The 72089-nt window shown below is 36.8% G+C and overlaps 2 protein-coding genes and 1 long non-coding RNA gene across 8 annotated transcripts; 1 reads left to right on the top strand and 2 right to left on the bottom strand.

Moving 5' to 3' along the window:
* The first annotated feature begins 28100 nt into the window (after positions 1-28100).
* On the top strand, positions 28101-32591 carry LOC110871299. 5 transcript variants are annotated; one of them, XR_004891877.1, is made up of 7 exons: positions 28101-28531; positions 29095-29176; positions 29347-29402; positions 29811-29975; positions 30274-30545; positions 32050-32099; positions 32192-32591. It is a non-coding gene; the product is annotated as an uncharacterized LOC110871299 (long non-coding RNA). The 5 variants fall into 5 exon arrangements; XR_004891851.1 differs by having other exon boundaries at positions 29322-29402; XR_004891831.1 differs by lacking the exon at positions 28101-28531 and adding an exon at positions 28565-28995.
* Positions 32592-44876: 12285 nt separating this feature from the next.
* LOC110925841 lies at positions 44877-47713 on the bottom strand. Its single transcript, XM_022169686.2, has 4 exons — positions 46993-47713; positions 46506-46919; positions 45537-46432; positions 44877-45473 (listed from the first exon to the last, which is right to left on the bottom strand). The coding sequence occupies exons 1-4, from the start codon at positions 47711-47713 to the stop codon at positions 44877-44879; spliced, it is 2628 nt and encodes an 875-aa protein (XP_022025378.1).
* A 9056-nt stretch (positions 47714-56769) lies between these two features.
* Positions 56770-70234, bottom strand: LOC110871306 (myosin-6). Of its 2 annotated transcripts, XM_022120143.2 has the most exons (38): positions 69805-70234; positions 68441-68566; positions 68093-68236; positions 67847-67992; positions 67611-67767; positions 67443-67501; positions 67172-67331; positions 66768-66917; positions 66555-66691; positions 66280-66426; positions 65865-65966; positions 65551-65608; positions 65353-65454; positions 65063-65100; positions 64826-64952; positions 64514-64684; positions 64251-64382; positions 64016-64125; positions 63128-63188; positions 62835-63012; positions 62537-62742; positions 61703-61822; positions 61425-61523; positions 61137-61349; positions 60433-60572; positions 60164-60305; positions 60000-60077; positions 59754-59924; positions 59518-59664; positions 58575-58769; positions 58370-58495; positions 58221-58291; positions 58017-58116; positions 57843-57899; positions 57666-57722; positions 57484-57564; positions 57325-57407; positions 56770-57243 (listed from the first exon to the last, which is right to left on the bottom strand). In XM_022120143.2, the coding sequence occupies exons 1-38, from the start codon at positions 69805-69807 to the stop codon at positions 57129-57131; spliced, it is 4509 nt and encodes a 1502-aa protein (XP_021975835.1). In that variant the 5' UTR covers positions 69808-70234; the 3' UTR covers positions 56770-57128. The 2 variants fall into 2 exon arrangements, with proteins under 2 accessions (XP_021975835.1, XP_021975831.1); XM_022120139.2 differs by having other exon boundaries at positions 56772-57243; positions 58221-58495.
* Positions 70235-72089: the final 1855 nt, after the last annotated feature.

Below are 72089 nucleotides of genomic sequence, written 5' to 3'. Positions count from 1 at the left end.
TAAACGGCATTAAGGTGAAGCAAGAGTAACCGACATCAGGAAATCGTTTTTGTAAATGTTTTTCTAAAAACCAAAAATTCAAAAATATTTTTACTTCACTTTATTTTTGAATTTTAGGGGGAGAAAGTTTCAAGAAAAATACAAAAACATTGAAAAACCACAAAAATACAAAAATATGTCTTTAATTTATTTACTTTCTGCATTTAAGGGGGAGAAAATTCAGAAAAACACAAAAACAATAGAAAAACAAAAATGAGTTTCTTGGCAATATAAGAGAAAGTGATATTACATCAGAGGTCGGTTGAAACATGTTTCCAGAAATCAAAAGAAAAAGAAAATGATAAGTAGCTCTACTAATGATGTACCGGTAGACTCACGATCATTTTAAAATATGCAGGAGATATAAACATAACAGACTGAAAACCGCGTGGGAACCGTTCATTGGCATATGGTCTTGGTACCGAAATTTCGTTTGATAGATTGCCGAGGTTCTGAGATATTCGGGGTTTATGCTGTTTATCATCTGGGTATCATGGTTGTTTCTATAAAAGACAAAGTCTAAGTTCTTCCATGATACCATACATACGTGTACATATCTCATACTGCATTCGACCTCAATAAGTGATAAACAATCACATGTCCAAATCAAATAAGTGATAAAATATCACATTTATCCGGGAGTCAAGTTCGTCTCTCTGCTGTACGAAAGTACTGACCTGTTCACGGACTTGCTCCTGTGCCCTCATGCATCGAAACTCAAGTTCCTCATCAATAAGTGATTCTATCACATAGGGCTTGTTTTCAAAATCAAATAAGTGACTTGTTCACATTGTATATATATACGTCAAAAACGGATGATAAATGGTATACTCCCCAGTATGATGAATTCTCGTGCATACCTTGATACGGGAATGTGTCGTGAGTGGATGAACACCGGTCGGTAAGTATAAATCATACCTTAAACGTATCTCATTGTATTATGATTACACCTGATCGTTGAGTTTAAGTGGACAACAATATCGGTAATTGTGGTAGAATACTTATCCGCTTCTGTAAAAGAATTTTAAAAGGAAGCGTATTTTGACAAAAGACCGCAAGCTGATATGATTCTCTTCGCCAGAAACTCGCAAAAATATTGTTGTGTTGGTACATATTTACTTACTGCCTTATTTACTGCTTTATTTTTTTTAAACAGTTTTTGTCGTTTGGTGCATATCAGCACGACATTAGCGGTGATGTCGTTTGATAACATTCAAAGGATTTTAAAATTGTTGCCTTTTATTTTATCAAACCACAAAATCCAAAAAGATTTTCATTTTAACATTATTTTTGATTAACTGATGTTGGTGCTCGATCCGATACCTGACAAGCCGAGATACTTCATAAAACTAACCTTTGCAGAACTTCATAACGGACAACTTTCAAAATGGTCATTATTGAAAAACCTCAAAATTTGAAAGGTGTAAATTGAAATTCCCTAAAAAAAAAATCCAAAGTGTTGGTGGGAAATCTGATCCTTCGAGGAAGCAATGGCCCTCGAAAGATCAGATGGTCCAAGAAAGTCAATGAAAGTCAACAGCTTCAGTCGAAAGATACCTGGTCAACGAAGGATTTGACCAATTGATCCTTCGATTTGACCAGACCACTTGAAAGATGGTTTTAGATCGAAGGATATCTTTCGAAGGATCCATAAATATCTGGTATCTTTCGATACGGATCCTTTAAATATCTGGATCTTTCGAACCTTATATGGATCCTTCGAACCAGAAGTTATCCTTCGAGACCACTGTTTCATCTTTCGAATGGTTTGAATTCTTCGAGGCGGTTGGACTTTCGAGGTAGAGTATATAAAGCATCATCTTCATCATTCATCATTATCAGTTTCAAATCATCACTGAAAACCCTCAAAAACCTCTCGAACCTCTGCCGAAATTTTCAAAATCACTTGTTTACATCAAGATTCTCATAAAATACTTGGTAGGATGCTTATGTTTTAATCTGATAACAAACATCAAAAACAAAAACTTCATAAACATGTCATTGATCTTGTTAATGTTCTTATTTTATTTATGTAGAATTTGAATGTTTTGTTTTGAATCAGTGATAGTTGTTCATGATCATGAGATAACCTTGTATGTGTTTATGCATGTTGAAATTATTTTGTTTGAATCTTGATGACTGATGTTTGATTTGGTTAAAACAGGGGATGTTAGGCTTTTCGATAAAGGTTAATGTTTGGGTTTGTGTTTGTGATTCGGTTTGGGTTAAAATGTTGAGGATGTTTAAATGATTTATAGTGGGTTGTTGTTTAGGCTTAAAACTCACTTGAATAAAATGTACAACAAATCAACGAAACCTAAAACAACTCACTGGAAAATCCTGTAAAACATTCACCGGAAAATTCATAAACTCACCGGAAATACGCCGATGAACAGTGCCGGAACGAAGGATGATGATGAGTCATCACCTCGATAGATGTGTTGAACAACATCCTTCGAGGTGAGTCTCGAAAGATATTAGATATCTCGAAACATGTTAGACATCTCGAAGGATCATCCTTCGATTGATCAATCCTTCGAAGGATCAAGACATCTTTCAAATTCTTGATCTTCCGAAAGATGATCTTTCGATAAGGCTGTAACCTTCAAGAAAAGTGACATCTTTCGACACCTTTCGATCAGACCTTCATCCTTCGTGCCACATTTCATCCTTCGATGGATACAGTGTATCCTTCGATAGCTTCAACACTTAGGAAATTTTCAAGAAATTGAAAATTTTTCTAAGTGTGAAACTCAATGTTGACTGTTTGACCTGTTCTTATTACGTGTCGTTTTTTATGCACAGAGATGGCACCAAAGGTTAAAAAGGAGCGGGCAAAGCCAACAAAGAAGGTGAAATCAGAGCTGGAAGCTATGTCTGAATCTAGACATAACATGGTGGCGTATTTACAACCTGAAGGGAGTATCAGTGCAGAGTTTGATGGAATCATGGAGTATCTACATCGGTCGCGAATCAACTACGCTATCACAACTCAGCATGTCGCATATCAGTCTCACATTAAAGCCTTCTGGAATACAGCTGGAGTTGAAACGGTGGATAATCAGGAAGTAATCAGGGCAGTAGTCGCTGAAAAGCCCGTGGTCATTACTGAAAACTCTATCAGACAACGTTTGCAGCTTGGTGATAAATCTGAAGACCCAACATCTATAGACCTACAGTGTCAGCGAGGGTTATTGTTAAGGATTAAGTACAGCGAGAACGTTCTTACCAATCAAATCAACAAGAAGTTTCTGCCTCTTCGATATAAGTTTCTTCTGCACATTCTCATTCACTGCCTAAGCAACAAGCGCTCTGGGTATGATCTGTCTCCTATTGATCTGACGGGATTGTTTTCGGCGCTGATCTTGAACAAGCCATTCAACATTTCTCGGTATATCTTCAATAATCTGAAGGAGAACACTCAGAGGCCACTTCCATCTGATACACAGCGAACTAACACCAAGTTTTGGCTATATCCTCGGTTTCTGCAAATGATGATAGATGATCAGGTTCCTGATCTTGCTAAAGCTGAGGCAGATGTGCTTCCTGTGAATTCGATGAACGACCGCACACTGCTAATTTTCAAGTCTATGGGGGTTTACAAGGGAACGGATCCGAATAGGAAACTGATTGGTCATCTAAATGCTCCTGACTATGAGGCTCCACAGAATCACAGATGGCGTCGTGAAGGAAGTGTGTCTGATAATGAAGAACCAGCTTTAATTGCTATGGCTGATGAACAACTCACAGCTAAACATGGAATCAAGGCAACTAGAAGGTCTGCTGGTAGTTCTGCTGCTGCAGCACATGCTGAAGTTGATATAAACGTTGCTGCTGAAGAGATTCAGGATGTGTCTATAGATCCTGGTGTTGGTATTGGTGGTGGTGGTGTAGCAGTTGAAACGGGTGGTAGTTCTGGTGGTACTGGTGATGTAGCTGGTCAGTCTGCTTCTGTGGCGACTGACAAGGGTAAAGGCAAGATCGATGAGGCGAGGAACTTAATAGATGAAAGCAGTTCATCTTCTGAAGAGGAAGGAGGTCCTGATGGTGATGGTTCATCCTCTGATGATGATAATCCTCCTCCTCCAGGGTTGAAGAAAGTCTTTGACAAACGCGGGAATCCCCGGTTTGTAAAGATAAAGAAGACAGGTGATGATGAAGAATCTGATAAGGATGAAGACTATACGCTTACTTCTCCGGGCTTTATTAAGAAGAGGAAGGCACAGAAACAGGGTGTACGTGCATCGAAGAAGGCTGCTGGTGATACTTCTATCCCAGTGTCAGTACAACCTTCTTCTGAGCCAGAGCAACAGTTTCCTCCGATTGGCGATCAGCTGACTGCTTCTGAGACGCTGGAGCTCATGTCTTCTCCACCAAAGTCTTCTGGGACACGCACGGTGTCTGTTGATCGACAGACGCCTGCAACTCCCGCCTCAGGTACACATACTAGACCTTCTCTCGTTATTTCCGGTCCTACAGGAGCTACTGGTCAATCTGGGTCATCAGGACCAGAACCATCTCTACCGACATTGGCAGAGACTCTGTCAGGCTTATCTGATGCTGAAAAGATTCAATTCCTGATTGGACAAATCAGTGAATTAGGTTCTATTGTCAGTCGACATACACGAACGATTGAAGAACATCGTGTACAACGAGTGAAGGATGCAGAGGCTCACAATCAGCTGTGTTCTATTGTAAATGCTCAAAGTATGAAGATCAAAGAACAAGCTGAAGAAATTGATAGATTAAAGAAGGCTAACTTGGCAAGGGATAAAGAGGTGGAGATCATGAAAAGACACAGCACTAATTTGGAAAACTCAGCAAAAGCGTTAAGGGAAATGGTTAGCAGTCGTGATGAAAGACTGATAAATGCTTTTAAGCCGATGCATACAAACTTCAATGTAGTTCATTCGAGGGTTAATACTTTATGGAGAGAAAGGGAGAGGTGCAAACCTTCAGATGTGGTTTCCTCTAGACATGAAGATGATCAAGATGATGATGCTGCTAACCCAGACCAGACGGCTGCCCCAGACTCCGGTGCAACTGCATCCGGTGTTGCTGGTGGATCTGGTACTCTTCAAGATGCTCCTTCTGCTCCTACAGCAACATCCACTGGCCCAACTGAACAGACTGAAACACTGGAAATGTCTGTAGACCCTGCACAGATCAGTCTGGAACCGGAAACATTTACAACAGATCCTCCTGAATCTTCAAGTGTTCAAAAGTTTCATCCTGTCACGGGTGAACTACTGGAAGAGGGAGAGTTTATTTCTGAGATGACAGATGAACAGTTTTCGAGGTTGACTGATTTGGATGACGTTGCTGAGTGTTTGATTGATGCTACTCCTCTGGCACAGGATCAAACTGATTTCTCCACAATTGAAGAAATCTTCATCAGTTCTGATCCTGAACGTCCTGTATATGTTGGAAAGGACGATGCAGAGGTAAATGCCCTTGATGATGAATTTGTTGCTGCAAAGACTGCTGAGTTCGACAATACTTCTTCTGATTCACCGTCAACTCAAGAAAGCCGTGAGAAAACTGTTAGTGAATGGCGAGCGGATTTCCTTGCTAGGAATCCTCCTCCGCTCGCTCCTTTGGAACAAGTTAACTATCTGCGTCTCGAGAAGAATCAGGCTCGAGGTCGCATTATCAGTTGGATGTTTGTAAAGGATCTTCACTGCATGGTGGTGAAAAGAGAGACGGGGCTTCAGTATTTCAGAACTCTTTTGAGTATTCTCACACTTCCATATTATGATGTGGCAGTGTTGGCCCAGCTTGATGTAATCAATCGAGCTAAAGAATCAATGGTGGATCTCTTTGCGAAGAAAATCAGGTTAGAGAGAAGATTGGGTTGGAAGGATCCTCTGTACAAGCCTCAATTTCCAAGATACGAGCAGATCAGGTTTACACTTGATCCAGAGACGAACACTGCTCGTTATCGTTTAGTATACGATCCTCCAAAAGTGATGAAGAAGATTCCGCTGATGAAAATGAAGACTGACTTTCTTGAGAACTTTCGTTGCTGGGTTTACGATGCTGATACTGGTGAAGCGGTGATCGTGTTCAATGACAATCAAGAGAACTTTAGGATAATAGATCCGATGTGGATCACTAACATGTCCAGATCGGATATTATTATTCTGAAAGATCATGAGATAAACTACCTGGTTCAGGATAGAGATCAAGCGATGAAGTTTCAAAGGATGGCTCGATACTGCTTCAATCTGCTGATCAACGCAGGAAGTACGTGGTCATCACTCCACCTAACCGCAGAAAGGACGTCAGAGACTTAAGACACGAAGATCGAGACAAAGCTACAGCCAAGGGGGAGTTTGTTGGTGCACTTTGTGTCTGTACTTTGTCTGTATTTTGTAATGTATAAAACGATGTCTTTTGTCTGTTGTGTTTACGTCTTTGTATGTTTGTATATGTGTTGGAATGCGTGTTTGACCAAGTCAACCATCCTCCTGGTTTGACTTGGCCAAACATCAACACTTAGTGTTTGAAAGATTAGATGCTTCGAAGGATGTCATCGAAGGATAGATTGTATCCTTCGATGACCTCGAAAGATGATGGTTCGATGGATATTGATGGACCTCGAAGGATATACCATCCTTCGAGGTATGTTGAGATCTTTCGATATCTTTCGAAGGTATTTCTGGTCGATAGATGATCCTTCGACCAGAATACCTATCCTTCGTGCATGTCTGTCTAATATGGGTATATATATATCCATGAGGGTTCACTTCAAAGGCAGTTCTGTGTAAGTTTTATTCAAAGTGTTGAGAGCTTTTGTGTGTGAACCCAGGTCTTGTAAGAGAGTATTTTCAGTTTGGTTAAGGTCTGTAACCGTGTCCACTGAAATACAAGAGAAAACTTTGATACTTTGCTTGTCTACTCTTTCTCTTGTTGCTTTACTTTCATCTAAACTACGGTTTGCTTGCTAGCTTGGATTCCGCACTTGCTAGTGGGTTAAACATAACAAGGAATAGGTTAAACCTCAACCTCCGAGGGACCTACAGATGTTTAAGTGCTGCCCACATTAGGGTTATACTTTACCATTCGTCGTGATTCTGACAGGATGTTTGGGTGTCACCCAAATTCGGGCTGTACTCTGTCATTCGTTGTGAATCCGCTGGATATTTAAGTATTGCACTTTGTCATTTGTTGTGAGGGTTGTATCTAGTGAGTTATCGTAAATACTGTATTAGTTACTAACCTGGTTCGTGTGCATTATTGTTTAAACTAGGTTATTCGGCTTATCAGTAGGCTAAACCCTGCCCATTTAAACTTGCAATGTGAGTCATTCTCTTTTTAAAAAATTTACTTTCAAAATCATGTTTGTTTCTAAAGTTATAATTACAGGGATTAAGTCTTTGTAGTCTTCAATTACAGCCGGTGTGTGGGGTTTTGTATACATTACTTGATAATCTTTACCATTGGACAACGAGTTAGCCAATGAGTAATATGACCATAGTCACAGAAACGAGTCGAGTGACAAATATTGTGGGTAATTAGTTGACATATAAACATTGTAATCGCTCTTAATACTGTGGATTATAACAATGTGTCATTTTATCAAAATGAATGATTCACTCAGTATTTCCCCGCTGACAAAAATATTTTTACAAGATGTTTCAGGTGACCTACTTTGAATCAAGTACAAGTGCTCAGGAGCACTCCAAAGCTTAAAAGTAGTGGCTCGAATAACTAAATAAACATGTTTTGTAAAATAAAGGAATTATGAAATTCCTCCACTGTAAATTACGGGGTTTATCCCGAATTATAAATAAATAATACTCGGGCATTTTCAAGTTTAAACGATCCTGTTAAGACTTCCGTTGTAAATATAAATACCACGGGTTTTCTATCCCGCGGGCATTGTCAATAATACTTGGGCATTTTCAAGTTTATCCCGAATTATAAATAAATAATACTCGGGCATTGTCTTTTGTTCTTTTTTTTATCAATTAAATTTTCTTCTAAAATGAACCTTCTTCTACGCTACTATGAGTGGTGAAATAACCTTTGCTTCACACAATGTTTCATATTCATCTTTGTTTGATGCAGACTTAATTTCTTGCAGTTAGTTGCATATTATCCTTTGATAGCTACAAGAAATCATATGTATTTTATTTTAAATTGTTTAAGCTGTCTAGTTTCCAAACAAAGTATTGTGATGTCATATAAAAAAGTTCTCAAAGCTAATGATAAAGGATATCATTCCACACCTAATTGAATATATAGTTGTAATTATTTCTGAAAGACATTTAACACAACCTTAAGTTCAAGGAGGTCTCTTTATTTTTCATAAAAGATTAATTTTTATCAGAATCACAAACTCTCATATGACTAGAAGAGTTGTTATTGTGAGTCCATGAAAAAGGGAAAAACCTTAAACCCCAGAATGATGTTAAATGTCACCTAGAAATGAGCACGACCTAATGTTTTGCATTTTGTGGGCTTCAAAGACTACATTTCCTTTCTTCATAGACCCTTTTAGAGTTAACATATCCTCCTTCTGATATACACATGTCCTCCTTTTAAACTAAATTCAAATTAATCAAAAACCTTTACCTTATAAACTTAAATTATAAACATGACCATTAGTTAAACTAACAATCTTACATTATCTAACATGATTCAACATTATCTAACAAGATCCAACACTATTAAGAAATATCCAACATTATCTACCAAGATACACCATTGGTCCAACATTCTATATAGTAACAATTCAATTTGTAATTTGTAAACATTAGAAATCTTCAATTTAATTTGTTAAACAGTAGAAATCTTTGATTGATCCATGTTAGTAATTTTTTATTGGTCTATGATATTTTAATTTATGGAGTTGGAATATTACTTTTTTTATTTATTAATTTACGTTTCTAAACCCTAAACTATAATAGAGTTATTGCAGAACTGTTAACTTTAATATTTTTTTATAATAATTTATGTTTATACCCCTGACTTTTAATAGATTTATCATACACAAGTTTAATAATATTTTTTTCTATAAATGATTTAGTTTTGATCCCTCGAACTTTAATAGAGTTATTATACGGGCCTGAAGTTTAATAAAGTTAACTTTTAATATTTATAACAAATATCTGTTCTTTTATCTTTTTTATATTTATTTTACTTATTATAGTTAAAGCTAACTTTTAACTTTAGACATGTTTACTAAATTGTGTTGCTTGCTTATATTACCATTGTTGGGATTAAAACTTGTGGTTCATAAAAACTCATCAATATATCATGTAACAAATACATCCTTACCAGCACCTTTCTACTACCCCGTAGCAAAGAGCTCCAATACTAGTTATTAAATACATCAATTCAACATTATTAAACATAAGCATTATGTTGTTATGTTTTGTCATAGGCATCAATTAAAATTACAGATGGATCCATGATTATCTAATAAGAGGGTGTAACATTATATAACACATCGATCCAACATTATATTGTTTCAACAAATATATTTTAAAATTGTGCATGTTCATAATAAGATGAAGTATAACATACCATAGATATTTATGTTATGGTTTTGTATGATAAGAAAAACAAAGTAGGAGGTTTTGTGTGTACTCACAGACTTAGGTAATAGAAAACAGTACACGTAAAAAAAAAAAGATGGCCTTGAACTTCTCAATCAGGTTGTAGATTTGGCAATAGAACTTATTTGCCGAACAAAACAAAATCGATCTTCATAAGTTTTAAGGGATTCTGCGTCTGTTGTTTACCTAAAAACTGGACTTTATGAGCTTCAAATAGATCTTTTTTAACCAGATGATGTATTACGTTTGGTTCCCTAATAAAGTTTAGTTATTTACCTAAAATCCGAGTTCAATTTCTTAATTCGGCACCAATTTTTTGTTTGGACAAATAGAGTTCGTACCAAGAATTTAAGTTCGATTTCTTTGAAAATGTTATACTTTAAGATAAGGTTGTACTTATAGGGGTTTATTCTGTATTGTATGATAATGTGACTGATTCTCGTAGAAATGATTGTACCTGAATGTAAGACACGTGTGAATGGACGGAACTAGTACATAAGCATGTTTATATTCAGAAAATGGTGTGCCTAACAAAGTATGGTGCTTGAAAGAAATTAAATGAATGTGATTGTATGTGTGTATATAAATAAGAATTTATAGTGAGTGTATGTAGTACGAACTTATAGGTGTATACATGTGTATGGGAAACGTAAGTATGCGTTCGGATATATGAACGTGTATGCATGTGATGTAATCTAATGAATGTTGATTAATAGAATGTGTTTATGTGAAGTTGTGGGTTTTTAATATGTTTAAGGGTAGACATTGTTAATCATGTTATCGTTGATAATGAAATGAAAAAGTGCAGATATGATAACATTGGGTCCAAGTGAGTTGATGCCGAGAAGTAGTGGATGAGTTTGGAAGGATGATCGAACAAGATATCTTGCGTCGTTAGAATGAAATATGGTCCTTTAGCTATATGTTTATAATATAAGTATGATGTCACCATATACTAATGTTTCGGTTGTTTATGGTGACCGCAGATTACATGGATCATTACCATTTATGACGAAGGACAAGCGGGCGAAGATCAAGTTATAGAACATGTTGGAAATTTGGTGAATGGATATTAAATATATTTATAATTTAATGAAATTATAAATATTATTTAGAATATTCATGTGGTAAATAAAAGAGTAACTCTTGAGTATTTAATTAGTTTTATTAGAGTTTTTAAGTCTCTAATTAAGTGACTAATTAAATGAATAATTAAGTGAATCCTTTCACTAGTCTTGTTCAAATAATAGGCTATGTGTTTTTTTTTTTTTTTTGTTACAACAAGAATAGGATATTGCTTGAAACATGAAGAATACTAGACGTAGTATGAATACTTGAACACCAACTAGAGAGATGAGTACTCTCTAATTGTTTCCACCACATGACTTCAAACACTACAATTACCGGATGTAACCTTGGGCCGGTGAGCAATTTCCGGCAGTACAGACTGCTTCGGCTGTTGTACCCTGGGAGACAGACGCGTCATCTTTAGTAGAGGCGCGAAATCTGTTTTAAGGGGAGCGTGTTGAACACGTGCCTCAACCAAAATCGTCAACGTTTTAGTGTGCTCTTTGTTGCAGTCAAGGAGTATTTTTCAAAACTCAAGATGATGAATACTCGAGTCTAGGATGCTATCAAGTGCGCGTGAAGCACCCACCAGAGATGCGGCTTGAATCAAGATTGGTATATATTGTTGGTGTAGTCATCTGTCGTCTTCGTCTTATGTCGAGTCTCGGGTTCGTCGGAAATCAAATTGGGCAAGAAATCAAGATTTTAGATAGCTGGCCGTTTGAAGACAAGCTGGCCGTTTGAAATGATGTTGTCCGTTTGAGATTGCTGTCCGTTTGAATGTCTTGTCCGTTTGAAAGTCTGTCCGTTTGAAGGCTGGCCGTTTGAGTCTGTTCAAACGGTCAAGCTATTAGTATATATATCTTTCAAACAGTTTCATTTGTAACGATCTGATTTTCGACGGCGAAGCCCTGTCAAAGTGTATTTGTACTGTAATAGTGTCAAAGATCAATAAAAGAGAGAATTAAAAGTGAATACAAGTTGAACAAAGACCGAATCAATGAATTCCGCCTCTGATTCGGTCTGAGCACTCTTCTGATCGACTCGTCAGGTCAAAAACGATCCTACAAGTGGTATCAGAGCTCAGGAGGAAGAGTTCTTACCGTTTAGCTCGTTTTCGCTAGCAAATTCTGATTTTCTACACCTTCTTTCAAAATTGAACAGGTTTTCACGGTCAAAATCAGCTGAAATTTTCACAATGTGTGCGTAATAGTATTTTAACAAATCCTTGTGAATATCAGATCTAAATTTGATGTAAAAGTGGTAAAAATGGACTGAAATCTGGTGTCCATTTGAACGAGACTTGCCTGTCCGTTTGAAATCTGCTCCTGACCGTTTGAAAACTGACCCTTCTGTTTGAAAAGGATTCCGTTTGAAAGGGTTCCGTTTGAAAAGGGTTCCGTTTGAAAGGGTTCCGTTTGAAAAGGGTTCCGTTTGAAAAGGGTTCCGTTTGAACTTGGAATTTCGTTTGAACAGTTTGTGTTGGAAAAATGACGATGGTGTTTGATGAACAAGAGAACTATTATTTCGAAAGATTTAATGATTGGCATCACGGATTTCTAGATGAGGGTTATAGAAAAGTGAGCAAAGATGGATGGGCAAAAAGGTTTAAATATTTTGTGTGTCTGAAAGACGAAACGTTGGAAGATCTTAAAGACCGATATAGTGTCTTACTGAATTATTTGAAAGATCATGAGATATATCCGTCAAATACTGAGAAATTAGAGAAGTTTGCAGATGCATTACCGATTGAATGGGGTGAATGTTTGAAAAAGTTAAGGGAGGACTCAAATTTTTCAAAACTACCTCTAAATCAATTCATCAGCAAACTTAAAGCTCATGAACTTGAAACCAGAAAGAAAAAGAAAGAAATGATCAAGGTTTTGGAGAATAATGTGCTAGATCTAAGTTCAGATGTGATTGAAGAAATGCACAAAAGGGTTGCTAAATGTGTCAGGGCAAAATATGTGCTGAAATACGATTTCAAACGAGGTTGTTATATTGATAATAATGGAAATCCTCTTGATTTCGTTAAAATCTTTTGTGCAGGTACATTCATAGCAAAGGAAGAAGAAGTTCCAAATGCTGAAAAATCTGCAGAGTTTGGATCATCAAGTTGTGAATCAGTGTGCTCTAAGTGTGACAACTTTAAGACTGACAATGACAAACTCTTGAAGAATACGGAAAGTTTGACATCGGAAGTCAAGAAGTTGGAAGACGAGAAGCAAGTTGATGTTAAACAGATTCTTATGTTGCAGGGAAATTGTGAGAAGTTGAGAGCCGAAAATGACAAACTGTTAAATAATTTGAACAGTTTGACATTTGAAAACAAGAAGTTGAAAGAAAAAGAAAAAGTTTTTGAAGAGAAAGTTAAAGGTTTTGAAATTGAAAAAACAAGAAGTGAAAAAGAATTTCAAAATCAAATGAAAATTCTTGAAGATGGGAGAAATGTTTTTAGTCAAAACAACATTGAAAAGCAAAAATTGATCAATTCACATCTTCAGAAAATTATAAAATTGGAAAAAGAAGGTGAATGTGCTAAAAAGAAGATCAAAGAGTTGGAAAAAGAGCTTGAAAGCAAAAAGAAATCTTCAGAAGATGAGGATTTCTGGATTAAGCTAGAAAACAAAAATTTGAAAGCAAATGAAACGAAATTTCAGGAACAGATAAAAGTTTTGGAAAATGAAAAATCTGTTCTTGAAAACATGAAAAATGAGAATGAAAAATCTATCAAGTCTCATCTTGGTAAAATATCTCAGCTTGAAAAAGAAGCTAAGAATTGCAGAAGCAAGATTGATGAACTTGAGAAGAAATTGATAGGTTTTGTGACTGCATCAAACAGTGTGGATTTTCCCTGTCCAAAACCGATCAATTCAGTTCCAATAAGTGACGATGTCACAAACTTTGACAATGTCAAAGTTGAAGATTGCGATGAAAAATCTGATGATGAAAATGAAAAATTAGAAAAACAAAAATTGTTTTTAAATTTGAAAGAAAAATTTCAGAAAACTGTTCTACAATCGACTAAAAAGGGAGAATGCTCTAAGCAAAAACCTTTGAAAAAGAAAGTGGAACAGAAAAAAAAGTTAAAAATGAGAAAAATTTTCAAAAACATAATAAAAGTTCATCAGATCGATCATCCAATCGTAATGAAAAATTACAAAAAGTAAAAAATGAAAACTCAAAAATTGTTGGTAATAAGTGGTGCAGGTTGGACCACAGTGCTCAAACGTCAAAACCAGCAAACTTGAGGAAGGAATACCAGCAAGCTAAACAATGTTATGATCTGAGCATTTGGTGTGAAAAAAGTGGTAACTGGTACGATAACAGAGTGTGTTACAGTTGCGGTTATCAAGGACACATTGCTGTTAACTGCCGGAATTGGAGTTATGAGACCAGAAGATGCTACAATTGCCAAATTAAAGGTCACATTGCCAGAGAATGCCCAAGGAGATCGAATGACAGATTGAGGGCTAAGTCTCAGAGATTGGCAAGAATTCCAGTCAAGGTCAAGCCCAAAGAACTGAAAGTTCAAGAACCAAAAGTTCAAAAACCAAAAGTTCAAGAACAAAAAGTTCAAGAGATGAAAGTGAAGCTTTCACAGGGGCAGAAAGACCGACTGAGGAAGAAGAGGAAGAAAGCTCGAGAGTATTTGTGACAACCCGTACTTTCAAGACCCTTTTCTGTTTGCTACTTTCTGTTTATAACGTTGAACTTGTTTAAAAGGATAAATCTATTATTTGTAAAAAGTTATAATTTGGCGATTGAAAGCATATTTTATAAACAATGTAATTTACTTATCAAGCGATCAGTCGCACAAGTCCCCGAGTCGCACACTTCCAACCGGTCAAATACTTCAGTCGTGTGACCCAGTGATCTCGGCCCAGAATCCTTGAGCCCAATCGAAACCAACTAAGGTCCAGCCCATCTCCTCTTGTATGCGTGATTTCTTGAGGGCCTTCACATAATTATCATTCCAACTTCTTCAGCCCTAGTTCCCTCCACCATTAGACGGCAACTTCTTTCCTGTGAAGCCCTCCTCTTCCATCGATGTTACCGTCTTCGACATCTTGTGGTTAGTGTGACACCCTTATTTGATTTATATTCTATTGATATGTGTTGTTCTAGATCGATGATCAACAACTAGTGGCTTGATAAATTTTGTGAATCCTAAAGTGATATTTTATGTGGCTAGGGGTTATTTAAATAGTTAATCGATGTTGTTCATGTGGCTGGGAATTATTTAATTAGGAATCTCTTGTGATGATAAGGTCGTGCGAACCGGAGTTTTGTGAGATAATCTGAACGATGAATTTGTGTTATAGGGTATGGTAATAATAATTTGCTTGTATTAATAAACTGTGAGAATATGATGATCAAACCTAGTTGGAATGTGGTTAATAACTGCTGTTGTGTATTCGATGTATTGAAACTGGGATGGAATGATGATGAATGCATTGATATACAAACTGTACGGTTAACTTAGAAGTGTGTATGCGATGATAATGGATGCCATATGGTTGCTTGTACTGTAAACTGATATTAATTAATGGATGACAACATGATTGTTACTGATTGATCATATGCGATTAATGATGTTATTAAGGCTTTGCTTGTGGATGTATTTAATTACTCATAACAAGAATTAACTTGTGAATACAAGATTTATCGCTGATGAATATATGTTGAATTTGAATGAATAATATTTAGGATGTTTATGGCATTTAATGTTATACATGGTCCAATCATTGTTGCCCACTAAAATTCACATGCATTCAAATAACCGATTCCTAGTATATCAACATCCTTTTTGGTCCAATACAATTGAAGTAAAGTGGGATAGCCATGATGTCTCTTTTGTAGTATTTAGTGGTTATTATGATGATGGTACATCAAAGTCAATGTGATTTCTCTTGTAATGCATTTGTCATGTGGGTTGTCTAGGTTGCATTAAATACAACAGTAGGTTGTATAGGTTGCATGTGCATGCCTTGAATCTTTGAAGTTGACCACATGCTTGGTTAGTGAATGTACGACATAAGTCCTGCATAGTTGTATTGGTGGACTTTAAATGCTAACTGGTAGCATAAAATGGGTGTGGTCGCATAGGTTTGCTGGGCCGTGAAGTCTGTTGGGTCGCATATGTCAATCACACAACTCAAAACCTGATCGCATAAATGCAAGTGGGCCGGTCATGTTGAATTACACGAGTGATTTGACTGGCCGCACACTTCATTCAAGCATTGTATTTTCAATTGGGCCGTTGACATACTCTAGGGATCACACACTGATATGACTTATGATTTCTAAAGGTGGTCTTAAAAACTAACGGATACTGAAAGATTTACAACATCAACTAGGTGATATCATGAAGTATGTTACTACTTGGATTGTATGATTAACTGTCACAAACTGTATGATGACGTATGTATGCTACAATGGATTGTTGCGTTACATGATCCCTTGTTACGACCTTCATAATGATATGTGATTTATGTGTACCCCACTTGTGTATTGTGTGAAGAATATGTAAACTATGTTTATACGAATCTGACAGTCTTTGGTAACCACGGTAGGACTTGGTTGACCAACTTGGAACGGGTAAATTAATCTTACCGAGCAAAACAAAGGTGAGTTCACTGCACTTTTCTAAGCATGCGTCCCGGTGGTTTGGGACATCTGGTAAACGTTTTTGAAGGGAATACTGGATAAACTGTTTATTTGGGATGTTGGTTATTGAACACAGTATAAATCATGTAAGACCCCATACATCTACCGTGTTGCTGAAGAAGCAACGAGGTATTTAGTTGATAGCGCTATTAGGTTTGGCACCCTCACACCGGGCCGAAAGGACGGGCGTGAACTAATTACCTGGACTTCATGACCAATGCCTAGTTAGAGGCATTGGGGTTGGCATTCATATCGTGTACATATAAGACCCCTTACATCTATTCAAGGTTGTTTGATACCTTGACATCATGACCAATGCCTAAATGGAGGCATTGGGGTTGGGCATTCACATCTAGTCGCCACATACGGTAATCGAGTTAATAACAACATCAAATCAACTTGGTAAACTGTTTTGTATATACATCTGGTAAACTAAACTCGGTAACAAAACTTTGAACTCACCAGCGTCGTCTGACACACTTGTCTGCATGCTTGCAGGTCCATAGGGTTATATCATTTGGAACTTACTGTCTGGAAGGCTGGAGTGGTCATGGGTCGGGATACATAGAATCGCAACACAAGTCTAATGGTTTATGTACGCGTGGTTTATGAAACACTTAACAAATGAAATATGCTTCCGCTGTGTAAATAAATTATATGTAATGTTTTGTAATACTTTATGTTAATGAACGAAAGTTTTATTTAAATATATTTATGAGTTCCATGTGATTGGTGGCTAAGATCCTGGTACGTCACACGCCCGTGGTGTTTTCCGCAAGTGGCATTTTGAGGGTGTGACAGTATTTGGAGAAGATATTGTCCTCGGGTTCATCCGTGGGAAAGAATAAGAGTTCTGATGAATCAATTTCTTTGGCTGCAAAGTCAAGCAAGATGAATTCATCAGATACAAATCTGAGGACGAAAGAAGAAATGAAGAAGAAGAAAATGGTCGGCGATGAATCTGACGTGTCGAAGTCAGACAAAGCACCTTCAGGCGATGAATCTGACGTGTCAAAGTCAGACAAGCCACCTTCAGGCAATGAATCTGACAGATCAAAGTCAGACAAGCCATGTGCAGGCAATGATTCTGGTTCGACAAAGCCAGAGGAGCCATTGGTTGAGGTAAAAAAGGAGAATTCAGGTTTAACAATGGATGATGCAAACTTTTCACCATTGTTGAACAAGAATTTGAAATCACCCAAGGACCGTCAGGCTTGGGTGAATCTGTTTAAATGAAAAACCTGACTTGCCGGAGTTCCCAGGTTGGTAAGCGTGGAACATGAATCGGCATTTTTCTTGAGAAATTTCACTTTGGTGATTTTTCGTTTTACATGTGGTAAATCAGGGACATTAAGTTGTACTTGATTTTCTACAAGTATCATGTTGAGTTTTTTAAACTGATAGCGTCAAATCTATTATGAGTTTGATGAAAACATGATGATGAAGATAACCCCGAACCTACAAATGGTTGTTACACAAACTAATTTTTTCCGGAAAAACCATTTTGATTGAAACAAACTTAAGTGTTTTGAAATCTAAATGGGAAAATAGTTTGTTGTGAGGGGGAGTTCTGATTGTTTTTGCATGAGAATGGTGATTTGAGGTAATTCACATAATGTTGTCAAATTTCTTGTATAGTTTGTTTTGAATTTTTTCTCAGAAAATCAAAATTGAAACATATTTTGATTTTAGGGGGAGTAATAAAATTTTGAAAAATTTAAAAAAAAAATTGAAAAATGAAAATGAGTTTGGTTGCAAAAAGAGGAGATGATAGTACATCGGTGGACTATCACAGCATGCTAGAGATTTGTAAAGTCAAAAATGTTTTTAAACAAGTCTTACTAATGATGTGTCAGTAGACTTCACACAGTTAGTAAATTGTATTCGAGATATAAACCTAAATTCAAACTTGCTTAGTTTGTGGGGAACACTACTTGGATATATAGGTAACCCCTGAAATCTCGTTTGAAAGGTTTCTTATTCTGATATACTAGGTTTTTCTACTCAATGATGTCTGGGGTATTATTCCGGGACTTCTGCTGAATGGAAGTTCTGACCTAGTCCTTGGATAATACTTTCTTCACATGCTTGAAACATAGCATAAAGCCCTCAGCTGATTAGACAATAAAATTGATAATCAGTTGTTGTAGCTAAAAGATCTCCTAAAGGGGACACACTGCAAAGTCGAAACTGATATCTCTCTGCGCATACGGAAGTATCGACCTGAGATCCCTCAGTTCTCGCACATCCCCTAATTTATATACAGATATCATTCGTAGTATACTTACCTGTAAATCAGAATATCGAGATCTGGATACGGGAGTATATTCAAGAGGTGGGACACTCAAATAAGTTTAAGTGCTAAGAAATTAAATACATATCTTGAATCAATTGAAGATTTGTGTAGAGGTTTAAGTGGACAACAATACTGACAATCAGAATTGAATTTGTTTCTTAACACTTGCTGATTAATAAGATCAACGGTGTTAGTGATATGTCTCAAAATCCGATATGATCCTCTTGCACAATCTCACAAAAATAGTGTTCCATTTCTGTATTTCATTAAATTCAAAAATCCAAAAATATTGTTTTTTTTTTGTTTGTTTGAAATTTGAAAACTACAAAAAGATTTTCGACAACTGAGTGTGAAGAGCTGAGTTTCGTCATTTCAAGTGCTAAACATGTTGAACTTGTAGTTTGGGAGAGAGTGAGTGAAAATGTGAAGATTTGAAATGTATAAATGGTTCATTAACTTGAAGTTTAAAGTTGAATGTTAACCTACAAATTGATCTTCATAGTTTTGTTAATGATAAATCTGAAATTGTGCTTATTAGTGTTTGAGATTTGTGTAGGTGTTTGAGCTAAACAGAGAAAAAGACAGGATATAATTTCAAAGGTGATAACAAATTCCAGACAGCGATCCCAGTTCGATGATAGGGGGAGTCTGAAGAGAGTTTGAGCCAGAGAAAGATCCAGGCACATGATTCCAGGAGGAAGTTCCTGAAGATTAAATGTTGATTCCAGGAGAAATTCCTGAAGTAGACTGATTAAGACTGAAGTTTGTGAAGACTCGACCTTTAAGACTCGTCAACATCTGAGGGGGAGTCTGTTGGTGCAGTCATCTGTCGTCTTCGTCTTATGTCGAGTCTCGGGTTCGTCGGAAATCAAATTGGGCAAGAAATCAAGATTTTAGATAGCTGGCCGTTTGAAGACAAGCTGGCCGTTTGAAATGATGCTGTCCGTTTGAGATTGTTGTCCGTTTGAATGTCTTGTCCGTTTGAAAGTCTGTCCATTTGAAGGCTGGCCGTTTGAGTCTGTTCAAACGGTCAAGCTATTAGTATATATATCTTTCAAACAGTTTCATTTGTAACGATCTGATTTTCGACGGCGAAGCCCTGTCAAAGTGTATTTGTACTGTAATAGTGTCAAAGATCAATAAAAGAGAGAATTAAAAGTGAATACAAGCTGAACAAAGACCGAATCAATGAATTCCGCCTCTGATTCGGTCTGAGCGCTCTTCTGATCGACTCGTCAGGTCAAAAACGATCCTACATATATAATTATATTTATATTCTTTTATTTAGTTTTTGCAACCGGTATTGTACAATGATATTTCCTACGAATAACGAGAGTCTCATTATGATATATTTTGTAATTATATTTTACAAAAGGTGAACCTATTTCCTACAAACTTAAAACAGATTTCATGAGATTGTTGCTACAATCTTAATACCTTATTTATAAGGATTTTGGGTTCACAAAAGAATTTATAATAAAAAAATATATTTTAAAGATTATGATCTTGTAAATATTTTCTTTTGGGAAATATGTATGTGGTACAACTTGTTGTGTTTGGATTTCTTGAGATTGAGATACAATCTTAAATCCTATACCGTGGTACAAAACGAATGTTTTTGGTTCAACCGTTTGGTTTTTAAACGATTTTGGGAATCGTTAATTTTTTCTAACTCTTGTGTTAGATCGGGTTTATTAGTGTAAACCATACGTTTTTTGTAAACGTTAAATTCTCTAACATGTGTGTTAGACCGGAATTATTGGTGTCAACCATACGTTTTTTGTAAACGTTAAATTCTCTAACATGTGTGTTAGACTGGAATTATTGGTGTAAACCATATGTTTTATGTAAACGTTAAACTCTCCTAAGTAGAGTTTTTTATTACTTTAAATAAGAGTTTTATGTTACTTGATTAGAGTTTTATGTCTCTAATTAAGTCTCTATTTAAAGTAGACTCTTCATCCACCCATGGATTGATATGAACAAATAAGTCTTATAATGATTTTTGTAATCATTTGTCTTCTAACATGTGTGTTAGAAACGTTCATGAAACGCGTTAGTTTGGAAGCAATTTTTTAATTGTTTAGTTTCTAACGTGTGCATTAGAAATGACTTATTTATTTGAACCATATATGTGTTTTTAGCAAGTCGAATTAACATTTTGTGAAAATGTTAATATTTCTAACGTGCGCGTTAGAATTTCTTTCATTTTAACATGATTGTTAAAAATGGTTAAAATACAAATGCTTTGAAATGTTTTATGTAAACATTTTATATAAGTAATTTGTTGAAACATTGATTTTAATGCTTTGTATGATTTAGAAATAAAAGGTCATACATTGAAGTTGATGTTTGATTGACTTCAAGAATTAAATCACTATAAAGTGATAATGTAGTTGTGTGGGATTCATCACCAACTTTAATTTGTGATTTCTAAATCAATTTGAGTGAAATTTTAATTACTAATTAAACTCTTCATATAGTGAAACTCTTGAGTAGAGTTTTAATGGTGACATTTGATGAGTTTTATTAGAGTTTAAATATATAATTATGGAGACTCTCAACTCTTCATATGTGAAACTCTTGAGTAGAGTTTTAATGGTGACATTTGATGACTTTTATTAGAGTTTAAGTCTATAATTATTGAGACTCTTAACTCTTAATATGGTGAAACTCTTGAGTAGAGTTTTAATGATGACTTTTATTAGAGTTTAAGTCTATAATTATTGAGACTCTTAACTCTTAATATGGTGAAACTCTTGAGTAGAGTTTTAATGATGACATTTGATGAGTTTTATTGATGACATTTAATGCTCTAATTTGGTCATGTTTTGTATATATAAAATGACTTAAATTTTCTAACATGTGTGTTAGAAAATGTGTATCACGAATACGAGGTTAGAGATTGTTCATAATGAACAGAAATGTTTTATGTAAACATTTAATTACCTATGTGAGCATTAAAGATGATGAGAAATTGTTTATTTTATAGACTATATCTTTGGAAAACCTTTTATGTAAACGTTCGATTCTATAATGTGCTTGTTATAACGTTTTTTTTTTCTAACATGCGTGTTAGAAAATGTTATTTGGTGAAAAACAACTTGGTGTTGTTGTGAACAAATTTAATTGTTCAAGTTTACTACTTAAATGTAGTATTTGTAACAACTTGGTGTTGTTTTGAGCATAATTGTCCAAGTTTAAAGTTTAAACACGAAATGGGGAACTTGTACTTACAAGTGCATGGAGTCTTATTGAGGGAGTACCTCAAGACATGCCATAGGACGATATTGTTGAAAAGATTTCGGCCAGATTATAAAGTGTTGAAGATAAAAGCATTTTGCTATTTAATGTCTACATATTGTCTATGCTTTCGTTTAAATTTCAAAACTGATTGGCACTTATGATTTAGTTTCCAATGTATTTTATTGTTTTGTGTTCAATATCTTCGGATAACACATGCAATTTTTTTACAAAGAAATAAATCACTAATGGTTGTGACGTATAAATTATTTTTGTGGAAAATAATTATAACGTCGGTTATACATTGTTTAAAATAATATGGTTTTAAACGGATAGTACATGAAAATACTTGGACATAAACAACTTGAGAGTTGTTACATTGACTAAAAGTCAAAGACGAAACATCAAATGTATAACCACATCATGAATGAGTAATGAAAGAACGTAGTGAGTGTATTGAGATGAAATACAATAACGACATTCATGTCGCATACTTCATTAGAGGTCATTGAAAAATTCACAAGTGTGAATTCTAACATATGAAAGTAAAAGTACTATATGTTATTGTATACCTTTAATAAATCTTGCGAGATTTATAAGTAGATGCGTCTACCACTTGATTATTGTTAGATCTATATGGAGATTTTACCTTCATTTGGGAGAGCATCCTAAATATACATATCTCCTAATGAATAACAATAGATGTGTGCAAATCACTTATGGCAAAATTATGAATGCCATGTTGTTGAGTGTCGATCTAGTTGATTCTATCTCACACATAATAGTGAGTGTAGACAAGGAACATTCATCTTGTTGGTGATGAATGTGTTCACCAAGTGACTTGGATTAAGACTTATGTTTAAGTACTTATGAGTCAATGGTAGATTGTTGGAGATCAAAGGTAATCAAGTTATGTTCCTTAAATGAATGATGAAATTTAGCTATGTGCTATATATAATAATTTGTGAGACCTTCCTAAATATTGATGTTTCAGGATTATGAATAAGTCTCATTATTTTGTCTTAACAAGGGATGAATGTTGCAAAATGATATTATGATATCCTTAGGGCTGTGAAGAATCAGAATGATGCATCTTCTGTTCACATGCTAAAGTATTGTAGTCTAAAGCATGCTAGACTAGTACTTGGTTAATTATGGGTCTTGACGGAGACTAATTAACTCTAAACATTCAAATGTGTATGAACACAAAAAGAATTTGTGTATGGAAAAAGTTGAGAGAGAATTTTCATTCATTATAAGGAAATGACATGTAACTTTTAAGAGTTTATTCGAAAAGCTAATGAGGATAACTCATTGTCTAAGCTTATTCTAGATGCTAAATTAGAATTATTCTAAGTTGGTGACAAACTTATGACAATGGCATGTGTTGCTTTGGTCAGCTCGGAAGCTTGTGTAAGCTAATGCAATATGAGTTGAATTCACTGATACAATAAGGTTGGTCTTGTTCAATCATATGTGTATAAATGTCGCCATAAGTGGTGTTACGGAAATGTCGATCAAATGGCAAGAAATGTGGGGGAGGAACCATTTAAGAAACAACCCTATAAGGGTATGTAGAAATGGTTCTCATTAACACATCTAAATGTTATCCAATAACACTTAAATGTGGGGGGGTGTCTTGCATTTGTTTTTAGCAATAAGGATTTTGTAATCCAATCTAACATTGCAAATAGACGACTAAGTGGAGGACACAAAGGTCGTAGTGTATAATGGAGATGTGTTTGCCTTAAATGATACACGTATCTTACAAAGACATATGTTATAACCAGATTCAGATGGCCACTGAGGTTATAGTCTTAGAAGTTGACAATAGGCAAAATTAACTTACGAGTTAAGAACACATCATGACAACTGATCTCAAATACGCAAAGTTATTTGCTAATGTTATGGATCCAACAACCTGAGGGTTTATTAGAGATCAAGTTGTGGAATGGGACTGAAGCCCTTGAAAATGAAGTTCATATGATGGAAACCTAACTCAGTAGACTGGAGATCCCAAGAATTGAGTTCAATAGGAAAACCTAATTGTATGAATAAGCGAGGTCACTGTGGGGGAATAACCCTACGCATTTAATAAGGTAGTTTCTTATAAAGATTAATAAACTTCCTATTCCATTCCTAAAAGTGACAAGTGTGAGGCTAAGCATAATATGTGGTAAATTATTTGGATAGATCATGATAACCACAATGCTTTTAATAATCTAAGGAGAATCACCTATGTTAGAGAGAAGTGGGGTCGCTTCGAATGGAATTGAGGGCACAATTCCTAGAGCTCTCACAGAACCAGGAAAGTGTTCCACGACCATTATTGGACACGACTATGAGGAGATGACCCGGCTAGGGAGAGTCTTGTGTGAAGTGTATTGTCGTCTACACAAACGGCAGACGAGTTCAAAGACATCGAGATCTACTCAGAGCTAGTGGGCTAAGTGCATTTCATGAGCGAAGGTTCAAAGGGTAACACCTACCTATCGTATGCAAAACTCAAATGTCGAGGTTACATTGGAAATTTTAAGTGTTTTGAATGATCTCCATTCATGTGGGGGATTGTTGGAAATTTGGTGAATGGATATTAAATATATTTATAATTTAATGAAATTATAAATATTATTTAGAATATTCATGTGGTAAATAAAAGAGTAACTCTTGAGTATTTAATTAGTTTTATTAGAGTTTTTAAGTCTCTAATTAAGTGACTAATTAAATGAATAATTAAGTGAATCCTTTCACTAGTCTTGTTCAAATAGTAGGCTATGTGTTTTTTTTTTTTTTGTTACAACAAGAATAGGATATTGCTTGAAACATGAAGAATACTAGAAGTAGTATGAACACTTGAACACCGACTAGAGAGATGAGTACTCTCTAATTGTTTCCACCACATGAGTTCAAACACTACAATTACCGGATGTAACCTTGGGCCGGTGAGCAATCTCCGGCAGTACAGACTGCTTCGGCTGTTGTACCCTGGGAGACAGACGCGTCATCTTTAGTAGAGGCGCGAAATCTGTTTTAAGGGAAGTGTGTTGAACACGTGCCTCAACCAAAATCGTCAACGTTTTAGTGTGCTCTTTGTTGCAGTCAAGGAGTATTTTTCAAAACTCAAGATGATGAATACTCGAGTCTAGGATGCTATCAAGTGCGCGTGAAGCACCCACCAGAGATGCGGCTTGAATCAAGATTGGTATATATAATTATATTTATATTCTTTTATTTAGTTTTTGCAACCGGTATTGTACAATGATATTTCCTACGAATAACGAGAGTCTCGTTATGGTATATTTTGTAATTATATTTTACAAAAGGTGAACCTATTTCCTACAGAACATGGATTGTACGGAAGGGTGGTCACTTAATTTGTCTTCGCATGTTATATTTGGTACATTAATTAAAAATGAATGATGTAATTCTTTAAAAGGATTCATTTTAAATGATTTTCAAGTATGTTAGAAGATTTTTAAAGAAAGAAATTTTGAGGTCCGTATTTCTATTGCAACTATTAGTTAAAACGTATTAGGGTCTAACACTAGAATTTGTGTTCAACAAGAATTCTTTAAAATAGATTGTGCGTCCCTCTTAAAGAATGCCTATGTCTCCCACTGTAGTTTTTATTACCAAAGAAGACTCTTGAACTCAAAATTACGCCTGAACCGAGGAGCATGAAAGAGCTTTATTTGCTAGTAAGGATGGGAAAAAAAAAACTTGAGCCCAGCGGTATACACTAAACTCGAAACATTTGGGATGGGTATATGCTTGAAGCCCGACGGGTATGGGATTAGTTTTACAAATTTCGCAAGTATTGGTCATTGGATTAGGTGATACTCAACCCGATTACCCAAAACTACATACATGTTTACCCGAATTATATACCCTAAAAATTTTGTTTTTATTTCCGTTTATCCCTTGTATATTAGAGCTTTATTTTTGTAGATCTATTATTTGGATAGTTAATTCTTCTTTTAGAATATGTGTTTGTTAATATTTGTAGAAAACTAGAGGGAGGAGGTCAACAATTTTTTTTAGTTTTTCTTTGATTAAACACTAATTTTGGATGGTTTAAACTTATTCTAACCCAAAAATGATAAAGAAATGTAAAGAGTTTAGGGTTTAAAAGATAAAACTGATTTATAGAGGTTCAAGTGGATGTTAACTAATACACTCTACATCCTCTCCCCGATTCACCAATTGAGAGTTGTTCCACTAAACGTTTCTATTAAACAAAAGAGATCACCGATACAAGTGTTTCACTAAGCAAAGTAGCGATCACCTAACAACATCTCACTAATATCAAGGTAGTGATCACCTGCTTTGTTTCACTAATATCAAGGTATGGATTACTTTCACGTTTCACTAATCTCAAAAGGTAGTGATCACCTCTATCCCAACCCCCGAACCATAGTGGTTCCTGTTTACAAATGTATTACTCCAAAGCAAGTGATAACCTCACAAGTACAAGAATATGAATGTATAAGTTGAAGCACAACTTCCTCATTTTGATCGTGAACTTTGATCTACAATTTATCCTTGATTGGAATAAATATCAAGGAAACTAGAGTGATATTAATTAGATGTATATATTGAACTGTTATGAGAAAAAATGGTGAATGAAATAGATTGGGTAAGACTTGTATTTATAGGGAAAATACAAGAGAGTCAAGAAAAAAATTACAGGATCTCGGTTGATACATCAACGCTCGGTTGATACATCAACGGTAGGTCACTTGATTTTGTTTTTTTTTCCTCCCACCATGATTAGACCGTGTGTAGTCGATCTTGTTTGGGCGTTTGTTTGGTAGAAAACGCCGGACAACGTCGGTGTTGACCGCCCCCGTGGGCGTGTTTTTCGCAAAATCCAGTTGAAACGTGCTTTATTCCACGCCCAAGCCCCATTTTGATGGTCCAATCACACTCTAATTTGCTTTTTTAAAATGATAAATTAAATGTCTCCGAATGATTTTATTTTACATTTGATTACCAAATAAGACTTTCAACATATAGTGGCGTTAAAAAAAAAAACACTTAAACAAAAGTTTGAAGTTATGTGAAGTAGTTGTGTTGTTTAGGTAGCTATTGGTTTCAAGCAACTTATTAATCACCACAATTTGATAATTTGATTCTTAAAAATGGTTCTTAATAATGTAGTGGTTTCATGTCCACTAAATGCTTCTGCATTATTTCCTAGCCCCGACCCGACCCGACCCGACCCGACTACGATGATCGACCCGAAAATTTTAATGTTTGGTTGTGAAAAATTTTAACACAAAAAATGGACCCCAATAAAAAAGAATTTTAGGTCCGCCCTTGCTTACTATGTTTCAATTTGAAAAATAAATACACACCCCTCTCATATTTTATGACTCAAGATACATTTTTAGACAATTGCTCAAAGTCTCTTAACACACTTTATACTATAATAGCACCCCGTAACTCATAAGAATAAATGTACAAAGTCGTCTAATAGTTACCTTAGAATAAACTTAGAAATTGTATATGATGAATATTATAGAAAGTAGCGGGATAGGGTACATTTGATATATAATCAATTTCATGTGAAAAGTCACATAAACATTTGTCACGAAGCACAAAATCTTATTATGTATCACATTTTAGGCTTTTAGCATAAGTGACTATGATTCTCGTGATTCTTTATTTAAGAGTTAAATGTCATTTTAGTTCCTATGATTTGGGTCATTTTGTCAGTTTAGTTTAAAGGTTTCATTTTTCGTTTGTGGGTCCAAAAATGTTTCACTTGCCATTTTATTCCACCGGGTTAACTTCATCCATTTTCTATGTTAACGAGAAGGGCAATTTAGTCATTTTATATGTAATTCTATTAACTAAAAGGGCAATTCGACCATATAAAAAGACTGAATTGCCCTTCTCGCTAACAGAAAAAATGGATGAAGTTAACCTAGTGAACTAAAATGACAACAATAAAATTTTTTTGAACTCACAAACGAAAAATAAAACTTTTGTAATAAACTCACAAAATGATCCAAATTACATGCACTACTAGAATTACATTAACTCTTTATTTAAAATTGTACTATATCCGACATCTCTCTAGTGGGTAATTAATTCGTTCTTGGAAAATGTGTATGTTTCGATCCAATGTTTTAATATTGTAGTAAAATTTATTTCAAAGAACTGTATTTTGTAGGATTTGTTTTTGTATTGTTTGTCATTGTTAGAAAATCTATACTATATTAAAAAGGAGAAGTGATGTACTGAAATGTAATTTTGCCATATGTACAAGTTTTGAATAAGTATGTACAAATAAATCCAAGCAGCTAGAATAGGAAGTGGAACAATTTTTAAGACGCTAAAAGGGCAATATAGTAATTTTACCCATGAAATATAATTGCCTCTTTCATTGCCATTGTCTATTCGAGTATACAATTTGCCAAACTGGTCGCCTCCCTGATCATAAATGGAGAATTTGGATGGTCTTCTCCTTCATATACTCCTATCTGATTTGAATTTCCGTAGTAATGGTTTGGTATCGTTCGCTAGGGTTCCGATGGGGGTTTTCGGTGACTATGACGTCTGGATCTCGTAACCGTCGTCAGTGGAGGAGCGGCGGCTGCGGTTGATAAACACGTGGATTCGTCTTCTGACGACTTGATATTGGGTAAATCTATCTCACTAGATGTTGTTCATCTATACTATATTAAAAAGGAGAAGTGATGTACTGAAATGTAATTTTGCCATATGTACAAGTTTTGAATAAGTATGTACAAATAAATCCAAGCAGCTAGAATAGGAAGTGGAACAATTTTTAAGACGCTAAAAGGGCAATATAGTAATTTTACCCATGAAATATAATTGCCTCTTTCATTGCCATTGTCTATTCGAGTATACAATTTGCCAAACTGGTCGCCTCCCTGATCATAAATGGAGAATTTGGATGGTCTTCTCCTTCATATACTCCTATCTGATTTGAATTTCCGTAGTAATGGTTTGGTATCGTTCGCTAGGGTTCCGATGGGGGTTTTCGGTGACTATGACGTCTGGATCTCGTAACCGTCGTCAGTGGAGGAGCGGCGGCTGCGGTTGATAAACACGTGGATTCGTCTTCTGACGACTTGATATTGGGTAAATCTATCTCACTAGATGTTGTTCATGTTCATAATGTTCATAATTTTGATCATGTTAGTGTTTGTAAACCTATGATTGCTCTGGTGATTCTCTCAGGTGGAAGGATTGCAGATTTGGGGTCGCCAATTGGGGCTTCGACTCTCGTCGTCGGTTTAGCTGATCAGAGCTTTCTCTCCAGGTAAATTCCTTCAACATTTGCATGTTTAATTTCATGATCATTCAACTTTGTTAATCTCTGCTTAATGATATTCATCACAGAATATGGGGTTTTGTTTTCCTATATTATATTAAAAAATTATAACTAAATTAATGATGGATAGTAGGTAAGGTTTCAAATATTAATCGCAGAGCAGAAGAGGTCAATCAAGTAGCAGCCATGGTTCACATCTACTTTTACCGTATCTGTAATTTCATCTCTCTCTCTCTCTCTCTTTGTATACTTGCATACTTTTTTAAGCTTGTAGCTCTGTTTAGTCTGTTTGTGTAAGGTAATCCGAATCTCTTGCTCATGTTGAGTTCGAGATCTTTTTAAGCTGTTCATGTCGAAACCTTTTTTAATTTACTTTGTTACAGTTAAATTATGCTATGGTTTGGCACTGGAAACCAAATTAGGGGTTTTAAGGCATTTACAGTTGATTTGTGTTATTGTTTTGAAATGTAGACCGTATTAGGGTTTATGTTTTTTTAAGACAAGAGTATTGTATCCGTCTTTGATTTATGGTTAAACATGTGGTCTCACAAAAATCAACACTTGATCTCCTAATTATGTTGTCTTCCTAACCTTCACCCTCCTTGTTTTGTTGTTTTGCTAGAAACAATGAATCGAAAGTGGACTAATCTGTTAACTTGATTCGTTATTAAGTATGCCGGTTAAACTATTCCGATGGTACAACTACACACCACCGAGGCTGCCACCGAACACACGGTTACAGCGTCTTATCGAGCATTGACCGTTACAGCTACTGTTTCGATTTCAGGTTACCCTTTTGCACTTGAAAAATCACACACACGGTATAATAGCTATTCGTCACATTATCAGGAGTTTGAGTGTATGAGGCTAGAAATGGAACAACTTTTGTATCAATATCGGGTTGACATCATATTCTCTGGTCATGTAAGTATAATATGAACTAGAGGTGACAAAATCGAAGTGTTGGGTCAAAACGAGGGTCGACCCGTGACACCCTTTGTCCAAAAAAATAAATTTATTTGGAGAACGTCACAAAACCATATTATATTTATAATAATAATAATTACAATCTTTGTGTCTTTCAGGTGCATGCCTATGAGCGGGTGAATAGAGTGTACAATTACAATTTGGACCCGTGTATATAACGATTGGAGACGTTGGTAACATTGAGAAGATTGATGTGGATCATGCAGATGAACCCGGAAAATGTCCTTCTCCTGGTGATAATGTACCCGAATTTGGAGGGGCATGTCATATAAATTTTACCCCGAGCCCTACAAAGGGCAAGTTTTGCTGGGATAAACGGCCTGAATGGAGTGCTTATGGAGAAAGCAGCTTCGGACATGGCATTCTCGAGGTAAGAAATACAAAAAACACAAAACTCCATGTATTACCTTAAGAAATTTTAATCCATATGTATTATATTGATAATGGGTCAACCGGGTCAAATGTTAAAGTTAATTTAAAATGGAACGGGTCGAACGGGTCAAAAGTCTTTCTCAACTGTATCAAATGCTTACATTCTCTTATGTAGTTTGTTTCATAGAGATTATCTTTTTTTTCGTAACGTAACACATTAGTTAGTTTACAAAATACAAAATGGGCAAAAAAATATTGTTACAAACACAACTTATAGGCTACTGACTGAGGGATGGAGACATGGAGTTAGAGTTAGAGGTCACAAGATGGGCTGGTTGGGAAATAGTATAGGCGTAAACGAGTTGAGCCTCTCGTGAGCTACTTGAGATTGGCACGCTAAATGCTCGAATCGAGTTGAGCTTAAACGAGCACAAGCCTATATTGAAGCTCATTTAATATACGAGCCCGAACTTGACAATGCTTGCGAGCCTAAAGTATATTAAATACATATTAGTAAGGAAAGGGTTTTAGGGATCTCATGACCTTCAATGCCAATGCAGTGATATAAAAGTATCAGATTTGGATGGAATTAGAGATTTAGGATGCCAATGATGTGCAGCATTGTGTACTTATGTATAATTGTGTAAGTATATTAGTATATATGTATATGTATTAGGTTGGACATAGGTTAGCCTGTGGTGTTGCAAATTAAAATTTAGCTCACATAGTACTGGATCTATCATCTGAGAATTACATTTTTAAAGTTCGAATCATTGTAGTGAAGTAGTTTTTTCAAGGGAAATTGGCCTGTAATAATTTCACTTAGTCCTTATTGACCATTAATAATCCCACCTCAGAATATTCCCTCACCAGTCCCACCTTTCACCTATTTTTCCTACAATGGTCCCCCGTTAAAAAAGCTTAACGGAGTTAAGCTTTTTTCCAAATTACAAACAGATTTTTTAGGGCTTTTGATTAGAACGACGATACGAGTCTATTGATGTAAAATTTGCCTCGAAACGGTGCTCCAAAGTATGAAAACGGCGCTTCAATTCGGGTGTTTAAATTTCCAATTAATCAAAATCAAGCCACTTGGAGCACCATTTCGAAGTAAGTTTTACATCAATGGACTCGTATCATCGTTCTGATCAAAAGCCCTAAAAAATATGTTTGTAATTTGGAAAAAAGCGTAACTCCGTTAAGTTTTTTTAACGGGGGACCATTGCAGGAAAAATAGGTGAAAGGTGGGACTGGTGGGGGGAATATTCTGAGGTGGGATTATTAATGGCCAATAAGGTCTAGGTGGGATTATTACAGGTCAATTCCCCTTTTTTTAATCATTGATTGGACAAATTCTTAGCATCTTCAATTTTTCTTGTCCCCCTATGGGCGTCCATGTGATGAATGGGATTAATAGTTCTGATACTCTTTATAGTTTGATGTATATGTATGGTTTGTATAGCCAAACTAATGTTGTTTGAATCTGTTTTATTTACTTGTAGAATGCACCATATTTGTGCACAAAAAATGGCATTACGCTTCCTGCCCCCGTGTAAGTTATACTGCACTATATTCAGAATACTTTATATGTGAATTTGATCATATATTAAGGTTAGAGTTGTGATTGGTTTTTGTTTTCGCTAGGTGAAGGAGCCACCTTCTTTATGGGAAAATGCTTAAGATTGATGTGATATACCTGTAGTTCCTTTTGAAGGTTTTTGATGTACTCAATAGCCATATCTGCTGTATTACTATGCTGCAGATTCAAAATGTGATTTTAGTGGCTACACCAACTCCAACAGTTGGTTTTACGGCTACCATAAAAACTCGAATCGAGACACTCAAAACATTTGAGATGGGTAATGGGACGCTTATTCAGATATGACACCTGATATAGGGTTAATTATAAACTTTTCCATGGGTTTGAGATGGGTATGGTATTAAGTGATAGCTGTCTAATACAAGTCCTTCTACCTGTTTGCCGGCATCGAAACCCATTTGTTATATTATGTTATATTATCGAAAGATGGGGATTATAATTGAATCTGATGAGTCGTGACACCCGTTGCAACGCGCGGGCCTTCCACTAGTAGTAAAAAAAGAAAATCTAAGGGCTGTAGGAAACCCTCAAATATGGTTCACTAACTTTGGAAGCAAATGATTATATATAATAATTGTTTTCACTTTTTAATTGGATTTGCGTTGTCCTTGATCATTCAGAGCTCCATGATAAGCCAAAGCATGTCCAAAGTGTATACAAGATGAATGAGCTACTATCACCCTAAAAGTTGAGTGTGTTCAATGGTAAAACTATGAAAAAATGTTGAGAATTTCTCCCATATAGGATGGTGTAAGTGCACTAATGTTTATAAGTGGAGTCTTCATTGGATATTATTTTCTTAAACATGAGTTCTACAATTTCTTTCTAACTCATAACTATCAACAAATCGATTAATTATTAAAGATTTCTAAAACAATTCAACTCTCACATTTTATTCAATTAGGTACACACCGAAATACTCTCAAATTCCAAAAAAAAACCCTTGCAAAAGAAAGTATTTGGTAGAAAATAGGTATACCGATGAGCCGATTTTAGGTCAGGCATTGATTATCCCAGTTTTATACTTAATCGTAAAATCGTGTCCCATGCTCTGTTTAATACCCGTTGGGTATTTGTCAGATAATTACCCATTAATTTGTTAAAAGATACCCATCAGGATTTATAAATACATTTCTTTTTTACTATTAAAAGTATCTTATAAATTTTATTTATACAACTGTTACAAGTTAAAATATGACACATTACATATATATAAGTTATATCACAACAAAATAATATCATTACAATTTTTATGTAATTTTATGTATATACTTCACAACATAAAAAAAAATATATCATTGGGAAAACAAGGTTTAAGTAAAAACTATGGGTTAATTAAAACATAATGATACCTTGTACAAGGAACACTAATCATGGAAACTAATTGGAGAGGCACTGAAATTCAAAACTGAAAAACTCTAGTTGAGTTCTTTCCATATGCGGCATGTAATACAATGCGTAGTCGTTGGGCCGAATAATGCCCCATATTTGGGCGTTGTCCGTCACGTGTCGTTCTAGTCAGTAAAGGGGCGTTATTCACACAGAGGCGTAGTGATGATAAGGCCCAATAATGCCCCGTCAATCATTACACACTTATTTAATTAAATAAAACAAAAACCATCAAAAAATCTTATTGGACAAAGAAAATGAAGATGAAGTGTGATTGGACCATCAAAATGGGGCTTGGGCGTGGAATAAAGCACGCTTCAACTGGATTTTGCGAAAAACACGCCCACGGGGGCGGTTAACACCGACGTTGTCCGACGTTTTCTACCAAGCAAACGCCCAAACAAGATCGACTACACACGGTCTAATCATGGTGGGAGAAAAAAAAAACAAAATCAAGTGACACCACTATATGTTGAAGTCTTATTTGGTAATCAAATGTAAAATAAAATCATTCAGAGACATTTAGTTTATCATTTTAAAAAAGCAAATTAGAGTATCAATGAGTGGTTGTGGTGTTTTAAAACACTAGTTTAATTTTGATGGAAAAAATAAACTAAAAAACAAAAGATGCAAGACTTGAACTTGAGACCTACTTGTTGGAAAACAAGGAGATTTACCACCATACCATCTTTGCTTTTAATACTATGGGGTCCAACTAATTTATTTTATGGGGTTCTTGAAAATTTTAACATATCAGTTCTACTATTTTTTTAAAAAACATTGGGGTCCATGAACTCCGACCCGCATCATGTGGATCCGCCCCTGATAGTGAGATATGTAAGGTATTATTAAATATTCTATCTATCTTAAATATGAAAGTGAACTTTCTATTTAGGATCCCTCCCTTTTACATATTTACACCATCATTCATTACTTTTTCTTTTGTAATTTACTACACTTAAAACTTAAAAAAAAATCAACTTTAGCCTCTAGACCAAAGTTACTACACATAAAAATGAATCAACTCAAATATAATACATTTCCATGCTTATTTTATGTACGTTTTCAGTTGGCCTACGTTTAGACGTAAATTTTGTTCCAAACCGAGTGAGGTTATATATAATACATTTTCATTGGAGGGTATAAATTTGAGTTATTATATATTTCAACCTTGTCGCAACACACGACAGGTAAAATTACTATTATATTGTCATATATCTATACCAAAAATCAAAGTCGATTTTTACACCCCCGACTTTGGTCCTTTCACTTTGCAAAACACTTATGGTTGAATGTCTTTTTTTTTCCTTTTTGTGGTTTCTTTTTTAAGCTATAAGAAGCTCTTTTTAATTACAAATGTCAATTATTCATTTAGAGTAGGAGTTGGGTACAAAGTGGGTTTTTCCTAGAAAGTCTAGGAGGCAATCAGAATGCGATATGTGTCATTGAAGATTTTTAACTAGAAGGGCAATTGTGTACTTTCACATTCTATTTTTATTTTTGGAATTTATCTTCATTAACTAACTATCCATGTCCATATTTTGTAACCGTTTTTCTCCATGATTTTCTGAATAATTTATTTTCAAAATTTAAACCAATCGCATATTCCATTGTTCAGAAGATTACTGGAAATTATCAGCATGTTCTTGGTGTTGTGTTTTAACAGTTTACAGGGCTAAAGTCAATTTTTTATATATCCCATAATATAAAGGTGGTTTTGTAATTGGCAGATTACTGTTTTGTAATCTGCTTGCTGTTAAAACACAGTGTCATGAAATCCTCCAGCATTACCAGCATGGATGGTAAAACACAGCGTATGAATCTGCTTGCTGTTAAAACACAACTGTATGAATCTGAATGCTAAAACACAACTGTATGAATCTGCTTGTTGTTAAACCACAACTGTATGAATCTAAATGCTAAAACACAACTGTATGAATCAGCTTGCTGCTAAAACACAACTGTATTAATTTGCTTGTTGTTAAAACACATCATCAAGAAAACGGAGATGATACGAACAGTATTTGAATGGTGATGATGAACCCGGAGATGGTGGAGATGGAGAAGTGTTTTAATTTGATCCGGTGCTCTCCATCCTTTCTAAAGTTATCTTCTTCCATGATTGTAATTATTTTTGGTAGGGATTGGGGATTCGAAGATGGGTTTGGAGAGAGAGAGAGAGGGAAAATCGCGTGAAATTAGGGACTGGGTTTGACTGACGGTTATCTAATTGATTTAAAACACGATATATTGACAAAATTGCCCCTAGTCTTTTAAAACAATGAATTAAATAAACTAAAAAATTACAAGATTGCCATTGACTTCATCTTAACCATTAAACACACCCATTGGATGGCCCAGATCGCTTCCTAAACTTTCTAGGAAAAGCACACTTTCCGCAGGATCCCTACTCATTCATTTAGACACATTTTATGATTTTTTGGTATGTTTCCTATGTATGAGTCAGGTCACATATAATACATTATAATTGTACGGTATAAACTCGATTTACTTTATGTTTTGATTCAGCCACAATGCTGACATATGTTACATTGAGTTGAATCGAATACGTCGAAACACAGGTTTTTAAATGGTTAACACATGACATAACATTTGGAAGAACCCATTTGATTTTTGCAACGGACCCGCGGTGATTACTAGTTAATCTTAAAAAGTTTGTTTTATTTTACATCTAACATTAGCTCATAGAAATAATGCTCATTATAAGTTTCCAATCTCAATGATACAACAACTAAATAATATTCATTAATTAATTAATGCTTAGTTGATAATTAGTTATAAGTTATGTAGAAGCACCATTCTTGAAGTTGGTTAATAATTGGTATTTTTTAAAATACAAATATTATATAGTAATTTATATATTGTTTTTAATCACGAAAAGTCTTCCTATAATATGCAATTGTTTTTAAATACAAATATTATATAGTGATTTATATATTGTTGTTAATCACGAAAAGTCTTCCTATAATATGCAATTGTTTAAAACAAATAGTCCCTCTACATATTAATTAATCAAAATACCCATAACCTATAACAATATATTCTAAATCAAATTCAATATCTTTGTGAGAAGCATATTCTAAATCAAATTCAATATCTTTGTGAGAAGCAAATTATAACATTCTCAAATTATATACGGATAAATATAAGCTTTTGGGTTTGAAAACACAAGAAAAATAAGTTGAAAACTATGCCCATTGTGCACCATCGTTGGCTTGCAAACCCATATAGTACAAAACCAACATAGAGTCACTATAAATCCATTTTTACTATAAATATGTTATTTTCAGTTCTTTCAAACTTAAAACAAGTTTTACATAGTTTAATTTACTTCCTTACAAGCAATTTATTAAAATTATATACATAGTGATAGGGCTACAAACGAACCGAACAAATACGAACAAGAGCTTATTCGTGTTCGTTTGTTAAGAAATATATGTGTTCACGAACTGTTCATGAAACACTTAGCGAACGAGATTTTATGTCCGTGTTCGTTTATTAAGGAAATGAACTTGGTTGTGTTCGTTTGTGTCTGTTTGTTAATTTTAGGAATGAACGAAAACGAACATCGATGAACACAAATGAGCACAAACTAATATTCTTGAAAACAAACGAACACAAACAAGCGTTCATGAACATAATATATAATACAATGGCACTTATTAAGTATAAAGATTCGGAAGGAAAATGACTATTTTTAAAGGATTTGGGCAAAACCATTAAAACGACCAAACCACATGGAGCAAAACGGAAGTTAACTCTATTAAGTATTTTATTTGTCAAAGTTTTGAAGTATTTAAATAAAATAAAATAAAAACTAAAAACACTAATGAACTATCGAACAGAATCGAACGTTCACAAACATAAATGAACGAACACGGTCTCTGTTCATGTTCGTTCATTTAGCTAAACGAACCAAATTTCTTGTTCGTGTTCGTTTGTTTAAAAACAAACGAACGCAAATGAACTTCCCGCCGAACGATTCACAAACTGTTCGTCAAACGTTTGGTTCATTGAAGCCCTACATATTCATCAAGGACATTAGGTTAATACTATATATTTCACTAAGTTTCCTCTTTTCTAAGTGTTTGGCTACATATACTCTGACGAGGTGTGACCCGCGTCGCTCACCCGACCCGGTTACAACCTTTTATATTTACATAAATACCCAGAATTATTCTAGAACCTTCCATATCTATAAGGAAGGTGCATAACTAAATCTCCCACTTTTCGGGAAGATCATGTAAATCTCCACCTTATCGGAGCACATCCTAAAATAAGGGAAACCCTAATTGAGAACCTATAAATAAAGACAAATACGTAAGGTACGATCATCTAATTCCCATACACTTTTCCCTTCATATACTTCTCCAAAAGAACGAATACTTATTCTCACGCCGGAGGGTGGTTACAGGAATAACCCCATTCCTGTAACGAGTCCTAACGGTGTTTCTGTTTTGCAGCCACACGTTCGGGTCATTGATCGTTGAAGTTTCCAGAGTTGTTAAGGTCAGTGTTTCTTCATTGGCGCCATCCGTGGGACCAAGCAAGAACAACAAAGAGCTTCATGGCAAGTGATCAGAACATGGCTGGTCAAAGAGCGACGAATGATAATCTGACGCTAGGGGCGGGAGGCGTAACCGCCCCAGTATCATCACCGGCCGTTACCAGATCGTTAGATTTGGAGTTCGAGGCGGAGGGGCCACCACCAGGGTTTGGTAACGTTACCACCGTCTCTTCCCAGGCCGTGGTTACAAACCCTTACTTTTACATGCCCTCACAAACACAACCCGGAAGGGTGGAGGGAGCAGGCAGCGGCACCTCAGCCCCAGGGGCTGCTATTTCTTCACAGACTTCGCGTCTTTTCTCCACCCCAGTCATCACCTCGGCGAGTCCTAGCATCTTAGCACCTGGAACCAACACTCCTCAATACTACCAACCGTTGATCTCCAGCCCAATGCCACCGTTGTATTCAGCCGCACTCACGGCAGCATTGTCCACCCCGCCTCATCAGCCGGTCATCATGCCAACGGGAGTAATGAATGCCCCTGTCACGCCAGGCAATCAGATGTATTTCCCGGGATATTGCTACGCGCCCCCTTTCGGGTACTTACCCTCATACGGGGGAACAGCCTATCCCCCTCAGGGAATGACACAAGGGATGTCACAGTCGCCCTACGCGGCTTACATGCCGCCGTGGTGGAACTTTCCGAGTCCACAACCAATGTATACTCAGGCGTCAACTGAACCCGTACACGACAGGGAAAACGCGGTCCGACCCCGGTTTACTCCTTTTGAAAACTCCGGTCCAGGAACAGGTCCCGCCCCGGGTGCAAACAACCCACCGGCACAAACAGTGAACTTAGAAGAGGACGAGTTAACCAAGCCATACAAGCCAGTAGATGCAACATTCCGATCTAAATTTACACGCCGTATCGCCGAAGCCCCTATTAAAGAAAAACCAAAGATGCCCCAAACAGTCGGCAAGTACGACGGCCTCACCGACCCGGATGATCACCTTAATCTATTTAAGAGTGCGGGTGAGGTGGCTTGTTGGCCCATGCCCCTTTGGTGCAAAATGTTCGTACAAACCTTAGTAGGAGCAGCGCGAGTATGGTGGGACAGCTTACCCACAGGCGAGATAGACAGTTTCGAGGATCTGGAATCAAAGTTTATCCTACAGTTCAGTCAACAGCGCCGACATACGAAAGATAGGAATGAATTACTCCATATCCGTCGTCGAGACAACGAAACGGTAGAGAATTTTATCATCAGGTTCAATAAAGAAAGCCTGGCGATACCAGGTGTCACTAACGATTTGGCATGCGGAGCTTTCCTCCAGGGGGTTAATGATGACGAATTACTAAGAACGTTGCATGGAAGGGACGGGGTACCCCCGACCATAGACGAGATACTGCGGATTGCCAAAGTATACGTTATACAAGAAAAAGCGGTAGCGGCCAGCCACGCGGCTAACAGAAAGAAAGAAGCCTTGAAGAACCAAGAAGAAAAAGACAATCGGGGGTCTAAAAGTAAACACAGGGGAGACCGATATCAGCGGAACGACAGAGACTCGCGTTACGATAAGCATCGGAGCTCATACTCAAGAAATGAAACGTCAAAACCCCGTTCTGAATATCCCAATCTAAGCAAGACCCCGGCAGAAATTCTGGCCTCGGAAAACCTCAGGCTCAACCCACCAAAGCCGCTGAAAGATAACCCGAACAAGGATACGAGCAAGTACTGCGAATACCACAAGGGAAGTGGACACGACACCAACGATTGTTTCCAGCTTAAAAAACAAATCGAGTACTTCGTAAAGTCAGGAAAGTTGGCACATCTGGTGCGAGATATCAAGCAGGGTCCGCCGGTGGTCAAGGAGGAAAATGACAAGGCGGCAGGAAAAAGGCCGCGAGAGTTAAACATGGTCCATGCTGGTATAGGAAGAGGGGCTAAACGGAGTTTCTCCACCCTCGAGCCTTGGATGTTGGCAACAATGACCATCGAACCACGAATGGAAGATTTGCATCTTACCACGGACGCCCTGATCGTTTCCGCGGCAGTAGGAGATTACCGAATGAGGCGAATTTTGGTTGACACCGGAAGCTCAGAGGATATCATATACGAGCACTGTTTCGATAGAATGCAACCGGAGGATAAAAAGCTGCTCGAATCGGTACATGCTCCCATTAAGGGTTTTACAGGGGAAAAGGTGGATCCCATTGGTCAAATCACCTTCCCGGTAACCTTCGGGCAAGCACCCAAGGAAAGAACAATACTACTAACTTTCCTCGTGGTCCGCGCCGAGTCATATCACAATGTAATCATCGGAAGGTTCACTTTGGGGAAGTTAGACGCCATAGTCTCCACGGCAAGAGGTTTTATGAAGTTCCCAACACCGCAAGGTATTGCCACGGTGTTTCGAGATAGAGTTGGAGAAGTATTGGACACCAAACGATGCCGTCAAGGCCCCGCAGGGGTTACAGGGCCAGAGAGGTGGGTACTGAGCACACGCCACCCGGATCAAATGGTCACCATCGGCGATACTCTGTCCCCAGAGGTAAAGAGCAATTTGAAACAATTGCTAAAAAGAAACGTAGACATATTCGCTTTCGAGCACGCCGATATGACCGGAGTCCCTCGCGATAAAGCAGAACATAAGCTCTCCACGCTCCCAGGCATTAAGCCAGTCGCCCAGGGTAAACGCAGTATGGCCCCGGATCGCCGGGCAGCGGTCGTTAAGGAAGTACGCAAGTTAGTGGAAGCTGGAATCCTCAGAGAAACACAGTATCATACCTGGGTGTCTAACCCGGTCATGGTTAAAAAGCCAGATGGCACATGGCGGATGTGCATTGACTTCAAGGATCTGAACAAGGCGTGCCCGAAAGACGCATACCCGTTGCCGGAAATTGATTTAAAAGTTGACTCCCTGGTACCGTATCGATACAAGTGTTTTCTAGACGCATATAAGGGATACCACCAGATCAAGATGGCCAAAGAAGACGAAGAAAAAACAGCCTTTCACACCGACGTCGGCATCTTTTGTTACACCAAAATGCCTTTTGGGCTACGGAATGCGGGAGCCACCTACCAGCGCCTCATGGATAAGGTTTTCGAAACACAGATCGGGCGGAACTTGGAAGTTTACGTAGACGACCTGGTCATAAAAAGCAGCGAAGAGAAACAAATGTTGGCAGACATAGAAGAAACTTTCCAGCGGCTCAGAAAGCATAACATAAAGTTAAACCCAAAGAAGTGCTCTTTTGGGGTTGAAGAGGGAAAATTTCTGGGGGTAGTAGTTACCCACGACGGCTTTAAAGCCAACCCAGAAAAAATAACCGCCATATCGCGGATGCCATCCCCCCGAACGTTGAAGGAAGCTCAAGCCCTAAATGGACGACTGGTAGCAATCAACAGGTTCCTTGCAAGGCACGCTGAAAAATCACTGCCGTTTATAAAAACGCTGAAAGATTGCCTCGACAAAAAGAATTTTAAATGGACGGCAGAAGCGGAACGAGCTTTGCAGGAAATGAAGCGGTTCATAGAAAAACTACCCACGTTGACCGCGCCCAGACACGGCGAAGTGCTAAAAATGTATCTGGCGGCGGCCCACACAGCGGTAAGCGCGGTGCTCATGGTTGAACGAGAAGGGAAACAAACACCCATATACTACATAAGCCGGGTGTTGGCGGGGCCTGAAACGCGTTACCCTACACTGGAAAAGCTGGTATTAGCATTAGTACACGCCACCAGGCGATTAAGAAGATACTTCCAGGCACACCGCGTACAGATCTTAACTAATTACCCGCTACAGCAGATCCTGCACAAACCTGAGGTCTCGGGTCGATTGGCTAAATGGGCTATCGAGTTGGGAGCCCTGGATATCGAATATCAGAAACGCACAGCAGTCAAGGGACAAGTTATCGCCGATTTCTTAGCCGAAATACCAGAAGGAGAGGTAGTCACGGACCCGGTTGTCCAAGACATACCAGAAACGAGCACAGCGAGGCAGACTTGGAAGTTGTACACAGATGGATCGTCTAGTGGTAAAGGGTCTGGGGCAGGTTTGATGCTGATAAGTCCGGACCAAATCAGGCTAATGTACGCCTTACGTTTTGATTTCGAGTGCTCCAATAACGAGGCGGAATACGAGGCGCTACTGGCTGGTCTACGAATGGCAAAATCCATGGGTGCAGCCAGGGTCGACGCATACGTCGACTCACTGCTGGCCAACAATCAAGTCAACGAAACATATGAAGCAAAAGACGAGGCAATGGCGAGATATCTGGCAAAAACCAAAGAGCTCATGAACTCTTTCGATAAAGTCACGCTCAACCACGTGCACAGAGGGAAAAATCAGATAGCAGACGCCTTAAGCAAACTTGCCACCTCCGGCATGGAAAAGGAAGTCAAGGTTGAGACATTACAGACACCTTCAATTGAACCGCGTAGCGTCTCCGCTGTCACAATGGAAGAACCCTGTTGGTATACCCCGATCCTGCTTTTTCTCAAAACCGGCGAACTGCCTCCCGCCAAGGGCGAGGCACGAAAGATTCAAACGAAAGCACTGCAATACGAGGTCAGCGATGGTGTCCTGTATCGAAAATCTTACCTGGGTCCCATCCTACGATGCGTCTCCCCGGTTGAAGCGAAATACCTCATCAGTGAAATACATGAGGGTATATGCGGTATACACGCGGGTCCTCGAGCAGTGGTCGCTAAAATTCATAGCGCGGGGTATTACTGGCCCGGGATGCATGAAGACGCCGTCAGAGAACTGAGAAGATGCCTCAGCTGCCAAAAATTTGCCCCTCAAACAATTCGGCCCAAAAATAGTCTAGTACCGGTGACATCGGCTTGGCCTTTTCAGAAATGGGCTGTAGATATTGTGGGACCTTTCCCGCCCGCTCCCGGGAAATTAAAATACTTAATCGTGGCGGTGGACTACTTCACCAAGTGGGTGGAAGCAAAACCCTTGGCTAAGATAACGGCAGAAAACGCCAAAAAGTTTCTCTGGGAACACATTGTATGCAGGTTTGGCCTACCGCTCTACCTGGTAAGTGACAATGGGACGCAGTTCACGGATAGAATTTTTCAAGAATGGTGTGCCGATCTCCACATTCAGCAGATCTTCACGTCGGTAGCACACCCACAGGGTAATGGGCAGGTAGAGCGGACGAACAGAAGTTTGTTAGAAGGTATCAAAAAACGGCTGGGACACGAGGGAAGCTCGTGGGTGGAGGAGTTGCCACACGTCCTTTGGGCGCATCGAACAATGCCCAAGACCAGCAACAACGAAACACCATTTAGCCTTACCTATGGAATGGAGGCTATGATACCTGCTGAGGTAGGGTTACCATCGTTACGCCGTCTCGAAGTAAAAGATAACAATGACCAATCGCTGAGAGAGGGCCTAGATTTATTGGAAGAGAGGCGTGAGGCGGCCGCCATTAGCGAGGCACGTTACAAAAAAGCACTGGAAAAGTATTACAATAAGCGGGTGTCTAAATTAAGTTTCAAGGTGGGCGATTACGTCATGCGCGACAACGAAGCAAGTCGAGCGGAACCAACGGGAAAACTAGGCCCCAACTGGGAAGGTCCCTATGTCATCCAGGAAGACTTGGGCAAAGGAGCCTATCGCCTGTCCCGACTAGATGGCACGCCGGTCCCGCGCAGTTGGAACATCGCACAGCTGAAGAAATGCTATTTGTAATGCCTTGCTCCTAACAGCAAGAGTCAATTACCTTTTCCAGTTCGCATTTGTAACCCATCATGGGATTTTTACTCTTTGTTTATTTTTTAATGCAAAGATGCAAGTTCATCTATTACAAAAATTACCATCGCACAATGAATGCATTATCCGGTAGAAACAAAAACAACACCCTTAAACACGAAATATTTTTCATTATAAGTCATAGGGTAACTACAACAAGCGCTTACGGCGGGTATCTTGGTAATAGATACATAAACCGCCTCAAAAAGCAGATAGGCATCATTACATATACATAGCCTATCTCAAAAAATCAAAAACCAAGTACTTGTCCCTGTTTTTAATAAAAACCAAACATAAGGGAACCAAAATACAGAACATGTTCATAAAACACCTATTGATGAAAGATGGGTGCCGTCACCACTGCAGGGGTAGGCACCCCCACATCATCATCGTCTTCCACCACCACCACAGGGTTGACGGCCAAGGGAGCAGTTGAGCCACCAACCATTCGGAACATCAAGCCAGAGGCATCCGTCGGCTGCCCCTTCGTCCGACCACCGGACTGACGTTGGTAGGTCAGACGATATCGCCGTTCAGGGTCCACCTGGATCAAGTCAGTCAACACATCAGCCGATAGCTGCATTCTGGGATCCTCTGGTTGAGGGTCCGGGATAACAAGGCTTTGACATGCTCGGTTGGCACGAACCGGAGCAGCATTTGGGATTGGTCGTCTGCTCCTAAGCATTGATCTTGTTACCGGATGCTGTAACATCAAAAGGCCATCAGCAGCGTCAAGCACCCGAAAGATCTCGGAAAGCCTTTGCCGGTATCGTTTTCTTTCCATTGCACAAACATAAACAAAAATGGAAACGAAGGGTGAATTTATAGCAGTAGTTAACAAGTTTTGACAGTGATGACATCAGGTATATTAATTAAAAGTAATCATCACACATCACAGAGTCATATTTTCAACGACGGCGGTGTCAGAAATCATGACATTTGCATTAATTTGGCTGTCAAATCAAAACGGATAATGGGCACTAAACCCAATTTAAACAGTATCAGCAAGAGTACACAACGAGCAAAACAAATGAATAACGGAATGGTCAGTCTTCTTCGGACTCGTCCGCAGGGTCCAGCATCAGACGTAGCGAGTCTATTCCATCTTCATTAACTTTATCCATCAGATCGCCATAGCAAGGTAGAGGTTCGGTGTACGCAGCTTCAAGAGCCTTCGCCATATCAGCCTGTAACTTATTTTTGAGGGTTTGGAAGTCCGGCGGGACTCTTTCCGCTTGCTGGCAGTCCATGTAGCCCTTAAGTACACCATCATGATGACCAGCTTGGTAGGCAGCGGCGGAAAAACGGTCAATCAGGCTAGTAAAGTGGGACGACTCACGCAGAAATTCGAACGCCCCCACCAGCCCATTAGTTATCAACCAATTCCTGTCTCCCCGCATAGCCGCTAGCTGGTTGGTCAAATCATCGATCTCTGCATGGGATTGTGCCAGCGCGTCCTCCACCTCCCTTAACTTTGAAGACGACGATGCAGCAAGCTTATTGTTTTGGGTGACAAGGGAATCACAATGATCTTGCATCTCCTTGAATTTTGCCTCACGCTCCTCCAACTCTCCCTGCATCAGTCGGATCTTGGTATGACAGGTCTCTACTTCGGTTGTCAAATCCTGGTACCGCTCCTGAACCTGGGACACAAAATCAGTGTCAACACGAAATTTTTCCAATTGGGCCGATAACTCGTGTCTCACCTTCTGAGCCTCTGCCACAGCCTTGCGTTCCAACTCCTCTTGTACATTTTTCGCTTGAGCCAAAACCCTATCTTTTTCCGCCATATCGCGGGCCCATAAGATCCTTTCCTCAGCGAGATGTTCAGTTACCCTCCGCAAATCCTCCTCGGCCTTATTCTTCTCTGACAGAAATCGGGCCTCTTTCAACCCAGCGGTCTGCAGTTGACTTTCGAGGCGATGCTTGTCATCCCTCAGTTCTTGGATAATGACCCGGGCCTCATGAAGTTGGGTGTTATCACGCACCCACCGGCGCCGTATCTCTACCAACCGGCGAGGTAGGGTCACAGAATCTGATATAGACGAATTCATCAAATCCTCATTGTTTAACCCCTCAACATACGCCGCTTCAGCGGGGGGGTACGCCCTCTCAACCCAATGTTGGACAACTGGAGGAAAGATAAGTCGGGAAGATTCAGCAATCTTCCATTGAGGCTGGTAACGTTTATCCTGGGCATGAGGATCCCAACAAACGGTAGGTATAAACAAATCATCAATCAAGCGGGCACCATCGTCAGCAATGCCGCTGCTCGACGCACGATTATCGCCTCCACCCACGCTAGTTGCCTCATGCGCGGTCGACGCGGCAGCAGCATTGGTGTCAAAACCAGCAAACATGTCCTTGGGCGATTCAGGAAGGGTTGTGTCAAAACCACCTGATCGAAGCGAGGGCAGCGGCTCGGAAGTTACGGCTATGGATACCGTAGAACTAGGAATGGGCATGATGCAGCTCACAGCGGGAGCGAATGACGCTGAAACTTGTGGACTCGTAGGCATGCTGGTACTACCAGTACAAGACGCCGCCATAGTCGAAACAACAATGGATGGCACACCCCCGGATGATATTCCCGCAAAGGTACCTGCACCACAAGACCAGACGGACGCTATCAGCAGGGACACTAGTATGCCATATGGTTATTTAAAATAAAATACCTGGTGAAATTGCACATGCGGCTTGCACCGCCTGAAACGCGCTCAGCGTAGGTGCCACAAAGATTTTCCTCTTTTTCGAAGCACGGCCAGGACTGGTCAGGTCGGAAGCTAAGGAAACTTCACGACTCGCGTTGGGCGTCTCTTCCATCACGGGCACGCTGACAGTGGTTGCTGCAGGTTTTCTCCCAGACAGCTTTAGCCGAATAGGTTTCTTCTCTGATGATGCTGAAGTAGCGGCCGCCATACCCGACAAGGGAGCGATATACTCCAAGGGATCCGTTGGCATCGCCGGTAGAAGAAATTGTTCCAGATGCACTTTCAACACATCTGGTTCCCCTTCATCAAGTCTCCGGTCGTTGGGTTTCAACGCCAGGTGACGTGGTGGATCAACAAAGTCAAACATCCCCCACTCCCCTGCGCAAAATACGTGATTTAATTAATACCGGATTTAAAAATATGTTAACCAGGTGTGGTAATGTAAACATACCTCCATCTTCCCGTTGGAATGAGGGATAACGCCTTATATCCGGCCATAACAGGCTCATACCGGCCATCACTAGCGCCCCTTCTGGAATAATAGTGCACTCAAAGGGGCGGCCACACAGTTTTACATACAGCGCATTTGACGCGTACGAATCTGCAGGGGGAGCATCATCCTTCACTTTATCCTTCGGTCCTTTATCTTGCCAATGCATTTCCCCGGGAATAGCACTGGCATCCAGGTAGAAGAATTTTTTCTTCCAATCCTTGTCTCTAGAACTTGTAGGGATCTCCCTCAGACATGATACTTCGGTATCCCGCCGATCAAAGGTAAAGAAAGGGGATTTCCACACAAGTACGAAGAAAGCCCTAAAGACAATCAGTTCTGGGATGTGACCAAGAGCTACGCAGGCATACTCGAATTGTCGAAGTTTCACAAGGCCAAGAGGATGTATTTGAGAAATGTGGATGCGGTAGAAATCAAGCACCAATTTCAAAAATTTGGTGATGGGTAACCGGAAGTTGCAAAACTTGAAAAAATCACTAAACAAAGTGATTTTACCTGCTTTCAGGGGAAAGGCGGTGTCGGTTTTTGACGGCAACACAGGATTCCATTCAGCCCTAATGCCATAATCATGGACCAAATTGTTGAAAGACATCACGCCCCATTTGCACAGTAGTACGTCCATGGAAGCGGCGGAAGAGGATTCGGTCGTTTTTGAAGCCATTGAATAGAGAAGATGGTGATAGAGTAATTTGGGGGTGATTTCTTGAACATCCGTTTAAGGCATCGTCTTTTATAAGATACGAAAACTTTTCAAATTCAAAAATGTGTACGAATCGACGCACGTGTCAATCACGGGAAAAGACAGCTGTCATTGACGAGATGACCCAACTGTCACATCCGCTATTTTCGCCGTCATTTCCAAAGGTCGTCACACAAATCATTACGAGTTTACCCTTTTTCTTTTTCTCTTAGTCCGACCTAATGGACTCCCTCCATGAGCTCGGACTGGGGGGACATGACGAGGTGTGACCCGCGTCGCTCACCCGACCCGGTTACAACCTTTTATATTTACATAAATACCCAGAATTATTCTAGAACCTTCCATATCTATAAGGAAGGTGCATAACTAAATCTCCCACTTTTCGGGAAGATCATGTAAATCTCCACCTTATCGGAGCACATCCTAAAATAAGGGAAACCCTAATTGAGAACCTATAAATAAAGACAAATACGTAAGGTACGATCATCTAATTCCCATACACTTTTCCCTTCATATACTTCTCCAAAAGAACGAATACTTATTCTCACGCCGGAGGGTGGTTACAGGAATAACCCCATTCCTGTAACGAGTCCTAACGGTGTTTCTGTTTTGCAGCCACACGTTCGGGTCATTGATCGTTGAAGTTTCCAGAGTTGTTAAGGTCAGTGTTTCTTCATACTCTAAAGAAGGAATATAACTACTTAAAAGTGTTTTTAAAATATCTCCATACGATTTGTGGTAAAGAAAATATTATTTCCTATCATGTTAGAAATTGGCATTCATAGTGGCAAAAATATTATTTCCTATCATGTTAGAAATTGGCATTCATATGTTCTATATTCAAATTTACCTTTTAAAACAGAAATAACGGAGTCAAAGGACTTTGTTTTTTTTCCCACACTACAAGAATTTGTATCTACGACGACAAGGGATATCTCGACGATATTCGGTCGTCAGCATAGCCTTGGGCAGGAGTTATGAAAAAGGACATGCCATTTAGAATGGTTTCCCGATGATAGATTGTCAGCATAGGTTAAAACTAAAGAATTTTTCTTCTTATATTCTTAATTAATGGAAAGCTATAACATTGCCGTCTCATTAGACCCTATATGGAGGTGACATATCGTTCTCATTGCCTTTGGGTGAGGGAGGGTTGTGAAAAAGGAACTACCATTTTAAAAGGTTTCTCGACGAACAGTATCCTGAAGACCTCTATGGAGACGACATGTAATGCTAGTCAATGCTAGTCAAAACTAGTTGAGTCGGAACATATGTGAATATGCGTTTAGTATGCTTATAAGCATTTTTATTCTAAAAGTAATTATCGCAATTTAAAATGTATTATGTCATTAAAATATATTTTGGATCGTGATGTTGCTTTTTAAGCTATAAAGCATGTGTACAAAGTTTAAAACATAAGCCTTATCACAAGGGTGAGACATCATAGACAAGTTTTTACGTAGAAATTAATGCATGTATACATAAGATTTAAGACAAAGGATGCTTAAGAAAGCAATAAATGCTTATTGAATGTTACATGAGGTTGGTAAGGGTTATTTAGTTATTTATGGGGTGTTATCTTCTCTTCTAAATAACGCATGATAAGTTCTAAGTGTCTTAACGTGTTACGTGTATTAAGGAGTTTGTCCTTTTAACATCCTAGCTAAAATACCGAATTATGTTCATACTTTTGTTTTATTTTAAGACTTTGGAAGTGAGAAATATACCCCTTAAATGTTTAATAAGGTTTATGATTTAGGGTTTATGAACGCGATACATAAATAATGTTTAAATGTTTCATGATCTGGACAATACTATGATACATTAGGGTGGAGGGGGCGTCATGTGGGTAGGGGTTGCGGGTATATACCTTAAGCGGGTACGTTGTCGCCACCCCCTCAGGTTGCATTGGGTAGGATTCACGGCTTCGTATATACCCGCTATGTTTCTCCACTTTTTGGCCGTTGACTGTTTGACCCCAAAAAAATCAGGTTAGTTGAAAGAAATGTTGTCAGTGTTTTTTTTAGGCTTAAGGCAGCTTAATGTAAAAATAAGGTGGTAATGCTCGATTAAAGGGGGATAGGGTACATGAGATGAGTGCTCCCTATGAATATTTTTTTAGTTATGATTTACCTAAAATTAATGAAAGGTGTTACCTCCAAAGTCTAAACTTAATTGATGGAACACCTTAATTATAGAAAAATTAAGGAGAACCATTGCACCTGGCTGAATCACAGGCTTGCATGTGGCATCTATGAGCTTTCTTTACACATATTTTATGTATTTTACATTATATTATTAGAAATTATTGAAAGAAAATTATAATTTTAAAACCCACAACTTGCTTATTTCATTAACCAAGGGGAGGATCATGCCAAGTTGCCAACAAAACTTGACACAGGTTTAGCTTTCCCAGGTGCTCTCCTTGTGTTTTACTTTTGTGTGCTCTCCCTCATCCTTTGATCTATTTTTAATTATTCTAATCAAACTTGTTATGATTTTTTATTTGATTAAATAATTATTTCTAAGCAAACTTGTTATGATTTTTTATTTGATTAAAAAGTGTAACAAAAACTTCAACTTTATATTAGGTGTTTGGCAACTTCTAAATGGTTAAGTGGTGAATCAGTGAGAGGTCTGAACCATTAAGTACGAAACCAGTAAGACGTCTGAACCATTAAGAGCCAGTATAATACTTAGGGGTTGTTTGGCAACATCTGAATGGTTAAGTGCTGAACCAGTAAGAGGTCTGAACCATTAAGTGGTGAACCAGTAAGAGGTCAGAACCATTAAGAGCCTGTATAATGCTTAACCGTTCAAAGGCAAATGTCTGACCAATTCAGATTAGAGGTCTTAACCATTCAGACTCTGTATAATGCTTAACCATTAAGAGGCAAATGTTTGAACCATTCAGACATCTACTCGTGAAACAAACAGTCTGAACCACTAAGTGCTGAACCAGTAAGAGGTCTGAACCAGTAAGAGGTAAACAAACAGCCCCTTAACCATTCAGAGGCAAATGTCTGACCAATTCAGATTAGAGGTCTTAACCATTTAGACTCAGTATAATGCTTAACCATTCAGAGGCAAATGTATGAATCATTCAGACATTTGCTCGCGAAACAAACAATCTGAACCATTAAATGCTGAACCAGTAAAAGGTCTAAACTATTAAAAGCCTCATTAAAAGGTAAACAAACAACCTCTAATTTCTATTTACTATAAACACAATCTAAATTCATATTGACTTTCATAGACATTCATTTAATTAAGACCTTAAAGAAAAATACACATTAAGCTCTACGAAATTCATGTTTAAAGTTTTTTACAAATCAAGAGCATCAATATTATGCCTCTTGTCCTTTTCTTATACTTGTTTTTCATTTCAATCGCTGAAAATAAATAAATAAATAACAAATGAGTTGAGAAAACCTATAAAAACCCTAATTAACAAACAGTTATTTTATAAAAAAATTAAGGCATGTAATATAATTAGGCAAATTGAATTTAAATAATTCCAACTTTCTCAATTTAGCCGATAATAATCTCAACTCAATTATTTGCCAATAATAATTTGAACTGGACCACTTTTGGCCAATAATAGTATGCGTAAAAAATAGCTTAACGGAGTTAAGTTTTTTTCCGAATTACAAACCGATGTTTTAGGGCTTTTGATTAGAAGGCGGATACGAGTTGATTGATGTAAAATTTACCTTGAAATACTGCCCAAACGACGAAACCGGTGCTTCAATCGGGTGTTTAAACTTCCAATTAACAAAAATTAAGTCGTTTGGAGCACCATTTCGAGGTAAGTTTTACATAAATCGACTCGTATCCTCATTATGATCAAAATCCCTAAAACATCGGTTTGTAATTCGGAAAAAAGCTTAACTTCATTAAGCTATTTTTAACGACGGACTATTATCGGACAAAAGTGAACCGGTTCGGATTATTATCAGCAAATAACTGAGTTGGAATTATTATCGGCAAAATTGAGAAAGTTTGGATTATTTAAATCCAATTTGCCATATAATTATACATATTTTCAAGCGTTTTAAGCCAAAACAAATCCAAAAGCATAGAGTTATTTTTTATTATTTTTTAACATAGCATTTGTGTAGCACTAAACACATTTTATTACATATATGTAACCAAACTTTCCACTCCACGTTTTTTTTTTTTTCTTCAAACGATCGAAATTATGTATATTACATGTCCTAATTTTTTTTTTCTTTTAAACGGCTTGTTACATAGGGTTTTCATGATTTTTTTTTTTAATTTAAGTGGGGTTTTTAATTAACTGTTTATGTATGTATATATGAGTTTTTTTTCAAACAATGGCTATTATTATTATATATATTGTTGTTGAGTAACGATGAATTATAATTTTAAATTTAAAATAATATATAGTTTTTTTTAATATTTTATTATTTTAATATTATACTACTTTTTATTATATTTACTTTTAACATATTTTCTTTTTTCTAACGATATTTTTTTTCTAATAATATTTTCTTTCATCAATTACTTTTTATTTTTCATAATTCTTTTTTCTGTTTTTCAAAAGATATTGGCTTAATCAATTAATTTAATATTTCTTTAATAACTTTCATACGCTATTTAAAAACAAAAACAAAAAAAACTTAAGTATGCTTATTTTTCCCATGGACATTCCGATATAAGTATTGTTAAAAATGAAGTTGTATTCAGAATAGAGTATTTATTTTGTATCGTTTTTTACTATACGATGATAAACTAAACCGATTCTGCTAGTTTGACTTTTGAAACAACATGTTATATTTTCAAATAACGTTTGTTTAATATTGTCATTTGCTCTGTTTCGCTGCAACATGCGACATCAATAAAACCTAGTTTTATTTAAAACTCATAAAATAGAACATAGAGGTTTGGAGATCCAACCAAAAGGAAAAAAAAAGACACTATCACATAAAACAGAACATGTATGTATGAGTGTGCGATTGTTTAAAAAGGCACATGGCAAACACTTGGTGGCCGGTAAAAATATAACTAGAATTAAAATTGAAATAGATTAATATTCTTTTCTTAGTTGACTTTAATCCAAATTTATGTGGCTCATGTTATTTATGTTTCCCTAAGTAGAATGTCAACCTTAGTTGATTGTTAAACTAATATTATTTATTTTTAAAGTAGTTTCTGTTTATAGTTTTAGAATATTCTAATTACAAGTTGACGGGAAAAGTCAACCCCGTTTTTTTCAAATTTATTTGTAATAACTCATTATTTATAGAAATAAGTGTAAATAGTTTTTATAGCATATCTAAAACGTTATACATTTTAATATATTATAGAGTTAAGTTATAAAAGAGCAAATATTTTATGTGTTGACTTTGTAAGAAGAAAATTTGTGTAAAAAGAATATGTATACCTTGAAAATCATTTTAATGGAGCAAAGAATTATAACGAGTAATGCTTTGAATCTTCACAATATCCATCAAAATGTAAATTAATAGATTTTATTCTAAACTTTAATATATTAATCAAGATAATAAGTTAGACCCACCTAATCAACTATATTAACTGCCAAAATAATGATAGTGCTATTTTGAGATATATATAAAAATGTATATAGACACAAAGAGAGAGATGCAAGAATAATAAGAACATGATATATATATGGTTGAGATTCTTGAGTTTATGGCATGTAAAGAAAGTTTGACCACCATTAAGAGAGAGGAAACACATGAGACCACATGAAAATTTGGTGAGAAAAGTCTTTGAAGGGATTTTGAAGATGATTCAAATTATTTTAAATTGAATGTGATTAATAAGACAAAATTTAGATTCTTATTCATCTTTGTGAGAGAAGGAAGCATTTCCATACATATATCTTTGGTATTGTACATTTTTATTCATATTTGAAGGGCTTGCTAAAATTTGAAGACAAGATGGAAAGACACTCACTAGAATTTGGCTCATTTGTGTAAGAAACATTCATTTAACATGCCATTTTATAAAAATACAATTGACATCTTTTAGCCTATTATCACAAATGCATTTTAAGGTTTTTTTTTATGGTTTGTGAATTCATTCCAATCACCAGAGCAAATTACATAAAGATAGCAGGTAGACGAGCAACAAATTGTGTCGTCATCCCCTTCTGAGAAAACCCTAATCTACAAAAAAAAATTTAATTTGATTTGAGAAGTATTATTCCATTGGAAGCTTGTTACTAGGCATGTAATGCTTTATTTATATGTTAATTTGATTAGTGAGAAGACTAAAAATCTATTAAAGTAAAGATTTTTTAGATAGTACCATTAATTAATTAGTAAAATTATAAAGATGGCCCCACAATGAATTGTGGAAACTTGGGCACATATTTGACTTGATTTTCAAAGTCATTTGGACCCTTAATGCTGCTGCAAATGTTGATCAAGTATCCTACATCCTAAACACCACATCACCAAACTAACATGTGCATCATTATTATTATCCTAATTAAATAACTAATTTATTCTTAATTCTTAATGATATTTACTTACTCACCATCACAATAATTTAAAAAACCAACTAAACTATTATTTAATTCTCTTTAATTAACATTAATTTTCTTTGTTTGACCGAATAATATAATACAAATATATATTGTTTGGTTTGAATGATTACTACTTAACAAACAAATCAAATGAGATGTTGACTTATATCAAATTGGACCTAACGGTTTCATGTTCTTGAATTTAATCATGAATTAATTTAAATCTTATAAACTAGAGTTTAGATGAGGTTGATTCAAGCATGCAAAGATGTGAACATGATAAGTGCTTCGTTGGTCAAAGTTTTTTTGGCAATCACTATGTAAATTAAGTTTTAGTTTTAACATAAATAAAAATATAAAACAAACAAACAAACAAATAAATGTTACATGATCAATGCCATAGACATTATATGTTGCTAGTAACCAAACTTTAACTTTTGAGAAAAAATTATCTCAAGATGATTGATTATTGATACACATATTCGGAGTCCTAATAGACCTTAGACTGACGGTTCATATTATAAGTGGTATATTCACATTTTCAGAAATAAATTTTAATTTTTTTTTTCACAGAGAGAAAAAAAAAAGATCTATATAACAGAAAAATATAGAGTACTAAAACTAGTCGTAGTAAGCTACCAAATTGAACAATAGTGAAATCGTATAATATGGACAGATAACACATCATATAGACACACAAGCAAATGATAACATGCAAAGGCCATCAAAATAAATTGAAAAACTACGCTCTTAAGCATGGTTCTAAAACAAGGTTTCCAAGTCCGAGTAACCGCTCCAAGGTAGGCTGTCGATGCGACTTTCTTCAACTCCGCCTAATTACTCGTAATCGATCAAACGCGGTCAACCTCGGTCAAAATCGGATCTAGTAGGTTAACTCAGGTCAAGTTTGACAAAAATAAAAATAAAACATAATTTCTTTGCCTATCATATTAGAAAATGAATATCATTTTCACGTATTTTGTTATAATTATTAGTTAATTTATGTTATTTGACATACCCTTAATTTTCGAAAACTAATTTCTTTATAATTTAGCATGTCGAGTACTCTCAACTCCCCGCTCGACCGACTAGGGAGCACCTAACAATTTTTCAACCATGCTCTTAAGACAAGAATCTAATACAAATATGTGTCATCCTCCAAAAAGTACATACCCCAAACCAAACCCAATATATCAAAATTAGAATAGAATCGCAAATCAAACTCGCAAGTAAAATAAAAATCAAACGCCAAACCTGCGTAACTTACAAACTGGGTTTACGACGTCATTAGTGGAGATAATGGCAATCAAACTCCCACAAAACATTAAACAATAGGAGCTATGGTTGTTTGATACTTTAAACATAACGATACTAGTGAGAAAGATGACAAGCTTAGCAACAAGCCAACAACCACGAAAGTCACCTACATAATTGGAGTCAAGTTAAGGGGGTTACACTTTTTATTATACATATTCTTGTATAACTTTTTACCTTCGTAATCTAGGAGACCCTTTAGAAAGTAGTTAATTCATTGGTCTTATTTTCGGCATAAATGATAGGGGTGATAAGAGGCCAAGTTGGTGGGTGAAAGAGAATACAAGGGAAAGTGACGATCTCGAAGTTTGAAAATAATTGGTGGGGAAGGACGTGAGTCGAAGGTGATGAATATAGAGGAGAGAGTTCGAGGATAGATTGTGAATCGAGTCGAGAGAGATGAGACGTAGAGGTGGGAGAGTTTAATGTTCATTAGTGAAACACTCATTTTACCTCAGTAAATGAGACTACCCGGCAAATATTTATCAGAAAAGAATGAAATAATACAAGAACCATAGGGCTAAGCTAGCCCTTAAAAACCTACAAATCAAGTTTTACAGTCTTTTAAGCCCAACTTGCTATAGACCGACCTAGCCTAGTCCCATTTCTATATTTAGCTTCCATAAGGATCAGAGGTGGGGAAAAACCAACAGGTTAATTAACCAGAACCGGTAGAACATTAACCAATTAGTGGTTGATTTTAAGTGCCGATTAGCAACCGGTTATAGATTTTTAGTATGGGGACCGGTTATTAACTGGTTTTAACTAGTAGACCGGTTAACCAAAAAAAATACATTAAAAAAACGGTTAATTAACCGAAAATAACCGGTTATCAAACAAACCGGTAAAGTGATTAACCAGACAAGTTAAAGCTAAAACCGGTTAAAGTAATAATCGGTTAAAGTAAAAAAGATAAAATTAACCGGTATAACCGTTTGACACCTTTGGGGCTACTATAACATTTTACCATATTTTAAAACTCATTTATGAGCAATATTTCGTACATATGATATGAGATATCTACAGTATGAACATATCACAGCCACTAATGTGGGAACCTATTTCAATTTTTTAACTCTAAAATGTTATATAAAACTACTAATTATTTGATTAAAGATTAATACATGCCTTAGCTTTTAATAAAAATAACAAACATCTCATTATTAATAATAATTCAAAGATGAAATATAAAAATCCTTATAACTTGTGTGTAGCTTATCATATATAAAAATCATTACAAGATGGGTGGAATATAAGACAAGACATTTGACCAAAAGGAAAACAATATCTAAATTCTTCTATAAAGAATGCTGCTTTAAAAGTAGCAGAAAATTTTAAACCCCAAAAATATGACACTGCACAATGAATCTATCAAGACTCTTAACAGACATGATAAAAAACAAAACAATTTGCAGTCCAGAAAAAGAAAAATAAAAATAAAAATAAAGAATGGACCTTTTTACAACAATCAAATCTTATGTTATATTTGTAAACATAAGATTATATATATCATATATATATGTATATATTCAAGTTCCACGGCCTTTACTCGTGTAAAAATTGGAAGGCCGGATTCTCAGCAAGTTCTACTGCGGGTTTCACGTCACTAAATTCTTTTACTTGCAGTGAACTAGAGAGATCGTCAACGGAGAAAGGTATACTGCAACCAGAAAACCGCGTCGTTTATCGTTTGGAAAAAAATATTTGAATTAGTAATTATTTTTATTTATTACAGCATTACCTGGAATTGTCATCCAGTAAAAATGAACTGCTGGCGGCATTGTTGGAGTCCTCAGTCATTAATATCCTCATGCTTGAAATAACCTGGTCGAAAGAAAACGGGTCGGGTTATTTACAAGATGTTTTTGGATAAACGGAATTTTTAAATTTTGATACTTACGTCTGGAGATACGCTTCGGGTGTTATAGTTGTCGTCCCAGTAAAGTGTGCATATTCTATACAGTTGTTGGACGCTTAGAATCTGGGCATAAAACGGTATCAAGTCGGTCTCAGAATTAATAAAAAAAAGATGCATTTATTCTACAAGTTTCATTGTGTGTAGAGAGAGAGAGAGATACGTACAGGGCATAGATCATTGATGATTTCATCATATGATATTCTGTATTTTTGATGTATAACCTGAGGGCACAAAACACGTAGAAGTTAGAACAATCATATATTGAAAATAAAGAAAGATAAATTGAACTTCTTAAAAAATCTGAAGACGTATAAACATCATCTCGGTTAGAAGGTACATACCAAAAACCCAACAGCTTGTCTAATATGCTTAAGTTCATCCCAAGCTGATCCTGCATACTGCAAATATAATAACATTTTTAAGCCGCGTTATCTTTAGATCGAGTGATAGACACCAATACATACATATATACATATACACACGCATAATATGTGTGTGTGTGTGTGAAGAGTTACCTCTTCTTTTGCCTGACAACACCACAGCTCTAACTCGGCTAACCCAGCTTTGACATATTCTCCATTGCTGAAAGTACAACACTCACGTCGCAGAAGAAGACTGCAAAGTGACGATAATAATAATCGAAAAAAAAGTTTAGCGGTAAAATCATAGAATATGTTAGGGAAACCAAACCAAAGTGAAGTGAAGTGAAGTAAACTTGCCTGTTAAATAGTTGTACGTTGATATATGAAAATATCTGAGTAAATATCTTCTGAACAATGATGGGGGGCACCTGAAATGCAACTGCCGTAAGTATTTCACCATCTATATAAATATAACGTTTAAGAGACAACAGGTATAAGATACATACAAAATTTTCTTTCAATGTATTAAGGAGATTGTTTAGGCAGTCAATAATGCCTTGCCAGTGATTGGATTGTGCATCTTTGCCGAATGATCGCCCAGATCGTAGCACTCCCTTCGATGCTCGCGGTGCCTGTATTTATCACGATTAAATTACTGAACTCATGCTGACACTTAACTTCAACTCATTTACTACTGAACAGATCAACTACCTGAATGCATAAGGTGAGGAATGAACCCAGCTCCTTTTTCAAGTTGTCGCGGATAATACCGTACATTTTCTCCACATATGCTGTTAATTGTTGCTTGAAGAGCAAGGCAGGGTATTTGGCTTCGACCTGACGTACTACCTCAAGTGCAGCTGCAGCTGCAGCAATGTTTACGGTAGACGGGGATGAACGAAATCCCTGCACGTTGTAGCATATCATATAATTAAAAGTTATCGTAGTTGTGTTACACTTATTGTTTAAAAACTTAGAACATTTTGGAGAAAAGGCTTTTCAAGTAACCCGCCCTTTTTGTCACATCCACATAACCAAACCTTCAGCGAACTTATCATGAACCGTTCGGCAGGAAGTTCGTTTGTGTTCGTACGTTTAATTTTATTAAACAAATGAACATGAACAGAGGCTGCATTCGTTCGTTTATGTTTGTGAACGTTCTGTAATGTGTTCGATAGTTCATTAGTGTTTTCAGTTTTTATATTTTATTTAAATATAAAATAAAATATTTCAATACTTACCCTCCTCAGACCCTACTTTAGTTTTGCTATTAGTGAGATTTACTGAGTATGATGATGATGATGATATTTTTATTTAAATACTTTAAAATTCCGACAAACAAAATATTTAATGAGTGTTAGTGTATTATATATTTTGTTCATAAACGCTTGTTTGTGTTCGTTTGTTTCCATTTGTGTTCATGAACATTAGTTTGTGCTTATTTGTGTTCATCAACGTTCGTTTTCGTTAGTTACCTAAAACTAACAAACAAACACAAACAAGTTCATTTCCTTAACAAACGAACACGAACATAAAATCGTTCAGTAAGTGTTCATGAACAGCTCGGAACACATATATTTCTTAACAAACTCCGTTCGGTTCGTTTGCAGCCCTACATCCACATAATGTCAATATTAAAGTTACGTATCAATACCATTGTCATTCTTCCAAACAAGGAAGTCGGAGGTGTTGGTTTACGAACTGCATTTGCACCATCAGATTTAATACTCCTTTGGAGTAAGAACAACAAAGTAGATGCGTTCGATAACCAATATGCCATGTGTTCGTTATTATCCTGATCCTGCAATAAGAGAACCCTTAGTTGTACTTTATATAAATTAATAAACCGGATAAATCTCATTTTACGGTTTTGAACTTTTGGAAAAATACCTCGATAGCTGAACCGATCATCTGAATAAGACGATCAAAGACGCTAGTCCTTTCAGCTTCGAAAGATTTCCAATGAATAAGGCATTTGTATATGGTAAAGGCTGCGACAGGTTTGCCTTGACTAAATCCAATGTCTTTCATAACACATTCAATCAGAGCATCAACATTCTCCTGCAACAAAATTAAGAATATTAATATGATCAAAATCAGAAACGTTTAACGCAACCGTTTTAATATAGTTCTTACATGCTGACGATCAATTGGTGGTCTTTTAGCCTTGCTGTCAAATTCAGTAGTTAAATTCCTAGCAGGTGTTTGTGGTTCCTGTAAAAAAGTGTCCTCCAACATGGTAAGAATGTTCAAGCTTTAAATATAATGATATTATATTAGTTACTACATTCAGTACATACCTCATTCCCAAAGTGACCATTCGTCATTGCTTTAGCATCAGGAGTTTGAGGATAATCTGTCACACGAGAAGCAGTTGTAGAAAAGCCTTTCTGGCGAAGAATTTGATTCTCAGATGCCATGTCAGAAACCTTTTCTTGTAGACTGAAAGAGGAAACATAATGAGTCTTTAAAGTTACAATCAGATATAGCATTACACTAACATCTTTATTACTCGTTTAAAAATCTATGAGAAAGATGTTAAGCTTAAAATAATTGGTCACGAACGAACCTCTGCATAGCAGTTTTTAACTGAATAATTTTCGTCTCTGCGTCCATAGCTTGTTTCAACCTCTCCTCGCTGAGTTTATTTGATTCTTCGTATTTTTTCTCTGCGTCGTCGATTTTCTTCTCTAGAGAGCTCACTAAAGCCTGAAATTATTTACGAAAAAAATTTATGTTTTAAGTACAAGAAAAGGCTGCAAAACACATACAACTAGAGGTGGCAAAATTGATATATTTAAAAGTGAGAGAAATATGCCATTTTCATCCTTGAGGTTTGGCCAGTTTTGCGACTTTTGTCCAAAGGTTTATTTTTTTGCATTTGGATCCAAAAGGTTTGAAATCTTGCCATTTTCATTCGGCTCGTTAATTCCATCCAATTTTCTCTGTTAAGTCAGGGGTATTACCATCTTTTTGGACATTTTTATTAAGCTAAAAACAATATAAGAGGTGGATCTTTATTTCTTTAGTGTTTTTAGCTTAATAAAAAAACGTCTAAAAAACAGTAATACCCCTGACTTAACGGAGAAAAATGGATGGAGTTAACGAGCCGGATGAAAATGGCAAGATTTCACACTTTTTTGATCCAGGTGCGAAAAAACAAACCTTTGGACGTAAGTCGCAAAACTGGCCAAACCTCATGGACAAAAATGGCACTTTACTGTCATCAAAAGTGAATATTGAAAATTAGCTGGTAAATTCGACTCGATTTACCTTGAGTTTCTCATTTTCCGAAGCGAGCTTATTTGTGAGCTCATGGTCAACAACCGGGACCTCCTGGATGACTGGGACAGTTTCAACAACCTTTTTGGCAGTTTCACGTTCCTTCATGAGCAGCTCTTTAGTCTCTTTGAATTGAAGTTGCATATCCTGCAAAGCGGATTGCAGTTTTGCGTTTTCCTGTGTTTTGGCTTCTTCCAAATCAGACTGCAAAAAAAGAACAGTGTCATTGTAGAATTTACGTAAAAGTTAAAACACGAAAGCACATTGTTTGAGGTTTACTCTCATGCGCTTCTCAAGCTGCAGTCTCCACGTCAGTTCTTCAACTTGCTTCTCTAGTTTATTTTTAGCAGCTTGCAGAGCACCAGTTTCCCTTGCAGCCTACATCCAAAGACCAGTAGTAGGTACAAAAATCAATACATGTATAGAGAATGTTACGATCCCAAAAAACTAGACACTCGAAAAATGGCTAGCTAATATTATTATTTCAATAATAATCTAAACTTCTTGATTAATATTATTAAGATCTCGTGTGTTAAAAATACACTGGAATACTATACCATCTTAAGTTTCCGTAGCTCTTTACGAGCAACTTTTCCCCTCCATGCACATTGTATAGAAACCGCACCCTTCTTTGCCTTGATAAAGTGCAAGCGGGCCAAGAACTTCCGGCAATGGCTCTGCAGTCAAGAACTAGAGTGAATCAAATATACATATAAAATGGAATTTGAGCAACAGGTAAAATAAATGCCACCCTCATCTTACAATTCTCTTGCTCTTAAGATGTTTGCAGGATAGATATTTTAACAAATAGTACTGCCAGGCTAAGCAGTTAATATTGGTGGTATCGGTTATCGGTCCCCATGTAAAATATCGGTGTCAAATATCGGCCAGAATATCGGTGCCGATATTATCGCCGATATTGACCGATATATCACCGATATTTGACCGATATATCACTGAATTGTTAGTTTTAAATTACTATATATATAAATTCTGCATGATATTAAAATTACCGATATCTCATCTCACCGAGATAACCTATATCTTAAATATCGGTCCTTGACCAATATCCGATATTTTAACGCATTAACTGCATAGCTGCCAGATTTATTTTTTTAAACATATAGTTTAACAAAGAAAACGGAGGTGATAAAATGAGGTCATGTGGGTCGGGTAAATGATCAAAATAAGTAGTTTTCGGTGTGGATCAGCGAGTTGGGTTGACCAGAAATAGTTTGGTCCAAAAGTTTCGAACCTTTTTTATAAATAATTGGTGTTGTCAAACATTATAGTTATTAGCATTGTAAGTTTATAATCAAGTATTTGTATTAAAATGATTTTGCTTATTTATTCTATGCTGTTTCACTTCAAGCTAATTTTATTTATTTGACCTGAATAAGGATTGCAGCTTTTGTCTGCCGTCTAAACCGAAGCTCATCACGTGCAGCCATTCCCCGTAAACCTGTTTGGATTGAAACAGCCGAGGAATGAAGTTCTTTGTAACCTTTCCTTGCAATATGCATTCGTAAATTCCTTTGAATCCGTATACTAGAAGCTTCTCTCCTCATGTTTTCATAAATTCGGCGAGTAAGTTGACCTGTTCGAAAATATATAATCGCGTGCCAAATTTAGGCGTGCTCTGGACTGTCAAAGAAAGAATAATAACTTAACATGTTCACAAAAAAGTACCTCGGCAAACAGATTGAATTTGCAAAGCAGAACGCTTTAACAATATATAACTCTTCTGAGCGATAAATGAACGGACTTTTCTTTGAATGATGCTAGCTGATCTACCGAGAACCTCAGTCCGTCGAGCATCAAGCTCTGCCATCTGTCCGGCCCTTAGAAACACCTTTGTTTTCCCAATCTGCATGTGACATATAAACAAACGAGCAAATATAAGTTATTATAAAAAAGTAAATCTTAACTGAAACATCAGATGTAGGAAATCTTTCGACAGACGGAATTGCAGCCCATCTTACTTGATAGCCTTCAAGTCCAGCTTTCTCTAGAAGCATCTTGCAAGCACGAATTTCATCGCTACTATCATAAGTCAGTCACAAAAATGACACAGAGTTAGTTCATTTATCTCATCATACACATGCTTTTGACAATTTGCCCTTATATTAATTTACAAAATTTCTCCCCTCACAAAAACACTATTCTTTTTTTCTTTTCTTTCAACCCTTTTACTTTTTATCTTTTACACTTTTAACCCTTCTCATCTTTTACATAACCCCCATAGTTTTCATCGTTCACACTTCTAACCCCTATAGTTTTCATCTTGTACATATTTGTCACAAACATTTTCCATTTTTAACCCCAACACTTTTCCGCTTTCAACTTCGGTCCCCTGTACTTTACATCTTTTACAAATCTGTCGTTTTATGATTCGTTCTAAATTTGGCGAGTTAACCAGCTGCAATGCGCGCGTGTGGTTCAACGTTTTACGTCTATTTTTTACGGTTTAACGGCTCCCTTGAAACTTGCAGGTCCTAAGCCAACTTAGTTATTCTTTTCTATGTTTTACTTTTTCGGTCTAATATTTGCGAGTTAACACGCCGTAACGTGAGTGCATGATTCATCATTTTTACGTTTACTTTTTGCCCAAACATTTTTAACTTTTTAGTTTCTATAAATATTTAGTGTCAAAAATGATATCAAGAATAACATGTTTTTTGAAGAAAAACAAATTAGGAGGCTGATGCGTTAAAAATATACTATGGGAGACTTTTGACCCGTTTGAACCATACCCATGTCCTTTTAAGTAATATATTTGTTAGAAATGAACATAAGCCAAAATGCCAAACCGACCCATGTATATACAAACAGGTTGAAATCGGCCCCATAGACAAGATCGTTCGACTTACTTTCCATCCAAAACTTCTGGAGCCAAGATGCCAAACCGATCCACGAATTCATCAAACGGTTTTCTGGTGGGATATCCGGCACAACTAATCCTGATTGCCTCCAAGACTCCCTGATTATATTACGTAACATGTGTCAGCTAAATATATGAAACAACTGTGTTAAAAAGGAATAAGAGACGGAAAAAATGAAGAAGAATGCTAGTTTTGAGGTGTCGTAAGTCATGCATATTCCTACCCCACAGCGTAGTTGTTGCAGAACATTATGATTTTCAAAGATAGCAGGCTTGAGAAGATTGTTAGGCTTTACACAACGTATATAATGAGGCTCGGTTGAACTTAAAGTTTCAAGAAGTTGTTGAAGTTGTTGCTGAAACCAAAATAAAAGATGACAAAACATATGTTAAGACAGGAGAGAGAGAGAGAGAGAGAAGAAATATGGTGTGTGTGTGTGTGTGCGTGTGTGTGTGTGAGAGAGAGAGAGAGAGAGAATATGCATACCTTGAATCGTGTTCCAATCGAAGAGAACTTTGATGATTTGGAGGATTCATCAGATGAAGTAGGAAACAAACTTGCAACAAAGGAACATGTAGAAGCACTCAAGAGTGCTTGATGTTCAGCAATGACATAATCTTTGTTTTTGTCCAGAAACAACTCAGTTTGATAAGTGACCTAAATATACAATTCAAACCGATAAGCCATGGTTTCTCAAACTTTAGAAATTCAGTAGCTGCAAGGAACTTCAGAATACACACATGTATATATGTATCATGTATTTGTATGTGTGTGTGTATATATAAAGGCAACACTTACATCACCGGCGTAATGACAAATTGTGAAGTCAGAACGAGCCAATTTTGGCTTGGCGAAACGCTTGTGATTCTTAAAAGTTTGGTACAGCTTTTGTGCAAATGTTTCATGTGTTGATCTGGGAAACATACTGCAGAACACAAGTAGATGCTTACAGAATACTGTAAATTTTATGATAGTGATACTACATAAAAATTACAAGAGCTGTAATGTAACTATTTCCAATCTTGATTAACTTACCAAGCTTCATCTAAAAGAGCTATAATGCCACCCGGTTTCTGTGCAAAAGAAAGACGATACATCAGAACTGAAAAATATGAAATATTAGAACAATATTAAAATTATTAAATAATGGGTGCTTAAACATAGATAAGATCTTAAGTAAGTGTTTCTGCTAGATATATCATATATGAACGATAAACAAAACAAATACACTAGGGCGCACAAGTAAATATTCTAAAAAACAATAGAATAATCTAATATTATCGTGTTTTTAAGCTCATAGTTTTGCATCCCTATAAGCACCAAACCTTCTCGATGAGATCCAAGATATCTTGATTGTCAATAAATTCAATGTAGCTCCAATTAATTTCTTCTTTTGTGTATTCTTCTTGCTCCATTTTGAAGACATGCTGCAAAACAAAAATAGCTCGCCATATAATTGTGTATATACAGTATTTTATATTTTCAGAAATGACATAAAAAGAATCTGAAATCCTCCTATCAACCTGATTGAAATGTTGTTGCAGTTTCTCATTTGTCAAATTGATGCAAAATTGCTCAAAGCTGCAAAAAAGAGAAAAAACACTTCTGGTATAAGATATCATGTTATTGTACACACAACATTTGTGAATGTTTCTAACCCAATACTTGCAGACACTGATGTACAAGGCTATTTGGCTAGTTTTCTGTAGTTTGCGGGTCAAAAGACGAATTTTTTTCATCTTATTGTTGACGGCATTAGGGAAAAAATCCCTAAAAAGGTTATGCCACATGGCATAACTGGTCAACAATGAAAACAAAAGGCATACCAGTGAAGCACCTGTTTGTCTTGAAACTCTCGAATCCGTATATGTCCAGCACTCCTATAATGTATTTTGAGTCTGGGTCTTGACCGATTGAGCTGTTAATCCTATCAACAAGCCTGCAACAAAATATGAATAATATAACCAACAGTGGAGAACATGAACATAAGCTTGGTAATCGGTTTTTAATGTCTGAATAAAAACAGTATGCCATGATTATCGGGCTATTTAGAGTTCACATAATCAGTTTCATACAGGTTACAACAAAACTAATCAATTTACGGCAAACTGAAGTTACTTGCTTGCCCGTTCTTTTACTCCCATTTCACAAAATGTCTTTTTTTTACAAAATATGCCCTCTGTGACCATTTATTTATTTATTGTTACAACTTCAAGTGGCAGAAGCATATCCAAACACTATCGTCTACTTACCAATCAAATAACCTTGAGTAAACAACTTTTGCTAATGCATCTCTACTGACAGCAGCAGCTTCTGGATCTAGCCATTTGGTGATAGTTTCATCACGTGTTACAATTACACGTTTGCAAAGAGAATCCTCTAAAGCTTTCACATCACACCTGAATAAACCTTTAGCTTATTAAAACATTTATTTGTGCTTTTGTACTCTAAATAAACGTCTTGGTACATGACAGTCAGTCGGTCATTTTAATCTATGAATATGTACGAAATCATTTCGGTCACTCACATGAAAAGCTCTGCAGCTGTTTTCAGATGGAACCAAGATTTGTCATCTTTGGGGGTAGACGAGTCCATTTCCTTTCCTTTCGCAAATTCTATGTTACCCAGATGAAGAATAGCAGCTACAACTCTAAAAATCGCATCCTGTAGCGAAGATGTATGTCAAACTTTTTTTCCTTTTTTTGAGTATTTTCTCTATAGGTGGGTTCGTTAAATGTACCTGTTCCTCAGAGTTAATCCCGACAACATCCATTGCTGTTCTTGTAGCAATGTATTCTTTGCTTTCATCTAACCCGTCTATCTGGTAACAGTTCGATTGATTAAGATAATGGAATGTCTTCGGATCTCCCACTTTGTATCTTTTTAAATCCTGGAAGCATAGAAATAATATAAATTACAATAACAATACAATTATACTAATAATATGAATCTTTGAATAAAACGATTTAGGAGTTTGTAACTTGTATGCATTAAAATAGACTTTGGGTGACTTTCACCCATTTTACATGTTAAACCAATTTTTATTTGACCCGTTTATGATAAAAGCGCAATCCAAATCAACCCATAAGCATATTTTCTGTTTCTGTTCATTGAACATATGCCAAAAGAAGAGTGGCCCCTTACCTCCGGTGGTGCAGCACAAAGCATGTAGAAGCAATGATAATTCCTCTCGGGATCCGATAGTTGACAAACCCGAGATCTTTCAAGCAAATACGTTCTGATGGCTGCCCCTGAGATTCTTCCCTTCTGGTCAAACTGAATCTCAACAAACTTGCCAAAACGACTAAAGCAATAGCAAAAAAAAAAAAAAAAAGATGTGTTAACAATAAACGTACAAAAAACGCAATACATTCCAGGTAATTAATAGCAAATGAATTTATGATTTTATTTGCACCTTGAGTTGTTGTTTCTCACGGTTTTCGCATTACCAAAAGCTTCCAAAACAGGATTGGACTACAACATGGAGCAAGCATAACAAAAGTTTGATTATGATTAATACTTATTTTTTAGTTATAAGAAAGTACATTAAATAATGAAAAAAATAATGTTTATAACTAAGCACCTCTAGAACTTTCTGTTCAACACTCCTTCCGTCAGTAGAAGCTCTACCTCCCATGTAAGCAAGATAACGCATCAGCTGCTTTGTGCTTTCGGTTTTACCAGCCCCACTTTCTCCACTAACCAAAATTGACTGACTTATACCTTCGTTGATCATAACTCTGCACAAATGTGATAAATCGTTTAACTTTTTTGAGTGTAAAAATGTAATATACCGACATGTTGAATGTGAAACAGTACCTGTATGCTGCATCTGCAACTGCAAAAGGATGAGGGCTCAATTCCCCAAATGCTGCCCCTTTGTATTGTGCCATCATATGGCTATCATACAAATGTGGCAATCTTGTGAAAGGATTTACGGCTATTAATATACTCCCTGTGTAAGTCTGGTAGCACCATTTAAGTTCGTTAGCTTCAGTTAAATAACATCGAGATATTTGTAGAAAACGATAAGAATACAGGGGATAACACTCTAACAGAACTCACATAAATCTCGTTAATATCGTATCTGGATCTCAAATTATTTAAAACCCCTGGTTCATGCAAATAAGCCAGCTTTGTCATGTCATCCACTCCACATGGTGGTGCTTCGGCGTCTTTGGGATATACATTTGATGACTTGGCAACAACCTGTAATTAGAATCAAGGTGAAACATAAAGAAAATAGTAACCACCTGAATACAAGGCACCCATTTCTCATTTCCTACTAATATTACAGAGCACCGATTCCAAACAAATAACACTCCTTGACTAAACTTACAATCAGCTAACAAGATGACAATTAAAATGAATAAAAAAATAAACAATTAGCGGAGGTTGAGAAACAATACTTACCGTCTTGCCTGAAGTAGAAGCAATTTTAATGTTGTCACCATTGACCTCAATAACTTCCCCATCTATCCAAGCTTCTTCCGGATCCTCCACCCAGACTAGTGAGCCGACCCCTAGACTGACTGCCGCCTACAAACGTACCGAGAGTTGAGAATTATTCATCTTTAACAAGCGTTATACAGAGATAGTCATCCAAAAAGTAAATAACAAGAAACATTAACCATACACTTATTATTTTAATGAAACCAAAAACCTACCACCACCATTGCTATACCAAACAACTTTTGTCTGTACACACATAAACAAATAGATAACCACGCTTATTGGATAAGGGGTTGTTTGGCAACTTCTGAATGGTTAAGTGCTGAACCAGTAAGAGGTCTAAACCATTAAGTGCTGAACCAGTAAGAGGTCTGAACCATTAAGAGCCAGTATAATGTTTAACCGTTCAGAGGCAAATGTTTGGCAAATTAAGATTAGAGGTCTTAACCATTCAGAGGCAAATGTCTAAACCATTCAGACATTTGTTTGCGAAACAAACAGTCTAAACCATTAAGTGCTGAACCAATAAGAGGTCTGAACCATTAAGAGGTTCATTAAGAGCTAAACAAACAGCCCCTAAATGTTGTAGTTACATACATAATAACAAAAGTTGAGATGGCCAGGTAGAAATTTGAGGAAAAAAGAGGGGGTTCGGTTCACTAAAGGCAACGAGAACGCAACTTGTACATCAAATTTGTTTCCATAATGAACAAATAAAAACCAAAGGTGTAGCATATTTGACTGGTTTGTATTCATCATCTTTCTATATGACATTCCAGCAAACCGATACACTAATATTAAAAAATCCTTACACATATACATGTAATAACACGAGAAGCAACTTCGTTAAACGTTTTCTCTTCCATATTGAGTCCCTACATTTCTCAATAAAATTTTCCCCAAAATAAAACTAACAAAAACAAACTCTCATCATCTTATTACAACTATTTACATGTTTCGAAAATCCATATGCTAAACAGATCAACAATGTAGATGAACAAAAGCTGCAAAATAACACATTTATCATCAAATCAGCTTCAACTTTAACCATCAACCGACACAAATCCAGTTCAACTCAAGAAGCCTAAATCTAAAACAACTGCATTCATATAACAAATCATTTCCACATAACACAACAAAAACAAAATTAAACAAAACTCTAAACAAATTAATCAATTTAATCACAGCAAAACACAATAAACACCTGGAAAAACACATCTACAAGTTTCAATTCAATTCAAATCACCAGCATTCACATCAACAAAACTCGAAAAAAAAACGTAGATCCAGCTTAACAAAACGAATATCTATCACATCACACATACCATTAGCAATCAAACTTGGATCAGATCGGGAATAAATCAACAAATCAACGCGTGAAACCAGTTCAATCGAGCACACAGATCAACTACAGCTGAAACGTTTGCTTCGGTGATGAAATTGAAGAAAGGAATGAGTAAATCGACGGCTGATTCGTTCGCAGGAAGTTTGAATCGGTGAAAAACAGAGGAAAAAGGTGGAAATGGAAGTGAATTGAAGAAGAAGAAGAAGAAGAAGAGTGAGAGATCGGACAGAAGAAGAGAGATGGAGTTGAATTAGGGTGATTGTGCCCAAATTTGGCAATAGGATTGTTGAGATTTTGTAGGTAAATGAAATCCCTAAATTGTCGTGCGTTGTTGATGAATGACTGTTTCTTCTTCTTTTCTTTTCGGGTTGGCTTCGCTGGGGGTGTTTGGTTTCCCTCCCACGTTGTTCGGAATTACTCTAAATTCTATTTTTCATTAGGATAATATATTATTGAAGACCTGCGTTGTTCTACTCCGATCAGACTATGTTGTTTTAACTGTTTTATATTGGTTTCAAAGTTTGGATTGGGTATTTTCTTGGGAAACCATACAATTGACTCCTACTTGACAGAAGGTGTGTTATCATAAGGGTTGAATGTTCTCTGGCGTAACACACGGTAGGACGAAAACTCAGGTGAGCCGAGGATAGAACTTGACACCTCTGTAAGGAAGCTAAACACCATCCATTATTGTCTAATCCACTAAAGTAACGCAAATGATGGTTGAACTTGTGTCTCCAATGGAGAACCCAAGACTCCATACAACTAGGCCACAGGTGATGATCTAACAATGAAAAACCATATTATTATTATTAATTAATTGAGTTCAATGTGTGGTAGCCCACTTGGTAGATGCATATGTCTTCTAAAGTCGAACGTAGTTGGGCGCACACAGCGGGGAAAGGCAACATAGCGCCCCATAGCGCCGCCGCACACCACTATGGTCGGCGCTATGGGGTCTGAATCTTGAATCCACGCGAAAATCATCACGTCGTTACCCAACCTTCCCCACTCACACACATATATATACATACATATGTATTTATAAATTGAAGGGGCTATATAACCCCATACCACTACACACTCTCTTGTGATACAACGTCCTATAAAGCAGCTCTCTTACGCATTTCGCCACTTGTCGCATAACGCCTCTAAATGAGCTTTATGACTACACATGATCTAAGGGAGAGGTCTCAGATTCAATTATATACAAGAGTGAAATTTTAGAATATTAGCGAATACTAGAGCAAGCAATGCCTTTAAAAAAATTAATTAATTGAGCATCCACACCAAAAATAATTATATAACACGTACAATGTTAAATTAAAAAAGAATTTATGAATTAAAAAGGTTGAATAGAAAATAACTTGATACTTATTAATTTTTGGAATTAATGGATTTTAATAATCCTAATTATTAAAATATTGGAATATTAGTGAATAAACTCCTCTTTCATGCTTGGTACTTGGATGACGGGACAATTATCGGGGACGCTGTTCAGGTTGCTAAAGCTCTCGACATCATTGGTTTGGAGGGTCCAACCTTGGGGCTACGGCTTAATATTAGAAAAACTGGAGTATTTTGGCCGACATGCAACGGGGTGAAGGTCCGGCCAGGGCTTTTCCCCAGTGAGATTGGGAGGCCGGATAAAGGTGTCAAACTGCTAGGAGGGGCAGTCAGCTGTGATGCCAGTTTTATTAGTGGTTTAGCGGCTAAGACGGCAACGCGTGCTGTTGACATTATGGCACACCTTCCCTTGTTGCAGGATCCTCAAAGCAAACTCATCTTGCTTAGATCTTGTATGGGGGTTGCAAAGTTGTTATTTGGTTTGCGAACTTGCCAGCCCCCCTTTGTGGATGATGTTGTTTCATGTTTTGATAAAGATCTTCGGGAGGCAATAGAAGACATTGTCGTATGTGGGGGTCCTTTTTTTGGTGATCTACAGTGGCGAATCGTGACCTTGCCAATGAGGCTTGGTGGGTTGAGCCTTCTCTCGGCCCGGGATGTGGCTGCCTATGCCTTTGTGGCTTCCAGGTCTCAAACTTGGGAGTTGCAGGACCACATCGTAACAGTGGGGTTGCTAACACTGATCCGGATTATGCCAACGCCTTGGAACGCTTGCATGAATCTCTACCTGACTTTGATCTCGGCGGTTTCTCTAACAAGGACACCGCCCCCAAAAAGCCACAGAAAACTTTGGCGAATGCCCTTTGTTGTCGAATCGCACAAAGTTTGGGAGAAGATTTCCATTTGTCACCCCGCCAG

This window comes from Helianthus annuus, chromosome 1 (assembly GCF_002127325.2).
Source record: "Helianthus annuus cultivar XRQ/B chromosome 1, HanXRQr2.0-SUNRISE, whole genome shotgun sequence".
NCBI classification, from domain to species: Eukaryota; Viridiplantae; Streptophyta; class Magnoliopsida; order Asterales; family Asteraceae; genus Helianthus; species Helianthus annuus.
Note: the sequence above shows the minus strand (reverse complement) of the source record. Positions and strands in the feature narration are given on the sequence as shown.

Excerpts from the sequence above, each read along its gene's own strand:
- LOC110871306 (XM_022120139.2), bottom strand. Across the intron at positions 65,609-65,864 it reads GAGAGTTTCAAGACAAACAG|CTTTGAGCAATTTTGCATCA; the intron begins GTGCTTCACTGG and ends TCTTTTTTGCAG. Across the intron at positions 58,770-59,517 it reads TGTTTGGAAGAATGACAATG|GGATTTCGTTCATCCCCGTC; the intron begins GTATTGATACGT and ends TACAACGTGCAG.
- LOC110925841 (XM_022169686.2), bottom strand. The coding sequence starts at position 47,713 with ATGGCTTCAAAAACGACCGAATCCTCTTCCGCCGCTTCCATGGACGTA. Across the intron at positions 46,433-46,505 it reads CGCATGTGCAATTTCACCAG|GTACCTTTGCGGGAATATCA; the intron begins GTATTTTATTTT and ends CTTGTGGTGCAG. Across the intron at positions 45,474-45,536 it reads CTGTGGCAGAGGCTCAGAAG|GTTCAGGAGCGGTACCAGGA; the intron begins GTGAGACACGAG and ends TTTGTGTCCCAG.